Raw genomic sequence first — 72089 nt, 5'->3', positions numbered from 1 at the left:
AGTGGACTGTGGCAGCAGTGGAGTCATTCAGGTTCCTGGGCTCTATTATCTCTCAGGACCTGAAGTGGGACACCCACAGACTTAATTCGCCAGCTGTGGAAGTTCAACCTGCCACAGGAGCAGCAAACACAGTTCTACTCGACCATCACTGAGCCTGTCCTGTGTACATTTATAATTGTCTGGTTTGGTTCAGCCACCAAATCAGACAGAAGGAAACTACAACGGACAGTCAGGACTCTGAGAGGATTATTGGTGCCCCCCCAGCCCACCCTCCAAAACCTGTATGTCTCCAGAGTGAGGAAACGTGCAGGTAGAATCACTCTTACCCTCTGGCCGACGTTACAGAGCACTGAGGGCCAGGACATCCAGGCTCAACAGCAGTTTTTACCCATGGGCAATTTACCACATGAACAATTAAACTGCTTCAGGACTCGCCCATAGTGCAATAATGTAGATACATATCTCATGTGCATATGTAAATTAGCATATTTAATTAAATAACTGTACATACCCCTACCTTGCACATATGTTACCACTTGCACATACGCCATTCTGTTATATGTATGTCTATTTGTTTTCTTACCTTGTTTTATATTCACATGGAGTCTCACTGTAATGTTCTGTGTGCACTTGTTTTATCACCAAAAAACATTCCTTGTGTACGTGAGAACACTTGGCTATAAAGCTCATTCTGATTATGAAGATGATGTAATGTCAAAAAAAAGCCTAAAATGACGGTCTAAACAACTTAACAGATCAAATAATACAGGAGTTTTAACAGTGGAATAATGCAAGTATAAATAATTATGAGATTTACATTTCTGCATTTAATCCCTCTAAAAAATTGTCCCCTTCACTTCCATTGTAAGTGTGTCACTGTAACCAAGATTGTTCCTTTTTTTTAATGTATGATGAGTCAAAATAATTTTTTGTTGACACATGCGTCAATTGAGTGTCACTTGTATTAAACCTGTAATATTCCTTTAAATGTTATTAATGTTTTAAATCTTTAAACAGCATGTTTCGTTTCTGGGGTTTCAAAAATGTTTTGACAAAACATGCAATCAAAGTAAAAAGCAAAATTTCACAAGTTTTCTTATGCAATCTGAAGACAGTGGTACATGTTTGACTTACCTCTGCCTTCAAGTCAGAACGGATCCTAACCACACATCTCTTCACAGCCATCTGGAAGGTAAAGCTGATGACTCCTTTGATCTTTAGCAGAGCCTCCTCACAGAGACTTCTCTTCACCTGACAAACACAGAGACACACAGGGTCAAATTGTGTATCAATTCAGAATAAAACATTATATAACAGAGACATTCTACAATGTAAAGTCAAATATCAATATGCAGCCTCTATACAGTATAATCACAAGGGGTTCCATTTCTCTAAATCTGACATTACTACATCATGCAGTTTGGTGACATTTACAGCTGTTAAACAAGAGTATGTATTGTGAAGGTTTTTTGAGGGGAGTGACAGTTACCGAGTCATCAAGCCCATCGATCTGAAGCACCACAGTTTTGGCCCGTTTGTTCGTGGCTCCCATAAAGAACTGGGCTTTTTTTCGGCATGAGGCGGCAGCTTCTGCCCGATCGGCCTCCGGGTTGCTGGAGTTCTGCAGGATCTCGTAGATCTCCGAGGCCAGCAGCTTCGTCTCGCCCGGTGACGTGCCCCTAGTGAAAATAAATTATAAAAATCACAGTTCACTGTAGATTATAAAAATAAGAAACAAATAAGTACATATGCAGATCTCGTTTTATTAAGAGTGCATTTTGTGCATTTCAACGCTTGTCACGTGCTGATATTTGAAAAGGTCACCTCTCCAGTAGACAAGAGGACACAACACTGATCTACGCAGGGGTTTATCTGCCAGCATGGGGGCTGGGAAAAGTCACATCAATGGAGCGTGAACCAGCTAACTTTTGGCGTGTAAAAAATGTTTGATGTATTTACAGCTGCTGCCACATACAGAATGTTTTAATCTCTCCATTATAAACATAAATTAAAATTTGACCTCAAATTTAAAGATTAATAAAAAATGTATTCTGTCATAATGTACTCATATTTTTGACGTTCCAAAGCAGTGTTATTTTTATGCGTAGAACAGAAGATGATCAGAAAAAGATCTTTTAAAGGATCCTCACATAGATCTTTTCTATACATCAAAGTTTCATAGTGGTCACAGGCTTTAAAGCCCACAAAAAGGACATAAACGCATTAACAAAGCACCATAAAAGTAGTCAATACAACTTACACTATATTCCAAGTTTATATGATAGCTTTGTGTGACTGAAATGTAAGATTTTATTCACTGATAATCTTCGCTGCAGCTCTCAAATTAAATGGTGTAGTCAGAACGATATGTTATGTGAGTACATAATTACAGAGTAAGACCTATCCAAGAACACAGCCATGTGGAAAAAAAACAAATAATTATATGTTCTATCAGAGCAGAAAACATATATAAATCTAAAAGACATTTACTGAGACTATTTGCAGTAGCTTAAGTTTTAAGTGTTATGAGGTCTCAATCTATAGTCAAGTGACCTGCTCATTTAATAAGGTTAAAAAAAAAACAGCAGTTCATTGACATCACCATTCGAGGTCAGATGTGACATCAGGATCTTGATATGCCCTACAGGGGCTAATAGGGGAGATGCAATACAGCCATCATTCATGCAGAGTTACAGAAACGGACATCTGCTCACTGGCATATCTGAACTGCCTGTCCCCCACACTTCCTATCTACACCTGAGGTAATGCTGACAGCATATAAACCCTTAGCATTTCTGTACCATCAAAGAGAGAGCTTGCTCCACACAACAGCCAATCCTATGATCCACCTTGCGAGCATGATGCTCTCAGCTTCGCTAACAATGTGCCATTTGTAACGTAGAGTCAGACTGGATGAACTTGCTAAAGCTAGCTGCCTTGCTGACAATTAGATTACGTCGGACACCGGATTGATTCATGGCAACGGTTGCACTCTCTCATCGTCTCTAGTTAAGAGCGCGACAGAACAACATTGATGTGGACAACAGCTCTGATCTTTCTGCGCTGTAATCTTGAATATTGTTCTCTAGCACCAAACATGCATAATGTCTGCCCTGCCCATGTGGAACTTCATTGCCTCTTTTCCCTGCATGTGTGTAGACATGAAGTTCCACATGAGTTAACGTGGTTTCAAAGCACCTTTTAGACCATAACGTTTGTCCCCTCTAAATGTATCTTTTTTAATCAGCATGTTACGAGCCTTTAATAATAAACAAATCGATTTCTGTTATAATTTAGTACAAATTAATTAGATGTCAGGAATGGATTAGGAAAGACTAAAATTACTAGTTGGTAGACGAGTCTCTCACTTTAATGAAAATATACAAAGGTTTTTTTACATTTATTTTAAAACGTTTTCTAAATTTTCTCTCAGGACACCCCTGAACCCACATTCAGCATCATTCCACAGTCACAAGGGCTTCTATGCCCCATACTTGGGTATCTGAATCTAAAGAAATGTCAACAATATTTAATTTTAATGTAAAAATATTCCAACAAACAGATTCATTTTCAATTGACAAATGGTAAAAGATGGTAAAATTGGTAAAAGATCCCGCAGACCCCACTGCTTTGACCGTCTCGGGGCCCCCTGTGCAGAATTTTTTCTTCTATTCTTCCGTCAACTTTGAAATAAAAAAAAGAAAGTGCAATGTGTAAATGTATATCGTGATAAATATCGATATCGAATAATATGAAAAATATTATCGTGATAACAATTTTGCCCATATCGCCCAGCCCTAATGTCATGGAAATAATATGCACTATGAATAAGTGTCTTTAGGATGCATATTCTTGTTTGTAGATATGGCTAGGGTCCTTCCTTCATCCACCAGCAAAAAATTGCAAGTCTGATGGCTAACAAAAGTAACAGCCTAACCATAACCCACAAGCCGCACAAATTGAGGTATCATTCATGTCCATAGCACAAATACTAATGGATGAGTTACATGATGAAGTTTAATTGATTTTTGGAATTGGGAAAAAACTCCTAACCTGCAGTATGAGCAACAGTTATTGTGATGCACATATAGAAAAGTATGCTGCTTCATCTAGCCATAATGTTTTGCAGACTGGGGCGATACACAACCTCTACCCAAACTTGCATGCCTGAAATAGTGACGGGCAGCTTGTGGAACTGCAGGGCACTCCTTGATGGCGTCTGTGCTAACTGAAGTGACTGGTGAATTGAGCGGGTCGCCCTGAGAAAAAGGCTACGTAGCTCTCTGCCAAGCATTGGCACTTCTGTCTGTAAGGCTCCATGTTACACAGAAGGCACTCACTGTCTAAAAGCCTGCAGACTTTCGCACTCAAAATAATGCTGAACTGTGACAAACATACACACATGTGGATCCTGCATCTCAATATTTAGCCTTGGAGGCATCGAATTCATGCAGTTGGAAGTAGTTATACATATCATATTGTAAAACAATTATCTGGGTTTAATACAAGTTAGGCTCAGTTAACATTATTTGTGGCATAATTTTGATTAAAAAAAATAATAATAATAATAATAATAATAGACTCGTGCCTACTTTGTATGAAGATATATATATATATATATATATATATATATATATATATATGCTGTTAATTGATAATAACTTGTATTGAGCATGGATTATTCCTTTACATGTTTAAAACACCTTTAGTTCATATTTTATGTTTTTGATTAAATGAAAAATATATATATGTTTTTCAATACATTTCAAACATCACATGTTGTGATCTGAACAACCAGTCAGTAATGATACTAATTTAACCTAAGTTTCACAAATCTTAATTACACAAAACAGTTCCCTCTTAATTTTGTGTCGTTTTGTCTCTCTTAATTTGCTCACGTTAGGCTTTAACAGCAAGCTTGCATCATCACACCCATTAATTCTTAAAACAGACATAGCTGTTTATGACAGGGCGACCTTTCTCGTGCTTGAAAATCTGCCCACGACACACATTTGCTCAAACCAAAGCTGCAGGACAAGGTTTTTGTGCAGGAAAGTGCAAAGTGAACTCGTGGCCGCATGATGGAATGTGACTTACTTCTGCATGACATTCTGCAGACTCAGCATCATGCCCAGCTCACCCTTCATCTTCTCCCTGTTGGCGCGGCATTCTGCCAGGTAGCGCACCGCCTGGAAGTACACAAAGGCATTAAGGGTTACACAGAATTATACTTCCAGTGCTGTGATAACATATTACACATAAGCATTATTACAAATACAGCGAGTATTGATGCTGACTACCACCCCTGGTGTCGGGAGTTTGAATCCAGGGTGTCGAGTGACTCCAGCAAGGTCTCCTAAGCAAACAAATTGGCCCGGTTGCTAGGCTGGGTAGAGTCACATAGGGTAACCTCCTCGTGGTCTCAATTAGTGATTCTAGCTCTCAATGGGGTGCGTGGATCACGGTGAGTAGCATGAGCCTCCACATGAGGAGTCTCAACAGTGTCATGCACGACAAGCCACGTGATAAGATGCACGGATTGACGGTTTCAGAAGCGGAGGCAACTGAGGCTTGTCCTCTGCCACCCATATTGAGGTGAGTAACCACGCCACTACGAGGACCTACTAAGCAGTGGGAATTGGGCATTCAAAATTGGAGAGAAATGGGGATAAAAAAAAAAAACATAAAAAACATAACACCACGGACCACCACTGGCACTGTTCTAAGGTTTAGTGTGTGGGTATGTGTGTTATTCTTGCACTTAAATGTGTTAATCCAGAAGGCCAGAATTTATCTGGAGGTCTTTGTACAGGTTTATTAATGTAATTATAATTTACGCACTGCTGAAGTTTCATCGAGATCAGTTAATGTATGCAGAAGTTATAACACACTTCCTGTTTCTCTTTTCGCGCTATCATTTCGTTTCCTCGCCACAGCAAGATGTTATATTTATATATACTGTATACATGTTATATTTTGTTCTGTTCTCCCCCTAAAATGATCAGATCACTTAAGACGACATGAATTATACCAATGGAGTCGTATGGATTGCTTTTATGCTCCCTTTATGTGCTTTTTGGAGCTTCAAAGTGAATTTGCATTTCTGTTGGTCGGAGCTAATGACTGTAAATTAGAAAGTTGTTCGGCTTGACGAGAACAATATACACGCCGAGTTTTGTAACTGTAGATAGAACTAACTAAGTTACAACACACTTTATATGTCCTTTTTTAATCATAAATTAATTTCCTCGCCACGGCCAAAACGTGTTTGGTGGCGATTGGATTAATTCTCTAGGAGGAATATATATAATTCCAGAGCATGTGTTTCCAAACAACCCATAATAGCCGACTTCCTGTTGGGCTGGCGTAAAACTTAGAGCACGAAAGTTGTTCGGCCCGATGAGATCTATAAGTGAACCGAGTTTCATATTAATTCATGCAAGCCTGTTTGATATATACCAGCTTCAGCCCGGCCCTGATGGCCGCGGGTTCTGACCTGTGTGCAAAGTTTCAAGAGTTTTCGAGCACGTTAAGAGCCCCAAAAGTGCCCGAATAGTCGTATAAAAAATAATAATAATAGTAATCCTATGGAAAACAATAGGGCCTTCGCCTTTTCAAGGCTTGGGCCCTAATGAATGGAGACTAAGACTTACATTCTCTCTAATATCTCCTTTGGTGTTCAATAGAAGAGAAAAACACATATTGGTTTGAAACAGTTCACATAATCGAGCTACCACAGGTTTTAGTGTAGTTGAGCTACAGTCTCTGTGTACAAGTAAACATGACACCATGCATAATTGGATAGCTGAAGGTCGTGTCTAGAGGACCTTCATGTCTTATTTTTCAGTCAGACTAAAGTGTTTACATGACATTTTAAAAAGACCAGTCATTGCTTTAGTCTGACTGAAATCAAACTTATAAAGTGGATGTAAAGGCAGTCATTATGAGTGTGAGTAAGTAATGAGTAAGTGAGCTATTCCTTTAAATAAAATTATTTTTAAATACCGTCTACTTAAGTCTTATAAAGGAGGAAGGGAAAACAGTAGATGTATGGCCTTCATGCACAGTGAGGCATTCCTTTAGAACAGGGCTCTTCAACTACTTTCTTGCGGGTGCCAGATTATCCAGATGAAAACCTTTTCCCATATTTATCTTAGCTAACACTTTCATTGTAACTAACATATTAACATAAAAAACAGAACTAAACACCATTAATACTAAGGGTTTATTTACATTAAAATAGTCTGTGATATTTAATTAAACATTTAAAAAATCTGGTCATCAGTTCCGTCTCAAGATCTGGCTGAAGAACAAAAATGACCTCACACCATTAACTAACCAATAGGTTTTGATGAACTTTGAAAATAAAAACATAATAATAATTTTAACATTGTATAATATTGTTTTAAAATGTTGAAAACTACAGAAGAACATTTAGATCTGCTAAAGGCTGTATCTTAGACAATCTCAACCCACTTAAGAAAAATTACAAATATAGAACTGATGTTTTACATAAAAACAAAATGTCTGTTCTTTCATTTTCTCTATTATCCTTCAATTTAATGAGGAGAAAATTAGCCTTTTCTTGTCCTGCACATATTGTGAATTTGTGCAGAAGCCAGATATTTATGCAGATAACCATTGGTAAACAAAAAACACATCACTGACACACATCTGAATATACAACCAAACAAAGTCCGGATACATGCACGTATGCTAAAGTTTAAATTTAAGGTGCCTTACCATTGCTTTTCAATCATTTCTTTTTACAAAATTTATATCAATTTCTAACATTTTTTGCCGTTAATTCAAATGCTCCTGCAGAGTGCCAAATACATATTTGTAAAAACAATTCTAAATTTTTGTACAATTAATACTAGGGCATAAAAACTGCATGTAGATAATAAAAAAATAAAAGTTAAAATAGTTTAATATAAATTGTAGCTCTGAAATTTCATATAAACTATCCTGAAACACTATCATTATTATTATCATCATCATAATCTTGGGTTTATCAAGTTTTAAATTATGACTCCAGAAACACCACAGTAGATTTTCTGCACTATGTGAAGAACAAAAGACACAAATTGAAACATCTTAATAGGATCTTACCAATAGCGCGGAGTAGACAACTTGCGGATTGGGGTGGTCAAGGAAAAGAATGAGGCCGGGCAAACAGCCTTGATCTTCAACAATAGCTCGCCTGTTGAGGGGGTCAGCAGCTAAGTCCCTCAGCTGATTCACCACAGCCAAGGCATCTGGCTCCCCACTCATGGTGCTCCCACACCAAGGGCCATGCACATAAAACACGCAGATCAAAGCTGTGGGGATAGAAAACAAACATAATAATGCGATGATTTCAATCAACCTTCTGTGGCTGTGGCACTCATTTAAATGATTACCATATTTATATACAGTGGTATTTACATGGTGCAATATGGTACTTCTATGAAAATAATGGCTTTACCCTTGTAAAATTCCCCACCCCCCAAAAAACATGGCATTACCATGACACATGTCCCAAACACATGGTGATACCATGGTATTTATTGTTATTGACAGAAAGCACGACAAGCAGTATTATAAAATGTAAATCTATTTAATGGATTTCAGAATGAAAATTGTTCAGAAATCTGTTTTGGTCTGTAACAATCCAGACTGAAGTGCACAAAGAGAATACACATGTAAACAGGTGTGTTTTCAGTCTATTAGATATTATCAATGACAGGAATAATTTACATTAACTGAAATCAATCTGTCAACATTCATTGTTGTCGTGCTTCTATTTCACATTGATGTAAGGACAATCTTCTGAACACGTGGCACATTATTGGTTCTCATCGTGGGAATGAGCCATAATGTGTGCGGTCATGTCAGGTGGCTTTACCCCATACACAATAGCTATAACGAGGCCTTTAAATGGGGCCTGTGCTAACCGGCTAAAACAAACACCGCCACCTTTACAGTGTCACAAGACATTGACAACCTGATCTATAACAGACAACTTAAAACAGCATTTAAAGCAAAAGTTTGGTGATAATAGATCATAATATTTAGCCTATGCACATCAATGCATGTGGATCTGAATGTCTCTCTCTATGAACAAAAACAATGACAGCACGAAGAATCGGTAATCAGAATGAATTTCTTCCAGGACACACATAAACACACAACCAAATAATCACATTAAACGTATGACCCATGTATTTAATTCTGATCTGCATGGCCTGTATCTTGTTAACCTTGTGTCTGTCTGTCTGAGTGTATCGTGGCACTGTTGTCCACGCATAACCTTACAGCAACACGCCCAGGACGGCTCCTCGACTCAAATGATCCTCCTCAAATCAAAGGATGCAACCCGCCGACAACTGAACTGGAGGTAGACACGAAATTCAATGCTGCCCGTAACAATAACGACGTCAGTTAAACCAAAAATTGGTATGACAGCGGTTCTGGTCATTCTCTGTGGAGCTTTTAGAACACCGTGAAACACTTCCTGGATTTAGACGCTCTGATTGGAGGATATGCATATGACTATGACGCTATGGATTATCGGCCAATAAAAGAGGGTTTTACTAAAATACATTATGTTCACATTAAAGCTGTAACAATCTACAATTTCATGACTTAAGCAAATGTAAAATCTGACATAAAATATATTATTGTATTTTATTTTCTGTCGATTGTTACATATATTTTTTTTTTTGCATTACAAAAATAAATAAATACATTGCCAGTATTAATTTCAAAGCCAAACAACCAAATTAAAATATCGTGGCATTGCATGATAAAACGAAGGGTATGATACAGGTATGATAGAAAAGACAAATAAAAACACACACATATATATATTACAATTGCCAGAGAGCTTCTATATGAAATAACAAAGTCAGCGTTTTTATCATAGGAGAGAGCGTAACCATAGTTCCAGTACTACTTCAGTCCACTTGACATTGCGTTTACTAATGCATATGGGGAGTGCCTTCATACACACTTCATACGTGAACTGACCGCTATAAAACAGGTGCACAGACACCATTTCCTCCGAATTTCTTCCTTCAAGACAGCGATTATTTCTTGTCTCGAAGCCCTCTACCTTTACTGTCGTTATACACCAGTCAGCGGATGGAATCTTCACGCAGCGAGAAGACTCTCCGCTCCCCTGCAGTGCTCCAGCGAACATCACTCCGCCACGCCGTTTGATGCTTCACTGGTGAACGGACCTCAGCATCCAGATTCTGCGCAGTGCATCGGCAGGTGTAGAGTATCCTTTTAAAGCAAAATTGTATTTGTGTGTTAAATATAAGTTATATAAGTTATATAAATATAAATCTATATTTATATATCTAGAAGAGCCACTTACGTGTTCGTGTCTTTTTCAAGATGTCGTTCACTTTTGGCCATACGATCCAATTTGCTCACCGGCCACCCGTTTCAACGGCGTTCTGTCATCCAAGGTTTCGTCCGAAGACATGCCACTGTTACGAGCCAAACGCGAGAGATTGTGCCAAATTGTCAAGCACAAAAAGGGGTTTACAGCCGTTATTTTCTTGTCCCAAAGAGAGATGGCAGACTTCGGCCAATTCTGGATCTGAGACATATAAGGCCATTCTACAGTGTCTGTCTCAGTTCAAACTGGGGAGAACACTTCCTCTGAAGCTATTTCAGAAAGCATTGGGATTTATGGCGGTGGCATCGGCCATCATCCCATTAGGTCTCTTACACATGAAACCACTTCAGTGCTGGCTGAAGCGCCGTGTGCCACAACATGCTTGGCGCCAAGGGTGCATGCGCATCACTAAATCCCACCGCTGTATAGCTGCATTGGTACCATGGACAGCTCCTGCATTTTATCAGCGAGGTGTGGCGCTGGGGCAAATTATCAGGTGGAAAGTGGTGACTACGGATGCTTCCAACACATGTTACCTGGACAAGTCCGAGGAGGGCGTGGCACATCAAATGCCTAGAACTATCGGCTGTAATTCTAGCCTTGAAGGCTTTTCAGTCAGAAATAGTGAACTGTCATGTCCTGGTTCGCTCAGACAACATGACAGTTGTGGCATATATAAACCGCCACTGTGGAATTAATTCACCGGCACTTTTGAGACTGACGCGGCACATCCTCCAATGGAGCGAGTGTCATCTCCTCTCCCTGAGAGCGACATATGTCCCAGGCCGCCTGAATTACGGCGCAGACCTACTATCCCGCCAAGGGGTGATACCTGCTGATTGGAGACTTCATCCTCGAACGTTGTTGAGGAATTGGGAAATATTCGACAAAGCAGAAATCAACCTATTTACCTCAGTGGAGAATGCCCACTGTCCCCTTTGGTATTCGAAGTCCCAAGCCCTGTTGGGAACGGATGCAATGGCACACAAATAGCCGGCGAAACACAAATAAGCGTTTCCTCCAGTATGTCTGATCCACAGGACAAGAAAACGGTTCTATTAGTTGTGCCGAAATGGCTCAACCAGCCATGGTAAAGATGCTGTACAGCCATCATGGGAAATACCACTGAGGAGGGATCTACTCTCTCAGGCGCACGGCACAATCTGGCATCCCCAGCCCCAGTCACCAGAACTGACGCGTTCAGTCATGAACACCATTTTACAAGCCAGGGCACCATCCACAAGACGCCTCTTGTGGCGTCTTGTGGATGGTGCTAAAATGGATGCACTAAAATGGAAGGTTTTCACTGACTGGTGTCTCTCACATAGTAAGGACCCAGTAAACTGCCCCATACATGAAATTCTAATATTTCTTCAAGAGCGATTAGATGCTGGACTCACCCCATCAACACTCAAAGTGTATGTGGTAACTATATCTGCATATCCCGCACATGAAGCCGGCACCTCTATGGGCATAAATTAATTAATTATAAAGTTCCTAAAAGGAGCAAGATGATTAAACCCACCTTGGCCAGCTACAGTCTCGACTTGGGACTTAACTTTAGTCATAAATGCTCTCGCAGGGCCCCCCTTCGAGCCTTTGGACTCTGTTGATTTGCGCATGCTTTCTGTTAAGACCGCACTACTGCTGGCTCTGCCCTCAGTAAAATGGGTCGGTGACCTACATACATTATCAGTCAACAATTCATGTCTGGAGTTTGGCCCCTGTCTTTCAAGAGCCACTGTCAAACCCAGGAAAGGCTATTTACTCAAGTCCTGACCACACCCTTCAAAGCGCAGTTTGTTCACCTTCAGTCCTTCTTCCCTCCTCTATTTAATTCAGATGAGGAACAATCATTGTATTTGTTATGCCCTGTGTGGGCGCTACATACATAAGTTGAGTGTACTTGCCAGTTCAGACTGTCTGATCGGTTTTTTATATGCTATGGAGGACACACAAAAGGAATGTCCATCTCCAAGCAAAGACTTTCTCACTGGATTGTCGATGCAATTACCCTGGCTTACGAATCGCAGGGTCAGACTTGCCCAATTGGTGTTAAAGCACACTCAACTAGAGGCATGGCCTCCTCATGGTCATGGACAAATGGTGTGTCCTTACAAGACATATGTTTTGCAGCAGGATGGTCCTCGCAAAACACGTTCGCAATGTTTTACAACCTAGACGTAATGTCTCTTTCCTCACAAGTCCTCTCTGTTTAGAGCTCTTGTTATTCATTGGCCATATATATATATATATATATATATATATATATATATATATATATATATATATATATATATATATATATATACTTATGCCCCTTTTTAAGTCACGGGCTCACGATCATTTACACAACCACCAGCATTCAGCCTGTTATAATTCCATAAGTCACAAGCACATCATTATAAATAAACTCCCTTCTAGGCCGGGTTCATAAGGAGTAATTCATACTATATGGCTATAGCTCATATATTCATTAGGAGTGCTCTCCGACTGGCCATCATGAGGATCACTCACTGCGGCATACACATGTCGGTCGCCGTCCCATAAAACTGCGCCACCATGTTTCCTCTCTAGGAAGTTATGTTGTGTAGTGTGGCGGGATGGTATTCTGTTCCCCATATGCTTTAGTAAACGCATGTCAAGTGAACTGAAGTCGTAAGGGAACGTCTCGGTTACGTACGTAACCTCTGAGATGAAGGGAACGAGACATTGCGAACGCTAGACCCCGAAGCCGCCGCCAGGCGCTGCCATTTGCGCCATTTAGAATTTCAGCCGCCACCAGCCAATAATTTCGAAAGCCAAATTGAGCCACCATCTGATAAAGTTTGGCTGAGCCGGCTAGAATTATTTGCATCAAATAATAATTCTATCACATAGAGACATACACACACGAAATATATAAACAATACACGAGATCTATTTTCCCACTGGATTCATAACAGCACAGTCTTGTGCTCGTTGCTACGATACACAGACTCACAGTGAATTGACGACCAATTAAAATTGCTCGTTTTCCGTACAGAAGAAGCTGATGCATTTTTTCTCGCACTGAGGTGAAATGGCAGAAAGAAGCAAGCACGGTAATTTTGATCTCACTTCTCACATACTTTCCTAATTCCTACTTACTTTTTTTTTAACTTAGGCCTACCCAGACTTTTGTTAAATCTTCAGGGCACGGTTGCACAAACACCTGAATCAAAGATTGATGTTATGAACCAAATATTCTGGAACGGAGAGATTTATAGCACTGAACGTGATATTACTGCAGTAACAAACCACCGTTTACACATTGCTAATTCACGACGCATGCTTCAGTGTACATTGAAGTGAAATGTGCAAAACTTTGTCCAAAATAATACTGATAACAGTGTGTTTTTATTTTAAGGCAGGCAAAAACATCGTTTTTTTTTTACTGGTCAATTTTGAGATTTTTGGATATTTGTCTTCAAAACATGTCTTCTTTCAGACTTGTGGTGAAAAAAAGTCAGAAATACACATTTAGGTCTTTATTTTACTACACTTCGTCTGTTTGCGTCTGTAAATTTCTCATAAATTCAATAATAATACTGCTCAATGGCAAACGATCATCACTTGCTCCTTCAAGGTGTAATATGATAAGCTTCATCCATGATAATGCCAAGTTATTGTATACAACTTAGCCTACATACATTTAGCCTAAACACAACACATTGTAGGCTATTTGAAAATGTTTAGTAGCATACAGACTACAAAATAAATATGTACATACGTGAAAGTAAAATCTGGTGTTTTCTTTATTACATTGTATTGCATTTTGTAGAAATATAGTGTAAGCCATGCATTGCTTGGAAATATTTAGATCTAGTAAATCAGTATAACATAGACATCTGTAGACATGAAGTGGCAGCTTCAGCCATTTGCAGCTATGAAAAGTTTGGCGGCTGCAGCAGCCATTTAGGTTTTGGCTGAGCCGGCTAGCCAGCCAATAACATCAGCCAGCCATTATTCTCAAAACAAATGGCTTCGGGCTCTAGCGAACGCTAGCCGCACCACAAGACTCAGAGTTGAGACTTGAGGCACGAGCAATGCACTCTTTGTTCTCAGTCAGAAATTCTGAGGAAATGGTGTCTGTGCACCTGTTTTATAGCAGACAGTTTGCGCCAAAACGAGTGGTCAGTTTCGCGCCAAAACGAGTGGTCAGTTTTGCGCCAAAACAGGTGGGGCTCAAACACCATAGCCAATATTAGAATATTGGCGTTATTGTAGAGAGGATTCAAATAGGTCGTGTATGAACACACTCCCCATATGCGTTTATAAACGCAATGTCTCGTTCCCTTCGTCTCAGGGAACCGAGGTTACGTATGTAACCGAGACGACATGATTTTATTACCTATGTCCATGAGCGGAACGGTCAACTTGTCACCGTTTGCGCACAAATGATAAGTGAATGGGGGAGCCGTAAACTAACACTTTCCTGTCGCAAAATTGTCCGTGACTTCTCTTACAAAACATACATTTTATCGTAGTAAACTCCACACATAGTTCATTCCAATAGGATTGTTTAGTGTAAAACATGTTAAAGATTAGCGGACAGACGGTCAATTCATTAATTCATTAAGCTGTTTCTCACAAAAGCAGTTTATTCAGCAAACTTAATCATCTCCTCCATATACATCCATTAAAAAACGGGCTCATGTCTCCTCGCCAGTGTACCACAATAGAATGTCTATGGGACTGCCGAGTTATGCTATTTAATGCTAAGCTTGTATTTGTGCTCATCATGGGGAAAAAAGAAATCTCCCAAAAAATGCCTCGTGAATGTGAGTCATGACTATTTTATGATTGGCCAGTCGAACTGCTATTTCACTAGTCTAAACCAATGGTTGACTGATTAACAATACCACCCACCCATTGTTGGAATATTCTAAAAGCCTATTGGTCAATGTTGCAAAACCCCACCTCCTTTTTACTACACGACTGTTCCACACTCTGGAAAAACCACACTGGTTGCCCGCTGATAGCTTTAGCTGCATGGCACAGTGGATGCCGCTAGAAAAGCCTGTTACACTACTACACGGTAAGTGTATTATTGATATCTCCTTTCAGTGGCAGATTAAAAATAAGTGCACTTTTAATCCAGCACTGCCTTAATTTGAGTGTCTTTAACCACTGTGCCAAAGTTGTGTTGACTTCGCGCTGCTGAAGCTGCTGGTCTAGTATTTGTTTGTGACAGGCGCTCAAACTTCACCGCTCATGTGCTTTGAGAAGAAACAACTAGATGGATTAGCACCACAATGTACTTTCTGGTGAATTTTAAGGTGAAATCCATCAGCTTGAACAATGGATGCTTGCCAAATTTATTGGCTGTTTGCCAAGTTTATTGGCTGTTTAGGCCGACGTGATCTTGAAAGGGAGAATGGAGACAAGTTTGTAAAAGATGCTTACACGTATTTTTGCAGGAAAAGACCACATTTTAAATAAAACAAATATATATATATATATATATATAATCTATTGTAAAATTTTAGGGAATCTTCCATTTGAAAAGATAAATAGATTGTTATACTTATTTACCTTCTAAACAGGTTTTGAGGTGACCTAGCAAAGATTACTGATTATGAGACAGATGTGACTGCAGCTGAATCACAGGATGAATAAAAGTCATAGACTGATAGAAATGGATCTGGTGAGTTTATAGAATCATTTTCATATGTACTTTAATGGCAGTTCTCATCCTTTAATTAGAGGAATGATCATTTTTGCATCTCTTCTAGGCTTTAGGATCATCAAAGCTTTATGGGTCGTCCAGGAGTATTGTGAGAAGAATCGCCACAAGTCTTCCTCTGGCACCCTGTCCTCGTGTCCAATTTCAGGTATGACTACTGGATTGGTTTTATGTCAATTTAATTAATGCATCTGTTCTGTAAAAGATGCCTTATTTGCAATTAAAGGGGTCATGACATGCTTTGTTTATTATTTTAATATGTTCCTTGAGGTTCACTTATAGTATTATAAAAATTATAATTTTCCACCCTCATTCTGACCCTCTGTAAGAAAAACTTTGTTTTGGTGCTGCCTCTCCTTTAAGACTTGATGGTAAACGCCCATTGTTATGATTGGCTCTCTGCTCTTGACTGACATGCTCTCTCTCCTTGCCATCTCACTGTTCGTTGCTACTGGGCCCGGTTACGGAAGTGATAAGATAAAGTAGACATTGATGTGTTGTTTTGGAGGTGGCCAGCTGCAAATGTGTGCCACAGTGTGACATCACAATGTGGAATAAGTAGAGAGTGAGTCATTTCGACAGCTTGGTTTTAACAAATGCTGTTTTTGCAGTGAGGAGAAAGTTTTGAGTTCTGAAACTTACATTATGTTTTTATGGTCCAATGACCTCTTATGTCAAAAGATCAAGGAAAATTCTATTCCACATGTCATGACCCCTTTAATACCTCATAAATTTAGACATGATTTAAAAAGCAATGGAAATTATTTTAACATACATAAATGAGTATAGTGTTGCTTCAGCATATTTTAGATAAGTTTATTGTATTTTTTTTAAGTAGTTTTCTTGACATTTCATTGTATTACACTGATTTTGCAACATTCTGTCTTCTTTGTATTTTTTCTATACGCACTTTCTCCTTTTCTAAATTTTACATTACGTTCCATTGTGATAATTTTTGGCTTTCTTTCATTTTGCAACACCTTAATCTTTGTTCACCCATATCAACATAGTTCTGGCCTTTTGTCTATTTTGATATCATTATAGTGCTGACAATAAACAATCTTGAATAACAGGGACACAGTTTTTAAATTCCACAATCTAATCTAGCCTTTTGCAACTGGGTAACTTTTAACATGAATTAATCAAATGTACAATGAACTCAAACTCGCCTTTAAAACTTTTATTACTGTCTTTGTGTTTTTCTCTTCTCTATTGCCCTTCCTTTCAGCTGTCCTGTACATAAGGAATGCAGTATGTCTGCTTTAGGTCAGTTCTCTGGTTTATTCTTGGAAATCTTGGCCAAGAAACCATTAAAAAGCTTGAAGCACTCAGTGTATTTTAATAAAGTTGATGGTTAGCACAAATGAAATATGTAATGTTCTGCTTCTCTCTATAACAGAGCTGAATGGCATTGTAAATCTTAACGCACTAATTGCTCCTGCAGCATTTCTATAAGACAATATTTAAACCAGTTTCCTTGGTGCTGTTTGCTTTACTGTGTCTGTGAAAACACTAGAAGTTTACTCTGCTGTTGTATTTCTGACATGGGACAATACTTAAATGTGTGTGGGGAGCTTGTTGTTGTTGACAGACATTGTATGTGTGTGAGACTTGTAAAAGTGTTTTGAGCAGGTGGTGCAATTATTAACTGTCCTTTAATATATCTTTGGGACATGTAGCTTCATCCGTTTACTGTTGGAGCGGGTTTCCTGAACAATTCCAATGGACCAAATGGACTTGTGGCAACTTTCGCTGATGTAGGCTGGATCGACAGAGAAGAGAGTGATGTAGCTGGCAAAACTAGGTGAAAATGTATCTGCTTTTAAATAATGTCAATATGAAATCAAAATGTACCTTATTTACTTCCCTCTTCATCTCTACGGACCCGCTGGCTGGTCCACAAGGGGGCGTTATGTCGCAAAAACAAATTTATGCTTAAAACGTCATTACGCTGTTTTTAATTTTCAGTGAGCTTGCTTGCGTGAATAATCCAATGTTAGATCTTAGATGTCCAAAACAAAATAAGCAGTCAAGCAGGAAAAGCATGCTAAACAAATAATTGGAAATATGTTATCGTCTATTGATAATATTTTATAAACTATCACAAATTGGAGGATCTCCGCTTTCTAATGACACCTAGATTGAGCTTCTAGTCCACTCAGAGGCCGAGATATTCTATGAAACAATTGGGGTGGTGCATGAACTGAAAATTGTACTTCATTTCTATGGGCGAGCACATCTGTGAGGTCTAAAATGCATTAGAGCGCCACCTACATTTCAGATAGGCTCTTTGTGATGGCAGGTGATAGGGGAAACATAATTTTTCTAGTACTTGCTGTCGTCTAGTGGAATAAAATAAGACTTTTTGGAGGAAGAAAGAGAGAAAAGTACACTGATTGCTTACAAATTTAGGACAAAAAAAAAGAAGTTTCTAAAAATCTATTCATCATAAGATTGTAAACGTATACAATATAATTTTTCATTAATTTTTATGAATGAGTCTTTTTTTTTTTATTATTATTTTTTATTATAAAATGAATTGTGCACTATTTATCATGTATGTTGTACCAAAGAAAAATAGATTCTACAAAAGTTTTGGCATTAATAGCCAATAATGTTTAATGTGAAAAATAAGTTTTAGCTTTGGGAAACGTTGAAATGCTCCAGATGTTTCTCTATTCCTTCAGAAAAAATTCAAGTATATTGAGGTTAAATGCTATTTCATGTTGACTTAAACAAATGTTTACAATGGGTATAATATGTGCTGTGAATGTAAATAGAATTAATCATTGACTCTGCATAGCTCCGATGTGGTGTTTATTGTGAATATATCTGTTTGTCTTGCAGTTTTAAAGCAGATTCTGGGTTGTTTTTCCGCACTCAGCAGTGCAGGCCCCTGAGACGGCAGCGCTCTTTACCCAGCTTGCATCAAGCTGAGCCTGCTCCTCAGAGCCAGGCAATTATCAATGATGAAGCGATTCAGAAGATCAGTGTTCTTGAGTCTGAGCTGGCCAAACTCAGAGCGCAAATTGCACAGATAGTTCAGGCTCAGGAGCAAATTGCACAGTCCCCAGGTAAGCTGAGTTTTGTTAATGGGTGTATAAGAATACAACATTCTGAACATCCTCAATTTCTTAAGTTACCAAAGTGTTCCAGACTCAGATTTTTTGTTATTTTGAGGTAATTGGATATATAACCATGAATTTAATTAGATTTCAAGAAATATTCAGGTCAGATTTCACCCCAAAATTTAAAGAAAAGTAAGAAATTATATTTTCAATAAGGAAAATGAAACCTGTTTTTAGGATCATTATTTTCAAGACAATCAAGCACATTTTCCCCCTCAGATTCTCAGTACTGTGTGGAAAAAAAAGAAAATGCTATGTTGTTTAGTTTGTAAAGCACACTCTTTATACAGTATTTAATAACTGTTTTATTTATGTTGTAGCTCCAGCTCCAGGTGGCCCTCCTGTCCCCATGGCTCCACTGATGGCACCAGTCCCGCCCCTCCACCACCACCACCACCACCTCCTCCTCCTCCATGCTCCAGCATGCAGAGGAGCTATTCTGCCATCAACCTCATCAAAGAGCGCCGTGGGAAGAAGGCAGAGGACAACACAATACTGGACCTAGAATTAAAAAAGCCAGAGGTGCCCAGCATGTTAGATGTGCTGAAAGACATGGGAAAAATAAAGCTGCGCTCAGTTAAGAGGTGCGTTTGCTAGTTTTGGTCCTTAACAGTTTACATAGCTGTCAGAGTTACCAGACCGGTTATTAACATGTGTATTGCTTTTTCCACATTCAGTCGTCCGGCGGATGGCCAAATGAAACCCAAGCCTGTTGAGCCAACAGATGCTACAGCTCTGATTGCCGAGGCGCTGAAACGAAAGTTCGCTCACCGTTACCGTTCTGACAGCGAGTGTGAAAGCAGCTTTAACTTACCAGCCCCCGAGAATACGGCCCATGTGGAAACGCCACTGGTAAGCCTTAGTCACCCTTTAGTAGAATTGTAAATGTAAACATCACTTTTTAATCAATATGAAACCAAAATTAACCACATTTCCTTTCTTAAAGGTATAGTTCCCCAAAAAATTTAAATTCTCTAATTTACTCACCCTTATGCTAACTCAGATTTGTATGACTATCTTTCTTCTGCTGAACACAAATGATGATTTTTAGAAAAATATCTCAGCACTGTAGGTCCATACCTTGAAGCTCCAAAAAGCATATAAAGGCAGCATAAAAGACTCCAGTGGTTAAATCCATATCTTCAGATGTGATATGATCTGTGTGGGTGAGAAACAAATCAATATTGGCATACCTTTTTACTATATTATTAACTATTAAGTATCCCTGGCTGCAGATTGCAGAACATGGCAGGGCAACACATTGAGGCGGAGCTACACGTGTCGCGCTGCCCATAACGTACTCTCATTGGCTCGTTCATTCTTTATTGGTTTACATTATAGGAGATGCGTTTTTAAAATAGTGTAGCCCGGTCATTTTTATTATAGTGCTGTGGCTCGTAAGTGATATGAAATTGTGCTGTACTTCACCGTTCATTGCAAACAGATGAAGTAGGTGTCTGACTGAGCAGCCTGTTGTTGTTGTTTCAGTCGTGTTTAAAAGTGGAGGAAAATTACTAATCCTACTGTGGTGAAGATTCAACTCTAATGTGGTCGTTGTCAGTGTTGAAATAATTAGGAAAGATCTTGGACTGATGAACAAACTGTTGATGTGTTTGCTGTTATTCATATCTCTGAATCAAAGTTGTGCAAATTCACAAAGACTTCATTATAACGCATGATTAGAGAAATGTATTATGAATTAAATAAATTATAATATATTTAAAAGTTATATCACCATAGAGTGCAAATGAAAAGTGTATCAGTGCTGTTCTTATATAAACGTAATTTATGACCCAACATATGGTTTATGAAAACCAACAGTGCCATCTACTGTAAATTAACTGTAAATTACACTCCAATTCTCACAAAAGATATAAAGATGTAATATAAATGTATTTTCAAATATCCTTTTGTTCATAAGGCATGTGCTTGTATGCAACGGGCGATTCTTGAAAAAACAGAGCATAACGGCTCCTCATCATGAGTGATTATTTTGCATGATTAATAATAGATTCTTTCACTGAACAAGTTTGAACACTGTCCGTATCTGCTCGATCTATTACGATGCATTTTAGGAATTTAGTCATTTTTATTTATGCAATCAACAATAGCAAACAAGAGGTTGATGAACTGATGAAAATTGTTATTCCATTCTTGAGATAGTTGCGGTGCTTTCACTCATATTCTATATTGATTCGTATTAATTTCTTTGAAGGATTGTAAATTATTATCTCTCCTCCTCACTCCAAAAATGTGTGCTCCATTATCTTATCTGCCTAAAAATTACTTTCTAAATGACATGCACACAGAAACCAACGCCAGTCACCTGCAGATTCCGTTACAGCGGAAAATAAGGAATATTGAATGAGGCAAACATGCTAAAACTGTTAATACTGTACTGACATACCAGTGCATGAGCACCAAACCCATATACGTACTAATCGCCAAAAAGAAAAGAAAAAGAAAGATTGATTTATAGTTAAAAAGGACTTGAATATTGATCTGTTTCACCCACAACTATCATTTCGATACTGAATATATGGATTAAAACACTGGAGTCATATGGATTACTTTATGCTGTCTCTATGTGCTTTTTATTTTTTATTTTTTTTGGAGCTTAAAAGGTCTGGTCACCATTCACTAGCATTGTTTGGATCAACAGAGCTGAGACATTCTTCGAAAAATCTTAATTTGTGCTCTGCTGAAGAAAGTAATCACACATCTGGGATGGCATGAGCTAGAGTAAATGATAAGAGAAGTTTCCTTTTTAGGTTAACTATCCCTTTAGGATTCCTGTTCTTAATGTGGACGATGCAAGAGTGCACATTATTCCCAAAGAAATGTTTATCTTTATAATCTTTTATAAAAATTTGCTCCACCTCTGAAATGGCTAACTTGTTTGACTAATATTCCTAAACCTAATTTTATATTTTCAATCCCTTATGTCCACTGACCTGTCATAAACTGTAGATCTCTTTTCATGATCAGTTCAATACTTGATGGATATAATCAAGTCCCGCCTGTCTTTATTTCTCATTAAAACATTTTTTGCCATTTTATTTTTCACATTCTCACAAATAATGTAATATTATGGATATAAATTTGAACATTTCATGTTGACTTTAAAATGTGTGGCATGTGAATTGTCTCCATAATTTGTCAATATTTTTTAACCTTGGTGTCCAGTGATTTTGTGGTGTTGTTTTTCAGTTTGGACAGCATATGTTGAAATCAACTGGAAGGAGGAAACCATACTAAGATGGACACACATCGTGCATATAGAACACATAAAGGGTTAACTTGAGTTAACCAGAGGACTTTTAATTCCAAATAGTGAGCTAACTTTTTTATTTTTTTTGGCCCACAAATATTGTTTGTTCATGTAATCAAGCATGCACATGCCAAAACACTATGCAGTCAATCTGGTTTCACCTACTGTACATGGGCATTGTTGTGAATTTTTGTAATTTTGCACTTTGAATAGTTCATCTCTATCAGTATATACAGTACAACAGTGGTCTCATTGTATACAAGTTCCATGAAAAAATGTTTTTAGTTTTATGTAAGATTTTATGTGTTTTTAGTTTAATCTGTTTAAAGTGAACAGAGCTCTAGTGCACACTAGTTGAATTCCTTATGTTTGAAGGGCTTGTATTTAAAGCAAGTACTAAAGTGTACTGACTGTTCTGGTTGCCTTATCAGTAGTATTTTGGTATTATGAAAACATATTGTTTTCAATGGTACAATTTGATGGAAAATCACTACTTTCGTAGTTACAAGATGTTACAATGCTTTTTTATTTTTTTTTTTCTACCACACTACAAATTCTAGCCTTTCTGTAGAAACAATTATCATCACACCTTCAAAGATTGGTGATCATAATTTGGAGTAGAAGGCACTATGTCAGTACTATTTGCTCATGTGTTTTTAGAGCTTATTTAAAATGCATTTTTGATTGTAATTTATTTTGGAACATTTTATTGCGGTTCTGGAAGTAATTTAGTTATATAACAAATCACTTGAATAATGTAGATTGTTTTTCACTTGAAACTGATTGACAGGAAAACACGTTATCTACAAATACATTAAGCTTTGCATCTCTGTACCATCTTTGAAGTATAACTGGTTTAACTGACCATATCATGAAAAGTGTGTTGACAGGGTTCGTTTCTTTGCACATTTAAAGGGATAGTTTACCCAAATATTTAAATACTCTTAATTTTCTCACCCTCATGCCATCCCAGATATGTATGATTTTCTTTCTTCTGCTGAACACAATGATTTTTAAAAGAATATCTCCGCTCTGTAGGTCCTTACAATGCAAGTAAATGGTGATAAGAACTCTAAAAGCTCCAAAAAGGAGCGAGTCAGCATAAAAGTAATCCATATGACTAGTGGTTTAATTTACGTCTTCTGAAGTGATCCAGTTGGTTTGGAGTGAGAACAGACCAAAATATAACGCTTTTCACTGTACATCTAGACAGCTGTCTCAAGCTTGATTACACTTCCTGTAGCCCAATCTAGTAGTCAGTGCATGCATCAACCACTAGGAAGTGTAATTGAGCTTAAAGGCTGCAATGGCAAGGTTTACAGTGAAACTTACTGGATCGCTTCAGAAGACAAGAATTAAGCAATTCTGACTTCATCTCCTTTTTAGAGCTTCTGATCACCATTCACTTGCCTTGTATGGACCAACAGATCTGATATATTCTTTTAAAAATCATCATTTGTGTTCTGAAGAAGTCAGTCATGCACATCTGGGATGTTAATTAGATTGTTTTTCAAAACACATCTGTTCATTTATATGCACCAAAAAACAGGACATAACTACCAATTAAAGGCAGTGTATTAGCATTATACTTTAACATTTATTAATTCTATTTCTCATTTCAAGCTGTTTTAGAGTAAACCAACATGGGGCAAGCACATAGGAACAATACCTCAAGATTTAAGGAAATGTTTTTGAGATGTTTTTTCATTATACATCTAATACATTAATCTATAATCTAATTGGATAATTTTTTTTTTCCCACAGTAAATAAGATCTGTTTAAATGGAGTTTCAATTCTTTAATAAATCAGTCAATGCTTTGATGCAAGTTTAGTTATTAGCATTCTGATGATAGCAGCATGAGCTCATGCCATTCAATAGAAACATTTTATGAAGTTTTATTCATCAAAAATGCAACTGCAACATGTATCAAAAGGTTATACGGCAAAGCCTTAACAAAATGGCTTGACACATAGGTCGTCTCCCCAAAATGGCTGTTACAACAAACTGTAAACAGTTTTTTTTTTTGTCTTAAATCAACAGTCTTACAGCACTTACAACAAAAATTACAAATCACCTAAAACAAAGCACCTCTTCTCTTTCTAAATATCAAGAGAAGCACATAAACAACTGTTCATTCTGTACAGAATCAAAAACAATACACACAAAAAAATTGAATGTTTGATGTTAAAAATAAAATTAAACCAATTAGCCTCCATATATATATATATATATATAAAAAAAAGTTGTTTTTGTCCACAACAAAAAGGATATAGTCAGACAGTGCACTAAACGAGTTTAAAATGACAGTTGGTTTGGTCACTTAGCATTGTGCATAGTTTTAAGGCATCGTGTAGCAGTCTTTTGAAGAGACAAGAATGGCTTCGAGACAGATTCTGAGAAGGAGCTCTTATCTTTACAAAATACAGAGAGAAAGAGAGAGGGTGGTGGCTACCTACAAAAGGCACCTTAACGTCCTTGTTTCTCCCAATAAGCAGGTTGGTGAAACCCTGAGCAAAATCTGTGGAGAGTCTAGCTACAAGATTCTTCTTCCACGGTCGTAAGGGTTCGTCTCTTCTATGTTTGCCACCTTTCAGGAGAGTAATGTTCCTTCAGCACAACGGCATTATCTGTCAGGGGGGAGAGAGAGATGCAAATGGAGCTCAAATGGCATTCGTATGGCATTTGATGTGCCACACCGACAGAGTTGCCATCCAATCGATTTGTTGATCATCAGCAGTATGTTTCGAAAAATGTACAAGTGGTTCTTCACGTCTGTGCTTAAAAGGCAATAGATCACAGAACATGATTAATTTAGAAAACAACGTGTGTAAACAGTCTTCAGAGGCAGCAAAAGGACTGGGCTCTTCACATTTGTAATTTTTGTACACAAGGAGGAAGATTGGTTTGCAGAAGCACTGGTATGCTCACCCACTCACGCAAGCACACACATACACATACACACACGCACACACTGTCTCTTGGTGCAGTTGTAAAAACCTCTCCTAGAAATACTCTAGGTGTTTCACATCACTTTCAGAGCAAGTGTGTCAAAATGGCACTTTAAAGCCAAAGGAGGGGCCTTCCTTCCTACCCCATATGTCCTTAAAGCATCAGAGCTGACTTGGTAAGGCCCCCCAAAAAAAACTAATTAGGTTAAATAAATAAATCACGATAGTTAAAAGAAAAACTGCAGCAGTAGCCAAATGAGGTATCTATGTATTGCTCTGTGTCAAAAGGGTAAATGAGAGTTTAAAATTAAATACTGTAAATCAAAAAAGAAAAAAAATTCAAATCATCAGTGGTTGGTTCGAGATGGGTGGTGAGCAACTCAAATATTTGGCTGAGGGCAGTAGAGGTGTTCTCCCCAATGCAAGTGTTGAGGTGTCATGACTCCTGGCTTCCCTGAGATAAGGCTCTGGAACTGGGCTCCTCAGTGGCTCGGGCCGGCTCGGACTCCCCCTCCTCAAAGCTCCCCGATGCCTCGGGCTCCATGGCACTCCAGCTGGCCTTGTTCAGGCCCAAATGTCCAAGCATGGTCTGAGAGAGCCGGGTGTCTGAAAAACGCGCCCACTCAGCAAACAGAGGCTCCACCACGTAGGTCATGAAACCTGTTCACAGAGAAAATAAAATGTATTTGAATTAATTTTATTTTCACTTAAAATTTTCATTTATACTAATATTACCGTCAGCATCTAAATTGGGTTTGAGATGAGGCTAAAACGAGAAAAAAATTGGGTTAGTTGCCAATTTGCCGATAACATTATATGGTTTAAACCATAGACTGTAAAAAAAGATGGACGACGCCCCTTCGCTCTTTTCCATTGGTTAGAACTGAAGCCACCAGTGTCCCGATATGGTGCTGACATCTTGGGACTTGAGTCTGCGCAGTTGCGATTTCGGGACCAGACCTGCGCAGTAGTGACCAGGAAGTAAAGCCGTGAAATCAAGGCCCCGCCCTCACTCTCGCTGAATCAATCGCAAGCACACGCCCCTGCACTTTTGACTTTTGCCTTTTGAATTATGACGGTGTGAAATAATTCATTATAGAAATTTTGATATTACATTTAAAGCTCCAATCTCCTCAGTCCTCCGAAGATCCTGAAAAAAAGTCAGTTGGTGCTTCAGTGACTACTAAGCTCAGAGAACCTGTCAATCATGATGTCACAACACCGTTTTTATAGCATCAAATAACTAAAAACAAACTTATTTTGAAAACAAACACTTGAAATTACATCAACGTGATAGAAACGACAGTAAATGACAGAAACTATATTTGGAAAAAAGATATGTGAAGTGTAATTTAATTGTTTAGTTGGTCTCACGTCCCGTTGAATAACATGGGGAGGCGGGGTTTATGAGCTATACTAGGACCAGTCACCGGGGGGCGATCGAGACGTTTTGGCTTCACTTTTGAGGGCTTGTGCGGCACACTTGGTTTAAACCTTAAACTCTATTGGACCCGCCAAAGGGGGGCACTATATTGCGTAAAATGTTTACGCTTAAAACGTTAAAGTCACCCTATACATCAGTCAGGCATATGAGGTAACATTTGAAAGTTTAGAATCTGAACTTTTTAGAGGTAATTATTCTGCATTTTCTTACTTAAAATAACAAAATAAGGCCTCAAAACATTTGCGTTGAAAATTAGCCCCCCTAGAGGTAATGGTGTAGAAATATTTATATGAAAATAAAAGTCCTAAATAGACAAGTCATATATCAAATGAAAGCTCTCAATCTCAGAAACGCAACTGTACAGTTCATTTTCTTGCCTAATAGTACTGCTTTTAAAGAATAACAAAATGAAATATGATTTCTGTCAGTCATCAAATACAAATGTCTATTTTATGCACTGATAACTGCTGCTGTAAGCTAAAAACGTATATATGCTTTTGCCTTATAGATATATATGCAATATCTTAGATGTCCAGAACAAAATTTGTCATCCAGTAAGAAAAGCATGCAAAAAAAACCTCTTAATTATAAAATGTATACATCATCACAAAGGGGAGGATCCCAGCTTTCTAGTGACACTTAGATTAGCTTCTAGTCCACTCAGAGCCCGAGATATTCTATGAAATAATGAGGGTGGTACATGACATGAAAATTAGACTGAATGTCTATGGACGAGTACATCTTTGAGGCCTAAAATTTGTTAAGAGTGCCACCTACATTTAAGATCTGCATATTGTGATAGAATGTGTTGGAAAGAAAATGCTTTTTTTCTAGTGCTTGCTGCCATCTAGTGGAATGAAATAAAACTTTTTAAAGTGTGGTTGAGTGAGCAGAACCAGAATTACTTGTTTAAGTTAGGACAAAAAAAACAACTTCAATTTAAAAACTTTATCATAAGATTATAAACATATGCAACATTATTTATGAATAATTTGAGTCTTTTTTATTTAGGGGGATTTCTGAAAAATATTGTCCACAGTATGAGTTTGAGATTTAGGGGTAAAGTTGAATTTTAAGAACGATAGTCTGACCCTCACTGATGTAAGTAACGTCAGCATTTCAAAGGCATCGTCTTGTACTGGTGTCTCTTGGCACTTATCTATTTTTTTACATACCCACCAGATGGCTGCATTTATCTGTAAATCCGATGTTGAAAAACTGATGACGATTGCAAGGTCATTTCGACAAAAATACATTAATAAGTCTAATGCAAAATAGAGTTTCAATGGCTGGCAAATGTTCTCAATTCAACTGTTATTGGCAAGTTTGGCAAAAAAAGTTTATTTTGGATGCTGATCAGGAGCAAAACTGGAGCATGTAAACAAGAGCAGTGCTTTCTTACCGATTTGCACACTCGCTATGGTGTTGGCTTTACTATCACACAGTGGGCTGACTTCAAGTTTATGCTTTTTTTCAATGTCACCTAAACAAGATAAGGAGATAGGGAGGAATATAACAATGCACTTTGATTAACTGTTTGACAGTGGATTGAACAAATAAGCAAAGCATGGTCATGATAAGTATTGGTCACCTTGGTGGAAGAATTCCTCTGTAACCTTTTCACTCCACTGTTTGCTGAGCTCCCACGGTCTACATGGGTTACAGATATCTGCACACTTCAAGGCCATCTGGAACACAAACACATGTAGATTAAAGCTGATTAAAAATTGTTCCTTGTATTTGGCCATCAAAAGGACAGCATGACTTTAAACTTGGTTAAAAAATACCTTATCCTATCCTAGCATCAACTTTAAGTACCTTAAAGGAATATTCCAGGGTTCAATACAAGTTAAGCTCAATCGACAGCATTTGTGGCATAAAGTGAGTTACCACAAAAAATGATTTTGACATATCTGAATCAAAGTTACATTGAGGCACTTCCAATGGGAGTGAATGATTTGAATGAAACAGATTTGTTTTTTTTTTTGAAGAAAATGAGGTACAAGTCAAAATATATTTTTGTAGTATTCAATATTGTGCCACAAATGAGGTAGATTGAGCTTAATTTGAATTGAACCCGGAATATTCCTTTAATCTGCAAAAAGAATGCATTAAATTGACCACAGTGCAAAAAATCCCTCTTAAACAGTATCTTTGGGTTGTCTTCCAATACAAAAAAAATATCTAAACATCTTTAAAACAAGACAAATGACCTGTTACAATATTATTGATTGTTTGCAGAGAATTCTGTCTTGTTCAATTAGCAGATTTTTTTTTATCACAAACCTCCCAAAATGTATCATTTCATTACTACTTTTCATTACTCAAGTCACTTTTGTAGGGCATCTGCATTCTTGCTTTGTTTTAGTTGAATTCCAAATTCCCACCTGCAGAATGAAATGGCGATGAGAAGCGTTTCCCAAACAAAGGTTATTCTCATCCAGGTGTGTCCGGAAGCGGGACAGATAATCATTCTGTCTGTTGATATCTGTGGCCAGAATCAGTGAGCCCAGCTGCCTCTCTATACTCAGACTGTGAGATACCACAAACACCAATTAAGGGGGACATCTTGTGGAACACAGGATTTTCTTTGCACTTTTGAAATAAAAGCATTCGATACAAAGTAAACACTATAACTTTCACAATGCAAATCTCTCACCGCAGTTCAACCAATCTATTAATGAAAACTAAGCAGCAAAAACAGGCCATTCAATACCACCGGTACACAGATGTTAGCCAATCATGAAGATATTTTACATACTGTATCCTCTACATGGCCAAAGCTATGTGGACACCAAAATAAATAGGGAGACGCAGGGAGTCGGTCCTCCTTTTGCTGCTAATACAGTTTTTCACTATATGTTATAAGAACAAGGCTGTGGGGATTTGCTTCCATTTAGACTCAAGTGCAACACTAATGTAAAATTAAATTATGATTATTTATTGTGCAAGAAACATTGATTACATATATAAGTGGACATTAGCGAAATAATTAAATGCTAAAGAAGCCTAATGCAGAATACAGCCCATGTAAATATATAAGTATGTAACTTTTATAAGTTTTACAACACTATGTCGAAGTGAACAAGCCTATGGGAGACACTAACCTGTCCTCTGTGGGCAGATGGGAGAAAAGTTTGGTCTCTCTCAGCAGACCCACTGCAGACTTCCAGTGATGATTCTCCAGAACTGAGGTATTCTACAGATTTACACACACACACACACACACCCATCAGCAGTGAGTGACTTTGACATATCTACAAATACAGCAATTGACTTGGAACACAAAGAGGATTATAGGGGTAATGATGCACTTAAACTCTATTGGATAGTGCTCTAACCCGGTACAAAGCTGCAAGGTAATGGTTGGTTTTGATGAGGAAAGGCTGGTTGACTCCAGGGTGGTCCAGATCGTGTGTGGCCGCTGCCAGCAACCCTAAGAGGATGTCACATGATGTGAGGGACTGGGTGAGCTGTAAACACAGACACAAACAGACATTCTTAAGTGTAAGTAGTCATTCTTAATCAGTCATTTAATCATTGAGCACATTCTTAAAGGCATAGTTCAACCAAAAATGACATTCTCCAATCACCTACTCACCTTCACGTCATCCCTTCTGCTCAATACAAACAAAAGATTTTAAGAAGAACATTTTAGTTCCTTTCAATGCAAGTAATTGGTGGCCAGAACTTTGAAGCTCCAAAAATTACATAAAGGCAGCATAAACGTAATCCATACCTTAGAGGTTTAATATATGTCTTCTGAAGTGATGCAATCACTTTGGATGAGAAACAGATCAATAGTTCTATCCTTTTTTACTATAAATCTACACTTTCACTTTCAGAATGTGAAAAAGTGGAGATTTATTAAGTTATAAAATAAATAAAAAAGGACTTAAATATTAGTCTGTTTCTCAAACACACACACACACCTACCACATAGCTTCTGAAGATATAGATTTAACCACTGGGGTCATATGGATTACCTTTATCCTGCATTTATGTGATTTCTGGAACTTGAAAGGTCTGGTCACCATTCACCTGCATTGTAAGGACCAACAGAGCTGAGATTATCTTCAAAAAATATTCATTTGTGTTCAGCAGAAGAAAGTCATAGACATCGGGGATGACATGAGGGTGAGTAAATGATGAGAGAATTTAAATTTTTGGGTGAACAATCCCTTTAAAAGGACACTTTCAGTATATTATGTGGATTCAGCAACACCAAAGTATACTTTTTTTTTTTTTTTTTAAGTCTTTGAGCTTGTGATGATGAAGAAAGAAAAAAACTGTGCTCCACAAATTATTATTTTCACAATAAATTGTCAACATGACATTTCCTTGCTGACTACATGCAAAAAACAAGCATGCAGCACAACAAGCAATTCAATTAGTGTACAAACTGCTCAATTGGTGCAGTTGTATTGAATGAATCATTCGAACCAAAACATCCTGTAGGAAATACTGCTCCATGAACATCTTAGCCAGGTTTTGGCTGAAAGACTCACCTTAGGTTCTCTAAGGTAACAGTGCATGGCCTGGGTGACGTCAGCAGCATGGACTGCATTGTGGTATGGGTTCTGATTGTGGTAGTCTTCTTGTACCAGAACTGAAAATCAGAGCACAGCTTTCAATGAGAGACAAATAAGCATATCATTTCTGTTTATGGATGTAATTTTAATGTATACAAGCACTTTAATGTTTTGAGTCACTTTGGTAAGAAACTTTTCCCAAGATCATGATGGTAAGCATAATGGACAGTTCCCCAAGACTAACTTTGCAAAAACAAGTGACGTCAAACATAATTCAGTCTGGAAAGCACTTACCTAAAAAGCGACGCACTTTAACCATGTCTAACTGGAAGAGCTCAATGAGGCCATATTGATTCAGCAAATGAAATGTCAAGCAGACAAGACTGTTACCTGAAAAATAGAATGCAAGACATACAAAGATTTACACCCAAAGGACACACTTTTTGTTCAATATTGCATTTGTGCATGTCAACCAGCAAGTGGCAGTGTTGACCACAACTGAATGTGAATTATGCGTTCAGTCGTTTGTGAAAGTGGATTACAAGAAAGAGAGGTAAAAGATCACAAATGCTTTTACACACAAACACAGATTTATGATCAATAAAAATATTTACCATTTGTAAGTCTGTCGAAGAGGAATATGTCGAAATTCCAGCTTCCAACCTTTTCTAGCATACACTGTGAGAAAATTAAAACAAAGATGAAAAAGTCAAGTAGTATGACATTTCAGACACAATGATGTAAACTAATTTAAAGCTTAAGTGTGTAATTGTAGCACCGCAAGCACTTTACAAATCCATTGAGTCACTGAGACTTTCTTAATCGGGTTGAGGGGTGTGTGTGTGTGTGTGTGTGTGTGTGTGTGTGTGTGCGTGCATACCTTGGCCTGGCCGCAGTAGTCCTCATCCAGAATGTGGAGGGGGTTGAGGTGTGGCGCTCCTCGTAGCAGACGGGATGAAAGCAGGTGTCGCTGGAAACTAAAGAGCCTCTGGATTCTCTGAGCTGGGATCGACCCTGCTGACTCAGCACGGGCTGTGTACACACAAGAAAAAGAGAGCATGATAATTCCATAATACAGGACACCGAACAGCTGTCATTGTTATGACATAAGCTTCGAATTCGGACAAAATCTTCCCCACCCTCACACAGACTTACATCACTGCTTTTTAAAAAGTTTGGTTGCTATCATTGCAATTGTCTTGCTTAGGCAGCCTGTGAGAGGTCACACATGACTGAAGCACAAAGGGCAAGGCCAGTCTCAAAAGCCTCCTTAAAAAGGAGTTTTACCACAACAAAAGACCTTGTTATTTACTCTTAGTGTACAGTTCTCCTACAGAAATAGATTTTCAGTGTTAACATACTTTTTAGTGTTCTTTAGAAGTAGGACTGTCACCATCTCAATTATCATTATGTATGCAATTATAACATACAAATAACTGCAACAATGATTTCATTGTCAGTATTAGGGCTTTTTACGATTATGACGATTAATTACAAATTAATAAAAATTGTTCTTCTAAAGATGTATGTGTGCTTAACACACATAACCCTTAAGAAGTCATTCATTCATAGTCTAATAAAATAGGGATATGCAATGTCCATTTATTATTATTAAATATTGCACAGTGGTAGCATGACATGAAAAATTATATTTGAAATTATAACTTACTAAAGTTAATACTAAAATATGTCTCTCGTTTTGATCAGCTTTAGTCTACATTAACTTTACATTTACAGAGGCCAGTATTAGTAAGTGTGATTTTAAGTTCATTTTTAAAAAGTTATGTTCAATTGCTGAATTCTTACTAATGGTCGACTGGTTTTTCACTGGCTGATGCCAATACGAAATCTAGAGAGCAGGATGTTCGATCTAAATGCTGATAAACATCATACAATTCAACAACAGCAATTCAGATATACACAAAATTTCTAAAGTGAAACAAAGACTTCTTTTATTCAATATATCCTCAAATTTGCATAAACTTTAAAGGTGATATAAGTACAACTGAAGAAAAACATTTGAAATGGGTACTGCAGTCCAAATTCAAAATATTGGAGAGTTGTCTGCACGTCCTAGACTCGAAGCTCATGCGGTTTGCCAGAACGATGGCTCAATGCTTACCTGTTAAGGAGAAAATTAGCCAACTCAGCATCCGTTTTAAAGGATTTCTGGGCTTTAAGCTGTCTACATCTTCCAAAGGCATCTACTATATTTATCCTTGTTTTACTAAGCCTCTGGTCATGGTGGTTTTTAGACTGATGGTGAGGCTTTTTAGGTGGGGTGGAATCTGTTATCTCTGATCCAGTTCGTTTGCTGACTTACATGGCTGCAGCATGCAGTGTTGTTTGCCTGCAAACTTGAGCAAATCTGGCATCCCAGCGGTGTCAAAATACTATTGGTTAGTGGGCAGTGGGCGGATCACACAGGCCAAAACATAAACAGAAATTCTGGCCCTGAATGGAAACTTCAAAGTAGAATATACTGGCTGTAGCATTGTTATCGGAGAAGCCAGTATTTCAACTTAGCATGTTTCTTAGCAATTCTCTAATGACATATGGTCATTTTATGATTTAGTACAGTAAAAATATTACATATAGCACCTTTAAAATATATATATATATTTTTTAAATGTTAAGTGTTGACTATCCATTGACACATCTATTGGAAGGTTTTGGAACTGACACAAGGAAAAGTTAACATTTGAACACTTCTGTTAATCAGATAATCAAACAAAAAAAAACAAAAAAAAAGACCAAATATCGGCCGATTAATTGGCCTGGCTGATATATCAGTCTATTACTAATTCTTACTACACAAAGTACTACACTACCCACAATCCTGAAGAGAGATCCACTGATCAGAAAATTTGCTGTTACCATGGAAACAGGAATAAGACAATTTCCACAGCAGTGGTTTCCACAGGCTAGCTAGATAACTCTTAGTTAGCGGCCTACCTAACTTCAGTTAAAATGTGTTAGACAGTTAAAGCATTAGACAGAGGTTTTGTTTCCATAAGACACCAGTGGTTAAATCTATATCTTCAGAAGCGATATGATAGATGTGGGTTAGAAACAGATCAAAATGTACGTTTTTACTCTAAATCTCCACTTTCACTTTCAGATGTTAAAGTGAAACTAAACCGGCACCACATGTGGCTTTCTGACGTGAAAGTAGAGATTTAGAATAAAAAAGGGCTTACATTTGTATCCGTTACTCACCCACATCTATCATATCGCTTATGATATATAGATTTAACCACTGGAGTCTTATGGATAACTTTTATGTTTCTTTCATTTGATTTTTGGAGCTCCAAAGGTCTCCAAGTCACCATTCACTTTCATTGTTTGGACCTATTGAGCTGAAATATTCTTCAAAAAATTGTGTTCAGCAGAAGAATGAAAGTCATACACATCTGGGATGGCATGAGGGTGAGCAAATGATGAGTGAATTTTCATTTTTAAGTGAACTATCCCTTTAATTCCGCGAATACCTTTTTGGCTTAGAATCGAATGCTGTTATATTGAGATTTATCTCCCAGCTCATTGGTTTGATTCATAGCTTAGAACTTTTTGAAATGCTTTAGCAGAAAATAAATGGGAAAAATACTTCTGGAACCAAAGGTGTCTGTTATGATTTTTAGTGCTTTGATTGTCCATGCATTTACAGTAGCAAAGCGTGTGATTGGACACTTACAGTGCAATGTGCGGAAATCGACGCCCAGGTATGGGTGCGAGCCTCTTCGTTCAGGTTCAAAGCCTACCTGACTTCTCACTCTCACATCTCCTAGAAGGCATCAACACACAGGTCCTCAAGACATTTGTTAGAAAACACAACATATGCTTTTACCCACAGTAGGGTAAGAGTCTTGGCTATGGGGGGACGGAAACATACACAAACAGGCGATGTAAGAACACAGAGGGGGGTGGGGGGCTGGGCCATGCATTGCCATGCCAGAGGGACTTATCCATTAGTATTCAGATGGCTAGGAGCACAGGAGGACGAATGAAAGAAAGACAAGCTTGTGCTATAGCCCAGGACAGAATGGAGAGGAAATCAGAGGGACTTCAACGAGGCTGGCCAAAGCTCTTAAATCACATCTGTTAAAAGTCATTCAATAGGCCTTTTCATCAAACTCTTGGCTGTGTGTGTGTGTGTGTGTGTATATTTGCATGGGAGGGAGAGGGGGGGAAACGCATAAAATTTTACGGAGAAATGGCAGCCTCCAACATGTCAGTCACTACTGATTGGAGTTTATGTGCAGTGTAGTCAACGTGTAAATTAAGTCAATAAACAAATGAAAAAAAATTCAGCCTCCCACCGGTTTATTTACTTACTTGAAAACAGCTGTTTGAATATTACAGAAGCCCCTATCAAAATATCAAAACTGTGAATTACAATTACATAAAAACACTATTTAAAAACAAAAAAACAAAGACAAGAGTTTTCAAACGAAACATAACAAAAAAAAAAAACAATAGCAATCTTAGATTCAGACCAAATGTACAAGAGTCACATGCCACAGGCGAAACGGACATAAAAATACATAAATAAGAGAGAAAAAAAAAAGACGAAAGCTACGCTATATGAACATGCAGAAGAAAGAGGTTGAGAAAGCAAGAGCCACATCCAAGTGACCACCATCGAGTAGGGTCTTATCATTTTACTTTAAACCTACGTAACGTCTCGTACGTAACCAAAAGATCTCCCTTGACCCATAACCATTATAAGACTTTTAAACGTGAGAAGTGCCACTGATTAGGCTGTGCCCACTGATGCAGGTCTTTGAGGAGGAATGGTGTGGAAGAGTTGTTAAAGGGATAGGCCGTGAAAGCGAGTGAGCGGTTGTCTCTCCTTGTGAAGATGTATGTGTTTGTTCATACCTGGTGTAAACACGAATGAGGGTTTGATTGTTTTGTTTGTCACAGCTTAAAAAAACAAACAAAAAAAGAAATTATGATCAAATATTAGGTCAGAGTTAGCTTTACTGGGATTTTGGCTACATGCTTAAGAAAGTGATGTTATGGATGTGTAGCTATTCCAGTTAAATCAGAAGTCTAGCGTCTTCGTCATTTATTGTTCAGTGTAAAGACAGAAGGCAAGGCAGTTATGGTAAGACGGTAGTTAATGTTCGTAAGAGGAATTAATTGATAAAACACTGGACATGATGAACTACTCTGACTGTGAAATGATTGTGTAAATGCCAGTCAATATAATTCTAATGTAGACATACATGGAACAAGCTTAAATTGAGGTGCATTGTTATCATGTAAAATCTCTGACAGCAAAGACGAGGAGCCTCATGTATAAAACAGCATAGGTTTTATCTTATAAATATTTATACAAACAAACGGCAGATTTTGAGTACACAAAAAGTTTTAGATTTATAAAATTGTTTGTTCACCACAACCTGCACAGTTCAGTTTCTAATTCCTAATTGGTAGGGCTGAGATGTATGATCATATATAGATAGGCCTAACATCCTACTATAGTATTGATACATGATTTCAAATCGATAAATAATCTATAAATAAGATAAATAAGCTCGATTTGCACGTTTGTGAGTGCATGCAAGAAGCTGATTTGAGAGAACTTGCATTGTTTTTAGCGCTAGCAAACACACGAGCCACTGTGAATGTGCTTCTCTCATAGCACTCAAGAACATGTAAAGGACGTCAAGATTTTCATAGAAATATATTTTCTTAACATACCAAGTTAGAAGGTTCCTTGTATAATTTATTGCATTCGCTGAGAGAATTTCTTTCACATGTAAGCAAAATAGACAGTATAACTTAAATGTACCCAAATAAATCAGAACTAGTGCTGTCAATTGATTTAACAATTAATCAAATTAATTTCACGATATACCGATTAGTCAAAGTAGTCGCATTTATAGATATTTGATGAGAAAGGTCCTCAATATGTGTGGGTAAAAATATAGATTTTTCAATGCATCGCAATCTTCTTTGAACGATCTTTTCACTGCATGATGAGAGTAAAAGTTGTTCCGTGTAATGTGTGTCCAAAGACGAGATCCATGCAACCCACAATGCCCTTTCTGTTCTCTACAGTCAGTTGTTGATCAAAAACAACAAAAAAAATAAACATTTAATTCTAATCATACATGGCACAGATGAGATGAAGTCATTCAAGTCTTCTCTTGCTAACATGTGCTCATTTACAGAAAAACTCTTTACAAATGCTCTTTGTAGGTTTTGTTAAAGAGACAGTACCAGTTTTAGCATGTTCAATAAATTAAGGTAAATATAAAAATGTATGTAATTAAACAAATATGTAACAATTTATTAATTGAGTAAATGGATTAGTTCATTTTTAAAAAGCCAAAATATGATATATACTGTACACTGTAATATATATATGTATATATATTATCAATATAATAATTCAGATAATTAAAATCCATTACATTATTGTGGGAGATGGGTATCATCGATAAGACAATACAAAATTAGAAGAGAATATATTGTTTATTTCTATCAATGGCATCCAGTACACATCAATTCATTTTGCAATTAAATTTGTCAATCTGTCTGAGATAGAAGCAAATCAATGTACACATAAATCAGAAGGTTGCTTCTGGAGCATAGACCTCAACGCATCATAAACACAGATTTTTTTAAGGTTGCTGTGTCAAGTTAAACGTAGTTTGAAAAAAGGGTCTCGAGGTCCCTGCATTCAGAGTTGCGCTCTATCCAGCAGCTGTGTTTGAAGGCGTTCTCCTCTTGTGCTGTCACTATAGACCTTTTTCACACACCATTCTTAGAATGCAGAAGTAAACGTTTGCTGGGTAAACTTTGACAGCAGTGAATGGAAGATCACAGCAAATATTTGTGACAGGGCGGAGGGCGGGGCTGGGTCGTGATTCCACACACACGGCCCCTTATCAGGCTAATCAAGCCTCAGAGAGGGATAAAGGCCGACTGCAGATGGTGGTGCAACAGAGAGAGAGCGTTTACGGGCGGCTGTCTGACACCTGTTGTGTCTTTTGGTTTAAGTTTTTCATTAAATATTATTTACATTGACAAGCCGGTTCTCGCCTCCTCCTTTCAATCAGTCCCTTTACAATATTATTTTCACCTACCCATTTGCTCCAAAATAAAAGACAAAAATCCACTATTACGTAACACAAAATATAATGTTATAAATTGACACTCAATATTAAAAAAAATTATAATAATTTTTTTTTTTTTTAGATTTACGCTGCTAAATAAGGCAGAAACGTATCATCACAGTCAGTGAAAAAGGTCTATTGTCAAGCATGAGTGTGGGTTGTTGTCATTACAGCTTTGCGTTGCCTATACGTACAGCTGGAGTTTCGCTTACTGCTCCCTGCTGAAATTGGTGGTACTTCAAGAATTGCTTTCGATGTTAAGAATATTTTTATTATGGTCCGGGAACATGAATATTTGCGTAATTTGTTTTAACACGTCATTATCATATAATTAATCGCACTGAATTAACGCATTAAAACAGCCCTAATCAGAACCAAGTCAAATTGGGAGATGTGTATTAATACCCCAGCCCTGCCATCAACTACCATTATATTGAAAAGATGGACTAAGATATTCATTACAATTTCTCCTTTTGTGTTCTTCATAGGAAAGTAAATAATATGGGGTTGGAACGACATGAGGTTGACTAAATGATGACAGAATTTGTATTTTGTGTGACATTTTTTTAAGCTATTTTTCTTCTCTAGTAAATCCGGCTTAGGATTCTGAACGCACTTTTCAATTACTATTTTGCACATACACATTGTTTGTACAGATGGCCCCTAGGGCCTAATTTATAAAATGATCTTAAATGTGAACGTACAGCAATTTCCTACAAATTATTTATAAAACGTTCGTATGCAAAAAGAAATTACAATTCATCTTAAAAACATGCACTCGTTCCACCTACAGGACACCCACGAATATCCTATATAGTGAATAGAAATGCAATAAAAGCGCATGTGCAAACTTATTCAATTCGTTCATTCATTCATATAAAATGTTCTTGCGAGGTTGGCAGGTTTAAAAAAAGGTTTAAAAAAAAAAAAAAACGAGTGCAGCAACCGGTTTCTGCCCACACAATGTAGCCTATTCAACAACTAAATATAATCATTTATTCATTTTCATCATCAAAAATAAATCCATTCACTGGACACATTTTTCACCATACTCTTGCTAATCCTTAATTCCAAAAAGAGGCTTGTGCTTCTTTACAAATAATGAAGTATGCATAGTATACATAGCAATCGTGTTGAAACTACAAGAGCATTATTTTCCCGCTATTCTGCTTGCTCTTGATTATGCTGCATTTTAGTATTTTAGTCCATTTATTCAGTTTTACTTATGTCCTTTAAAAACACCAGACAAGAGGCTAAAGGATGTATTGATGAAAAAACTTAGGCCAGTTTTAAATATGAGATTGTTACAGTGCTTTCAACCATCTGTATATTGATTTAGCTATGCTTTAAGGGTTTTATAACTATAATCTCTCCTCACTCCTAAATGTTCTTGACCTATTACATACCATTTATTACACCTGCTAGTTATCTCGATGGTCTCAAAATTTGTTTATGGAAATGTGCTGATAGGGCTATAAAGAAATATTCTTTTACAGCAGAAAAGGATTAATATAATGCATACTTAAACGAAATATATCCACATTCAGACTGATCATACGTACATTTTATAAATGAGGCCCCTGGATCTTTCAGTGCATTCCTAGTCAAAGGGGCAAAGAAAAACTAAAGAAGGTCCCATGGGTCAGCAATCAGTCTGAGTCAGGGTTTGATAACTATTAAATCAAAGGAAAATTCAGGGAAATGCTAAGCAATTCCCATTTGATGAATGATTTAAGCTCTGGATGTTACGAATATATTATCAGAAGCTTTTTGACTGACGGTAGAGGCTCTCCATCCCCTCCCTGTTACACAATCTGTTGTTTAATGGGTGTGCTTGGTAACGTCCAGTGCAGAGTGGTACAGCTACCCTGTGTCTGCATTTGTTTACAGGTTGAGTGTGTATGTGTGTGTCTCAGGCTGGGAAGATGGTGCTTACCTAACATGCGAATATACAGAGCAGTTTGATCAGAGCTGTCATAGGAGATTGCTCCGCGTCTCTGCGGGGGAAGAGATGCAGACAAACATCAGTATTTGCATTTACTCAAACATGCATGAAAGACTCATAAACAAGCCAAATGTTCAGCAGTGTATATTCAAATACAGCTTAACCAACAGTACCATTACTCACAAAAAAAAATCCAAAATATTTTCTTAACATACCAAGTTAGAAGGTTCCTTGTGTAATTTATAGCATTAGCTGAGAGAATTTCTTTCACATGTAAGAAAAATAGACAGTATAACTGAAATGTACCACAATCAAAATGTACTGAAATCAAATCGAGAGCTTGTGAATCAGAACCCCCCACCCCCCACACACTGAATTAAGCGTGCATCATCTGTCCAGTGTAATCTGCTCTCCTGTTCATTCCGCTTCCAGACAGGGCCACTCAGAAATTAATTCAAGAACAGACACTCGTACCGCTGCTCATGATGCTCTCTTGCATGTGATTGGCCCATCCAGGGATGGAGGACGGTGCATTCTCTGACCTCAGCACTTGAAAGAGGCTTCTTTGTGTCGAACATGCAGTTTAATTACTCAATGTTTCTTAAAAGGTAGCACAGGTTTGTTTTTTAGATGTCACAGGCACTGCCAGAACAAAGAACAGTCTGAACAGTAGAGGAAAGCATAAGGGGTTGTTATCAAATGCTTTGCGAGAAAAAGAAACAGAAGAATAGATGAATAAATCGACCTTTTGCGGTAATACATTTTTGTCTCATCTTTAACAGCCCCAAAAATGAAAATGTTGTTCCAAACCTGTTTGACTTTCTTTCTTCAGTGGAACACAAAAACAGATGTAAGGCTAAAGGCATCTTTCTTCCATACAATGAAAGTACATGGGAAGTCTGAACATTCTGCCAAATATCTTGTCTGTTCTACGGAAGAAAGAAAGCCATTGATGTTTGAGAAAGCATGAGCGTGAGTAAATGACGGCAGCATTTTCATTTTTGGGTGACCCATCCCTTTAATTAATCAAATGCATACAGAAGCAAAGCTTTGGGCATCCTTTGGAAATAAGGATGAGGAGAAAAGCTCATTGTGAAAACACAAGAACCGCCATATCCAAAAAGAACCCGGGCATCGTACCCGAAGACAACCACTTCAGTGCAGCTCTTAGATGGCTGTTCAGAGTGTCCCCAGATGGCATACAATTCAGCCTCTCACGTCAATAGACTGAACCAATTTGCATACTTGATTTTTATCCATTAACAGCCCTCCCGTGCCTTAAGCCTCTGTCCAATAAAACTAAAAATGCATACGAGCTGCAACTACAAAGATGATTTTAACACATTATGCACACACGTAATCCAGCGCCAAGTGCACTTATTGAAAATGAAAGACAGAGGGTACTGTAATCTGCAGGCAGGGACAATTCGGTCGGCGTATTAATATGCTGGAGGCCAGTCCACAGTTTGAAAGGCAACAGGCCATAAATGATAGCAGTGCTTCGACAGCAGAAAAGATGAACTGTAAAACTGCAAAGTGAATATCAATGTTGGAGAAGCTACTTTGAAACTGCAGCTTGCCAAACTACAAGTTACTCTAAAATAGTAGTTAGCAACACTACAAGTTACTGGCAAAAAGTACATTGAAGATATTAAAGCGGGTAATATTTTTCAAACAAATTTACAATAAAAACATTTATATAGAGGAGTCTAAAAGTGAGGAACATGAGCAATTAACTAAATATTTAGCAATAAAACAGATGACACGGACACTGTGAATCATTTATTGGTGAATGGTTCAGCCCAACAAACTGATTCTGTAAACTGAATCAGATTTCCAAACACTACTTGAGAACGAGTCAAATTGAAGATCTTTTTTTCCCTTTTCTCCCAATTTTGAATGCCCAATTCCCACTACTTAGTAGGTCCTCGTGATAGCACGGTTACTGACCTCAATCCGGGTGGCGGAGGACAAGTCTTAGTTGGCTCCACTTCTGAGGCAGTCAATCCACGCATCTTATCATGTGGCTCGTTGTGCATGACACAGCATGTGGAGGCTCATGCTACCCTCCATGATCCACGCACAACTTACCACATGCCCCATTGAGAGCGAGAACCCCTAAATAGCAACCACGAGGAAGTTACCCCATGTGACTCTACCCTCCCAAGCAACCGGGCCAATTTGGTTGCACACCCTGGATTCTAAATCGTGACTCCAGGGGTGGTAGTCAGCGTCAATACTTGCTGAGCTTCCCAGGCCCCCTCTATTTAGGACAGTTTTTAAGAGTGTGTTTGATTATAGAACTGAAATCAAATCAAAAACTGAAATCAAATAAATTTCTCAAATCAAATTACACTACAAACTAAATAAAAAAGCAATTCAAATAATGAAGGGATCAAAAAAGAAAATATATATACACAAGTAACCACCTTTCCACTTAAAGTCAGGCAAGTCTCCATCTAAACATGACTTACACAAATGAAGACATAAAAACAATTATAAGTGTAAAATTAATAATTATGATGATAATAATCACTGAAATATAAATCATGGTTCGAGGTGAATGTACATTTGCATTATTTTATGTTTTAATCACAGATTTATAGGATGCAGGGTTGCATTCACAATGAACTGCTCAGTGGAAATAAAGTGAACTGAACTCAGAGCACCTCCTGAGGCACCTCCTGAGCTGAGTTCATTTGCAACACTCATAGACGATACTGTTCATGAAAGAAAAAATTCAGAAGACAGAAAAGAAAGAGTGAGAACCTTTTACATGCACGTGTTCCACGAGACAGCACGTCTCCGTACAATCAGCGTGTCATGCATGCGCATATACAGCTTTTCTGTCATCTGTACTTAATATAATAAAGTGTGTTTCTTCAAGCGAGTGTCTGTGTGCCACAGAGAAAATGATTTGTAATATGAATTTGATAATAATAACAGCCTAATAATAATAACAATTTAAAATACATTAATGGGAAAACAAGCCAAATATCGTCTTGACATCGTCAAAGTCATCAGATATTGGCGATTACTCTGACCATCGTCGATTCCAGCGATCATCGTTTGTCGGCACAACCCTAATGTGCATTTCTCTCTATAAATTAACAAAATGTTCAGACAGTCTCCATGCTGGTTTTTCTGACACATTCAGGATCATTACCACTGTTGCCGGTGTCGCTGCAGCTCGCTTCGTGCGTGCGCTTTCAGTATGTATACTTTAAAGGCTCATTATTACGATTTAGTATTTCTTTGTAATGTAGAACAGCGTTAGCAATGTTACTTATAACATTCTTTCTCAGCCCTGGAATTCAAACGATTTTCTGATGCCCCTTCAAAAATATATACTTAAGTAATTTAAATTAATATCTGAAACATGCGACAACTATTTGACTAATGGCTTAAACTAACGGCTAGTACTACTCAACTAGGAAAATCTTTGGTCAGGGGCAGTAGGCCATGGGAGTGGATGGCCGATGTAGTTCTTGATTGGCGAGCTTTGTTCACTGCGATTCTCTGATTGGTGGAACGTTTCCCATTAGGATAATTGGTAGCGTAGTTCTTCAACAGAAATTCTGCAATTAAATACTTTAAAAGTTAAGTTTAAATTAAGTGGACTGATGGCTTCATCAGAAAGTTATACCATTGATTAACTACATTGGAGCTCACAGTAATTGTTGTTAAAAAACTATTAATCTATGCAGAAAATGAATGGGATATTTACTTCCAGAAGCAGACTGCCTCAGTTCATTCGGCTATAGAGCTATATGCTCAATTCAACGTAGCACTTTGAAACACTACACCACTACTCACTGGAAACTGTTTTAAACACAGCTGAGGTATACATTTTACATACTGAAAAATGTAGTAGTAATCCCTAGATAGTTATTCTCCTACACTGGTGTATAGGCTAAAAAAAATAATTGCACCAAACCTCAAATTACATTTTGACACCCTCTATCTGCTATAACCACCATCCAGCCTGTGAAAACGGAGTATTGAGTCATCGCTATCACCGCGGCAGTATTTTAGTATCAACAAACTCAGTGTTTACACACATTACTTGCTGTTTTTGCGTGTGAGTAATTTCTACCAGGGGGCCGAGCAGGGCATAACAAACCACCCAGCCGTGTCCATATGGGCTGAGCACACGAGCGGCATCAGCGCAGCCGGACACAGAGAGCGGGAACGGAGGAGTTGAATTTCTTGGAGAGGCCAACGTCGCTGTGCGCCAGCGAGGCTTGACGGTCTGCTCTATTTTGCTGACTTTCAGCGAACTGGCTTGGTGTCCAAAAAAAATTTATCAGGAAATATATTTTGGAGTTCAGCACAGATAGTTCAAAGATAACAGAGGAAAGCAATTCCCCGAATTTAACTGAGAGTTACAAAATGTCACTGTCTTCACTCATCATTTCACTGATACTTTTTAAAATCTAAAAGTCTACAACTAACAATTATTTTGAGAAGTGTATTTAAACAATTATTCTGGCAATTAAATGACCAGCCCAAATGACATTTTTTTATAAATAAATAAATTCTACCTTTAAAAAAATGCCTTAAATATACATATAACACTATTTTGAACAAAAACAAAAAGGAGTACCAATACGTTGGGGTATATACATTTGAAGTATATTTTATGCAACTGACTGTAAAAGGGCTAAAGACCCTACTTTTAAACCTACCTAGATAACCTTCCAACTCATTTATAATTGGTCGAAATGTTTCAGAGCCATCTAAACACTATTATGTCTGTCTGACACAATACTCCAAGTAGCCTCTGGCAAACCTGTAATGCAAACCCATAATGCAAACCCATCCAGCTAGTTTGTTAAACAATCCATTCCTTTCTGCGTCATTCATTTGCTCATTCATACTTCATTGAGACACAAAGTTCAACCAAATCTATTTAGATGATTAACAACTCATGCAAAGACTCAAAAATACATTACGTCACAGCTACTTCTGCACAAAGTACTAGGTATGGCAATTAGGGATTAGCACGAGTAATCGGCTAACCGAGTTAACGTTCTGCACCAGCTAGTCGACTATTACAAACATTACTCAAATATAGCAAATAGATTTTTCTTTGCGCATATGCCTGCCATGAGACAGCACTGAATTATACTATACTTTCTCTCTGAATATCTTACCAAATGTAACAACTGAGTCCACAGACTAGGGGGTGTTTTGGATGTGTGCGTCGAGGTGTTTGATGAGAGAAGGAATGAAGATGGCATCTCTGGCCATGTGTGAAGCCAAGTGTGGCAAAACTAATATTTTTATTCTTGTTGTATTACACTCCATTGGTATTTGGTTCTTGGAGTCATCCCAAACAGCAGCCATGGATCTGCTTTTATGGTGTAAAAAAAAGATAATGCGAAGCTGCACGAGAAACTCTGAAGCTTATCAGACCAGTTTTTGTTTATGTTCGTTGAATCTCTGAACACAGACAGAGCATTTTATAAAAAGCAACTTTCACCACTTGTTTTTCTGAATAACACATGTGAAATGATAAAAATGTGATAGTATTTATATAGACTTAGAGTTTATAAATGTGCATTACCCTGAAGCTGCCATTATTGGTTTCTATATTTCTATATTTTTTTAAAATCTTTTATTTATTTATTATCCCCCATTTTTATTAAAGCACATTGTTCATAGTTTGTTGAAGTTAGCTTATCTTGAAACCATTCTTGGTAAAGTTTGAGAATAAAACCAAATATAAATTTCACTCACGTGTTATAAGTGTTAGCAATCGATTAATAATTTTTGTGGGTTAGAGTACTCGATTACAAAATTACTCAATAATGCCCATCCCTAATTGCAATACAAATAATTACCTTGATTAAACTTAATAAAACAATGTTCATGAGTGGACATTATCAAGTTGTCTAGAAAAGAATCACAACACCAACCATTTATGTACTGTCACATAATGCAAAACATCCATATTCATACACGTTCCACATTTCATCTTGAATGCATTATGGATGTTTAAAACGTTCTATGTAAACAAGGTGGTGTTGTGATATACAAGATTAGTTTCAAAATGCAATAATCAACTGCTGTCACCATTTGCATTGTTTTGATCTTTGAACTTGGCCGTTTATCGCCGCATATATGTTTACTGTATTTCTGGATCCACTGTCACTCTGCATTATTCGCAGATGAAAAGGATTAATTTAAAGATATTTTCTAATCAAATTACTCAAGCATTTTCTGTACAGCCTAAAGCCAAAGCAACATGCAGTACACTAACTGCAGGAACAGTCCCAGTGGGGCAACCTGAGGTTAAGTGCATTTCTCAAGGGAACTATGGTTCACTCGGAAACTGTCAAGTTCACAGTTGCCTATTCCTTAGAAGGGACCCTATATCCTTCAAGCTACCAACTCAGACACTTGACTACCACCATGCACTTAATTAAATGAAGATGTCCAAATTGCTGCTGCTTTGATGGTGTGGAAAGGCACGATTGCCATCTTTTATAAAGCTCTGAGGAATTTAAGCAATGCTTTGAGGGCTCTATTTGAACAGGTTAACCTAACGTAACATTGCAGGCCTACAAGCCAATTATTGACACAACGTTACGATGCGAAACAAGTTAAAGGCTTGTGCGAAGAGGGATGGAGCCCAATTAAATCACCAAAGGACTTCACAGTAACATGCCATAACCAAAGTGGATTCAGTTCCACACCACAGGCCTGCAATAAGGGAAAACCCAATCACCACTTCCTTTAAATTAATCCAGGAAGAGACAGTCTGAAAAATTATTTAGCTCTTTGTTCCTTTTTGGGCACCACATACAGTAGATTGACTGAGAACCACTTCTCAAGATGAGAATTTAATTTATTGAATGTGAATTTCAGTGAATCCCACAGTGATGTGGTTTATCACCCAACCCCGACCAGCATGGGTGGATGTCTATACCGTAAATCAACAAGACTAATCTACACCAACTGAACAATTATTGCTGAAAAGTACATGCGCACACACACATTTGCAGTTCTTAAAACCAAAGCATACTTCGGTTTTCTTGTGCCAGTACCTCTTGCAAATTTTGTCATCAGCAGATTATGCGAGGCTGTCTGCATTTTTGCACTTTATTGTCAAACATGTCCATATGGGCTACAAGAGTATACATTAAAATGCTCTCAACTGTGTGCAATACAGAATAGCACATGGGAAATTAAGTATACCCTATCCTTTAATTAGACACAATGCTTAGCACACTGAAAAAGTAATCTCTACAACAGTATTTTTTTAATGGTAGATCAATATATATCGACCATGGCGACTAATCAACCAAAATTTTGGTATTACCCGATAACAATTTTTGCTTGTCCAACGTAAATAGATTTGAAAGTAAATAGATTTTAGTCAACAGATTTTTAAAAATCCATTTTCAATTTATTTGGCAAGTAAATTTTGGTTCTAAAAAGTGTATTTAATTTCAGTAATTTAATGTACATGTCATTTAAATTGTATTATGTAAATATCAGCATTATAGGGGACCTCAGCCACCTGTAGACATGGAGATCGGCCATTGAAAAATCCATGCGTGTTGACCAATTTGTGAATTGGTGTTCATGCCAGGTCCAAGAAATTATTATAATAAACCATTTTATTATAACCCAGTGGCAGATTAAAGAGTATTATTTAAGTGTCTTGATCAGGACAACAAGGTTTTCATGGAGTAAAAGCAAGTCTAAGGCATTTGGCAACACAAAACACCAAATAGAACCAAATGGACAATTAATTTGCACTTCCCAAGGTGACTGCTACAACTAAATCCATGGTGAAGGAGGGTCGTTCTGGGATGGGGGTGGGTCCCTCGATGATCAGTTGTGATAGATAATCACTACTTGATAAGTGTGCTACTTTAAAGTGAAGTTATGATCTGTATATGATCTTGACATGTGACAATACCAAAACACAAATATTCTGTGTCTATTAATGGCGTTAGTTTTCCCTCTAAAACATACGTGGAACAGTTGTTAAATGTAATTCTATCAAGCCAACTAGGAAATCCACCAAAACCTACCTTAGAAAAAATCCATCTGACAAGAATCTTAATTATAGACCAGATTAGAGCTATTCCCATTGGACCTTGTGAAAACTGTGGATCATAGTCTCTGTCTTAGTTTGAGTGCAGGTGTTACAGTGTACGTCACTATGTGGGTGTACGGATTTGTGTACGTGTGTTAGTGTGTGTGTGTTACTGTAGATGGCTGGAGATCAGCTCAAGGCCCAGACAGAATGCGTGCGGAGCTTAGTGCAGCTGTCTTTGTACACACACATACACACACTTAAAACGAGCTGCTCAAGCTAGCCCTAAATGTCTCGCTCTCTTTCCGTCCTTCCATTTCTCTGACTCCCTCCCTCTGCACACTTACACACAGCCGCCTAGCAACAGCCAACCAGACCAGCAGCTGCATTGACGCACATGGTAGGAGTGGCTGACAGGAGGAGAGCATGCTAGAGTCATCTTATCAGCAGTGCAGAGAGCAGATTGTACTCTTTATTTTCTAAATAACTGCCAGCTTCTCTGCTGCCTCATAACCAAAGATGTGTGCTAGCTATCATGGAGCATATTTATTTTTCATTTGCATTTTTGTGGCCTCAAGGACCAAGTACTCATATGACTCTAGTTCAAGAGTCTATTTAGAGCAAGATTTCTTCCATATCTAGTCAATATATAAGCTTTAAATGACAACTTTTGATCTTTGAACTTGGCCGTTTATCGCCGCATCTATGTTTACTGTATTTCTGGATCCACTGTCACTCTGCATTATTCGCAGATGTAAAGGATTAATTTAAAGATATTTTCTAATCAAATTACTCAAGCATTTTCTGTACAGCCTAAAGCCAAAGCAACATGCAGTACACTAACTGCAGGAACAGTCCCAGTGGGGCAAAATATACGTTTGCTTGTATTATTTGGTAGTTTTTTTAATGTTTTGAAAATTTTAACTTGCAATTTTACACACAAAACTAGATTTATATATTTTCTGAATATGCCAGGGCATTGCTAAGTGGTTGCTATTGCGTTTTGTGTGTTTTTAGCGTAATGCAAGATGATTATGGTGTTCTGGGTGGTTGCTTGAGCATTACTAGGGTGTACTAGGTGGATACTAGATGGTAATTTACTGGTCCAAGGCAAAAAAATCCCACCCCCAAGTCTAAATAAGATGTTGGTCTGTAGATATGACTCTGCCTTCAATGCAAGTCTATCGGTGATACTCACAAAATCTTTTAAGAAAATGTCTTGGTCATATTTAACCCCAAGTATAACCCCAAAAATAAAATAAGAAATTGTATTATAAATAAAGAAAATGAAGCTAACATTTCTGCATTGTGACATTCTGTTCAGGACACTTAAGCACATTAAACCACCCAAATCTCAAATCAACCATGACGTGTACAGACGTTTGAATTTTACTATTCCCTTTGTTTTTAATGAATCTCTGAATCTCAAATATCTTTTTAAATGAACATCAGCCAAAATTAAATGCAGTATTTGGGGAGTACTAATGGTGTATTAATACTTTATCATTTCAATAATAAAACAATGTCATGTAGTGGTAATGAGAACATCACAATGGCCGTCTGTTTTTGTGTGGACCTAAAATATGCATAATTTCCTATTTTTTATTTTGGGACAGGACATTGTCTTGACAGGTTTTGTGAGAATCACTGTGGTATTTTTTTATTTTATTTGTTTGTGATTTAATTGGATACATATACAGTCTGCATGTGCTGCACGCTTCAAAGTGAATGTGTAAACCTGCTCACACTAAAAACACCAAATTTTATAAGGATCGTGCGCTGTGCTTGTTGTAGTAGATGACTGAAGACCGGTGCACATTCATTGTAAAGTGTGCAGCGCCTGCAGGCAGCATATTTATATAAAATGAAATCGCCGCATTGCTCGACCATTATCACAGGACCATTGTCTTATCCAGAGGCAAGAAACTATTGTCAAAAACTAAAATTTGAAAGCCTTCACATAAAAAAAAAGTTTGATTCAAAATAAACTTGACCTGTGAAACTGAATCACGACAGAAATATGTTACTACTGTATAGCATAATGTAATAATAAAAATTATTTAAGTAATTTACAATGATATTTAAGCAATATCTCACAAGCAAGGGTGTTGTACGTACTGAATAGAAGTTTTCATCCATGTTTTTATCTATAATGTGCTGCTCTGTTGCACAGCAATTTATTTGACAATAATAAGACCAATATTATTGAGAGTCTTACTAGTCATTGTCAACAATTGCATTTTAGGGGTCAAAAAGTCACCATAAATCACAAAATGCATTGTTTGGCCCACTGGCCTAATTGTTATTATAAATACTTTGGATTATGTCAAATATATTTTTAAGCACAAGACTCTATTATTTGTAGGCTTTCTTTGAACATAGTTTAGACTTGCTTTAGGAACAGGTGTAACACAATCTCCCTCTCTCAGACCAAAGTTATCCTCTCTTAGCAGTGACATCACCACATCTATCATCGGAGAAGCATTTCCTTAAATGGCAAAACAGCAAGTTGGATGAGCCGAACCCCCGCAAACCACAGTCACAGAAAACAGACTTTTCTTGCAATTCAAAGACACTAACGGCCCATTTCGCAGAAGCAAGACTGTTGATATCATGTTTATGGAATGAGCTTCAATATATATATATATTTTTTAAAGAGACAGATAAACCCAGTCATAATTTGCTCACCCTCACATTGTTCCAAACTTGTATGACTTTCCTTTTTCCACGGAATTCAACAGCTCTTAGGCAAAACAGCCTCAGTCACAATTCAATTTCAGTGCATATTTTCCCATACAATGAAAGTAAATGGTGACATAAGCTAAAATCTTTTGTGCTCCATGGAAAGAAAGTAATACAGATATGGAACAGCATGACAGGGCTCCAGACTAGTGTTGTCACAGTACCAAAATGTCAGTAGTCGGTACCAATAACAGTGAAATTTCACGGTTCTCGATACCAATTTCGCTACCACACCATAAATATGCTAATATGACAATCTGCTATTGAACACACACACATTTAGGCCATTTAAAAAGTTAAATTTCACTGTAACTAATAAATGTTTCCTTCAAGTGTTTCTCAATCAAGGATGCATTGCTTAAGTGTTTTTAAATAGGGCCCAACTATTTTATTCTTTACCAAATCATATTTTCCTTTTTGTTATTGTTATTATTATGATCATTTCCAGAACTCCATATTTTAGAGTTTAATTTAATTCGATCATCAAAATGGTGTCTCATCAAAAACAATTTTTTTAACATTTAACAAGTGAAAATTGAACTTTTCAACATGTAATTTCATTTTTTTTTTTTGCTAAACTTTTATTCAGCAGCAGTCTTGCTTGTCAACTATTGCTTAAATATTATTGCTATTATCATCATTACATTTTACTAAACAGTTGTAATATATTTCTGTCACAATTCTTCAATTTCAGTGCTCTCTCATTTTTTAAAAATGCTTTTTTTATGACGTGTATTTTTTGCCAGAGGCTTCACTTTCTGGATAAACACTTTGCGACCGGATTGAGTCAGTGGTACTGGTAATACCGGTACCGCAGAAACACTGGTATCGTTTTTTTTATTTTAGTATCGACTACCAAAGTACTGGTACTTTTGACAACACTACTCCAGGCTAAATTTTTTTTACTAAGGAGCCACTGGCTCCTAAACTGAAACATTTAGCAGCCAAATGGCTGTTTTAGTTGCCACATCACAGAATTGCTCGATTTAGATTGTTGTTCATAAACAAGATTGAAAGCCAAAGAAGACAGCTGATAGCTCATTAATCGGTGTTTAATATATATATATATATATATATATATATATATATATATATATATATATATATATATATTATATACACTGTATAGCTGAGTGCACAAATGTGCATTCCATTTTTATCTTATATATTTCTTATAAGATTTATGTTATATATTATACATGTATGTATATTCTATATACAGTGTATATATATATATATATATATATATATATATATATATATATATATATATATATATATAAATGTAAAAACTCTTAATCGTTCTTTACTGTGACTAGATGACCCAGACACAAAAACTACAAGATTGCAAATTAAATGAAATCCCAGATGCAGTTTATTGTGCTACTCCAATCCCAATCAATAATAACCAGGGAAATGAAAAGATTTGGTACATAACACGGGACTTTTAATTATAAACAAGCCCGAAATACATATGGGACTACTATTTTAAAATGTCTACTCTCCCAGTTGTGTACTTACTGATTTCACTTAGAAAAAGACTAATTCAAACTGCTAACCTGAGTTCAAACAAGCTCTTGTCGGGTGATTTGTTATGAGACCCAGTTCAAAAGAGTCATTTGTTCACGAATCGCACATCATGGCTCATGCGGCGTTTATTGTTGCGTGCAGCCAGCGAGCTCATATCATCAACAGAATAGGTGAAAAGTAGCGCGAGACACACTGGTGCTCTAAAGATGAATTCAATAACCCACAAGATGATATCTGACGAAACCGCATAAGAACGTGCACATCCCTACTGTCGCCAGTGGCGACTAGATTTAAAATTATTGACGTAATGATTTATTTTTGGTTGCATTTGCAACCACTTTAGTCGCAGTCTGGAGTCCTGCATGAGGGTGAATGATTCAGTAAATTACTAAATGTTCATTTTGAATGAATTATTCCTAACAGCTTCGCTTACTGCCCAGGAAAATCGTCCAAAACCCAACATCCTCTCTGCTTTGAATGTTCCTCAACAGTGCAGAATTACTTGCACTCATGTAAATGTGAGATCAATGACATGGAAGCACTATGCACTTGGTCACATGTCTAATAAACAGCACAGCTAATGATGTGCACATTTGCATTGGAGAGCAAAAAAGTACAGTGGCGGAGACAGGGGCCATCGCAGCTGTGGATTCCTGAGTCAAACATAGGAAGTGCAATGATGGAGAGCATTAACTTAGGCTCCTGCTCCTGACCTCATGCTTTCAGTTCCCAGGCCCCAGTACAAGCACAAAAAAACCTGACAACACATCATGAGGGGAGTCAAGGGTATATACTCCCTTTTTGAACACGATTCACTGTGTAATGCATCCCATTAGGAAGAAAACTTCTGTCAGTCCTACGATTGCTGCCGATCCAAGGCCTGTCACTTAGAGTCCATCTGATGTCTGATTACAGTCTGTTATAAGGCTTCTGATTAGGGATTGGACTGAGAGGCAAGATCAGCTCTTTTCTGTGCCAAGGTTACAAACATAGAACCAGGAAAGTTGTCCTAGGCCCTTTGATAAGGGGGCACACTATTGTCCTTTACTGTGTAGCCTACATTTTGGGTATGGAAAATGAGAAAGTTCAACAGCCCTCCACCTTCTGCTATTGTATGCAATAATGTGTCCTATATTAATGCTGTTTACAAAGCCAAAAGCCGTCACAGAGACAGGTGTGATTTCTTAGGACACTGATTTCAGTGATATCTGTTAAGGAGGAGCCACATTTTATGCATAGTACTCCAAACTGAACCTTTACACTAATCCTGTCAAGAAAATGTCCTGGTTCTATTGTATTCCATAATTAAAAGTAAAAAATTAATTGTTTTGCATACAGAAAACGAAGCCTTTTAGGGCCATTAAGAAATGTAACATTATGACATTATTTTTATGACTGTTATGCACATTTTACCACACACAAAAAAAATCTTCGATCAGACCAAGGGAAGAAGCTAAAGCAAACTTGGCTTTCAGAAGGTAGGATATTCTCGTCATGTCTTGATGCAAAACAGGTGTTAAGACTATACTCATTATGTTCTGGGTTGTCCTGTTTTGCTTTTAGTTTTTCCACACACAAATCACAGGTTATCCCCTATATTTATCCAACCCGGCCTGGTTTGAAGTAAAAAAGAAAGATCCATGTCAGCATAAGGTCGACTCGGGTGTACTGCGTTCCTTCATCCAAACATGTACGCGCTATTTTCTTCCTTAAAGTGATAACAGTCAGTTTATATAGTCAAGCTCAAATGTATTTCTTACTTGTGTCTAATTGCAAGCGAGAAATATAGGGTGTGGGTTTATGAAAGAGCAAGCAAACAAGATTCCCAACAAGCTAAATCTTTTCCAGCGACGAGTTTCTAAACTCACTTAGATTAAAGGAACAGGCCTTGGAGAGGCCTCACAAATTCAAAGCGTCCTCATGAGTTATTGCACCATGCTGAGAGATGCTGTATAACAGTAGTGCACATTCCTGTAAGTGCAAAGCCATAAATGCATTTTTTTACCGTACAGGTTATAGTGGCCAAAAGGTCACCGCATAAACAAACTTATTCATAGAATACACCTGCACGTTCTCCACTGGAATAGGATGGCACATTAATACGGGCCTTTATTTTTGCTTAAAAGGATAGTTCATCCAAAAAAATGTAATACTGCAATCATTTACTCACCCTCATGTAGTTCCAAATCCATTTGACCTTTTTTTTTTTTTTTTTTTCTTCATACAATGAAAGCGAAAGGTGACTGTGGCTGTCATTCTGCCAACCATCTCCTTTCAAGATCCATGAAAGAAAGTCAAATAGTTTGGATCAACATGAGGCTGTGTAAATGAAGGCAGAAATTACCTTTTTAGGTGAACTATCCCTTTAAATGGCAAGAAACAGTTAAAAAAAAGTGTCAAGCTTGAGGTTAATCGTTCTCTGAACTGCTGAAGTTGATTTTCTCTACGTGTTGTGTAATGGAACTTGGCGTTCTTATGGCAGATCTGCTAACCTCACTGCTAGATGGCAGCACAATTTGCTGATGGCCGTTTTGTGGTGCGACAAGTATTAATGTCAGAGGAAGTGAATCAGTGGTGTATTGTGACATGACATTCAACAGTCACAGCTTTGAGCCAACAATCCAATCGACAAACCAAACAGCTCTACAAAAGGGATCATTAGTGTAGATTTACTTAAAGCACATCCAACCAAACTAAAGAAATATCTTAAAGGCCCATATGTAATTGAAATGACATCAAGACAGCAAAAGAATGAGATATTCCACGACTGTCAACAAGGGTGTGGTTGTTTACGTCATTTCTAAACAAATGGAATACTTTAACGCACAAGTTCCGCCGTTCTGATGCACTTCCATTGAAATGGGTGTCTCTGAAACTCACTGACCTGAACAGAGAGGAAAAAAAAAATCCCAGTGCAAACATTATGGAAAATGAATCTATAAACACAATCTATATCCAACTGTAAAAGCTAACACAACTGGTGTGACTGAACAGAACCTAAATGGATAGTTCACTCAAAAATGAACATTTCTTTAATCACCCTCATGTTGTTTCAAACCTGAAACTTTCTTTCTTGCGTGGAACACAAAAGGAGTTATATCGCAGAATGTCCATGCTGCCCTATTCCAGGTCACCATTCACTTTCATTGTATATCAATAAAGTAAAATAATTTTCATTTTTGTGTTGACTATCCCTTTAAGCACACAGAGAAAATTAATGGTGACTGGCAGTGCAGGGGTTACACACACATTTACATATACCAGCAGCAAGTTGAAAAATACTGAAAACCGAACAGCTCCCTCCACATTCTTACCACATCCTGAAACTACGTCAGTAGAACATGGAACAAAAAAAACAAAAAAACCTTATCGCTTGAGTGAGAGAAACAAACTCCTTCAAAAAAACAAAATAACTTCACACCCTGTCTGCACCACCAAACATGGCTGATACGACCGCCAACGAAAGCACGCCGATGTAAGCATTTATGTCAACCTTTCAGCTACAAAACCATCATGATGTTCACTACCTTTGGCTCTCTGCTTGCACATTAAATGCCAATGGTGTCAATGGTGTCAGGTCCACCAGAGGACTGCAATGCTTCACATGGTGCTCAAAACGGGCTGCACTGCTGCTTCGCATAAATGGTAAAAACATGCTGTCATGCAGCTGATAACTCATTGCCGTAGTAAAGTAATACAGCATATGAATAAGTGTGAGATACAGGAGCACAGGCACATCAGACCACACCAGAAAGGGCAGGAAAATTCACACACTCATGACTCACACAGCTGTTTTACCTGCTCAAAATCATGTCATAATCTGGCACGTTCGTGAGGTTCTTAAAAACACATGTTGCAATTTACTAACTAGTAAAGTCATTTTTATCTGTACAGTGCCTTTCACAACACACATCATTTCAAAGCAGCTTTACATAAAATCATGCACTAACTATTATGACTACAACATTATCTTTCCCACAGAAAACAAATTCAGGAATTTAAAGTGTGTAATTTTTGGGACGTTAAAGTAGTTTCTCTGATCCTTGCTTAATGCGTAGAGGCAATTATAAGCAAACCATTTGTAATTTCCCAAAATGTGCAAAAACTGTGGCTTTTATCCAAAGCGACTTACAAAAGAGGAATAATACATCACAAGTGATTCATCTTAAGGAGACAGTGGTACAAAACATTGTTGCATTACAAAGTTTCACTTGCATTAGAATAGTAGTATCCAAGACAGATTAGAGTGCAACATGGTTAAGTGCTCACGGAAAAGATTTTAGCTGTTTTTTTGAAGACCGAGAGTGAGTCTACTTCACGGATGGAGTTGGGAAGGTCATTTCACCAAAATGGCACAGTGAAAATGTAATGAAATAATCCTCAACGTGCAGCATTGACAGCTTTGCAGATCCTTGGCATTCAAGTTGTCAGTTTGTCCAGATACTCAGGTGACATTTCACCTCACGCTTCCTGTAGCACTTGCCATAGGTGTGTCTGCACTTCTCACGCACCTTACAGTCTAGTTGATCCCACAAAAGCTCAATGGGTTTCAGATCCATAAATCTCTTTTCCAACTATCTGTTGTCCAATGTCTGTGTTTCTTTGCCCACTCTAATCTTTCCTTTTAGTTTTTTCTGTTTCAAATGTGGCTTTTTCTTTGCAATTCTTCCCATAAGGCCTGCACCCCTGAGTCTTATCTTTACTGTTGTACATGAAACTGGTGTTGAGCGGGTAGAATTCAATGAAGCTGTCAGCTGAGGACATGTGAGGCGTCTATTTCTCAAACTAGAGACTCTGATGAACTTATCCTCTTGTTTAGTTGTACATCTGGCCTTCCACATCTCTTTCTGTCCTTGTTAGAACCAGTTGTCCTTTGTCTTTGAAGACTGTAGTGTACACCTTTGAATGAAATCTTCATTTTTTTTGGGCAGTTTCAAGCATTGTATAGTCTTCATTCCTCAAAACGATGATTGACTGATGAGTTTCTAGAGAAAGCTTCTTTTCGCCATTTTTGACCTAATAATGACCTTAAGACATGCCAGTCTATTGCATACTGTGGCAACTCAAAAACAAACACAAATACAACGTTAAGCTTAATTTAATGAACCAAATAGCTTTCAACTGTATTTGATATAAAGGCAAGTGATTTTCTAGTACCAAATTAGCAATTTAGCATGAATACTCAAGGATAAGGAATGATGGCTGCTGGAAATAGGACCTGTCAAGATTTGATAAAAAAATTTGTTTTTCAAATAGTGATGGTGCTGTTTTTTGCATCAGTAATATCCTGACTATACTTTGTGATCAGTTGAAAGCCAATTACCAATTTCCTTCCAAAACTGCAAAATCTATATATTATTCCAAACTTTTGGCTGCCAGTGTGTGTGTAAAATATATATATATATATATATATATATATATATATATATATAACTGTTACCAGATGGCCCCAGACATAAGAGTCTACAAGAGTGCAAACTGAATGAAATCCCAGATGCAATTTATTGTGCTACTTCAATTCCAATCAATAATTACCTAAAAAAGTAGTACACAATACGGGAATTTTTAATTATAAAGAAACCCGAAATGCACATGGGACTCTTATTTTGAAATGTATGCACTCCCTGCACTGATGGCTGATTCGCTGAGAAAGTGAATCTGATTCAAACTGCTTATCTGAGCTCCTGAGTTCTTACCCTCAGTTCTTTTCGGGTGAATCATAAAAAATATCTGGTTCAAAAGAGAGTTATTTGGTCACGACTCTCTGGGTTTGTTTTTGCGCAGGGTGTAGCGAGCTCATTAAAAACAGAACAGGTGAAAAGTGGCGCAAAATGCACCGGTGCTTAAAAGATGAATTCAATAACTCACAAGATGGAACCTCATATGAAAGCACACATCCCGACAGTCACCAATGGCGACTATATTTTAAATGATTGTTGCAATCAATTATTTTTGGTCGCATTTGGAACCATTTTAGTTGCAGTCTGGAGCCCTGTAACATGCACCCTTTTTGATTCATTAAAGACCAGATGTGCTGCTGCATTCTGGATCATTTTCAGGGGTCTAATTGCAAGGGGAGGCCTGTAATTAGAGCGTTACACCAGTCCAGTCAAGTTATGACAATTGACTGAAAAAGAAATAGTGTGGCATGTTCAGAGATGAAGGGTCTTATTTTCCTGATTTTGTAGAGTGTAAATCTACATGATTGTGCTGGCTTTGGGCTGAAGACTGAGAATGTTTCAGCATTTTGTTTTCGAGTATCCTAACCAACCTTGGCTCAACCAATGGCACGAGTTTGAGGCACGACTGTCTGTTTGTTTGTTTGTTTGACCAATGGAAGGCGAGGGGAGAGTCGGAAACCCGTTTGAAAACAATAATTGTTTTGCAATTCTGTTTGCCACACTAGTGGCACCCGAGTCATGGGCTGCTCTCACTGCTACCATCAGGCAGGCGGTATCGCAGCATCAGGACCCGCACCAGCCGACTACATGATAGCTTCTTCCCCCAAGCAATCAGACTTTTGAACACTTGATCTCTCACGATCAACTATCAGCACTGCACTTTATTAATTATCATCTTGTATCACGCACTGGACTGTCAAATATATTCTCCCCAATTCAACTACTGTATATATATTTTATATACCCTTACCCTTATTTTTATTGTATGTGTATTCTATATTGTGTGTATTGTTTACTGTACAGTGTTGTGGCAGGGCGGAGGGCGGGGCCAGGTCGTGATCCTACACACCCGGTCCCATAATTAGCCTAATACGGGACCGGGTGTGTAGGATCACGACCCGGCCCCGCCCTCCGCCCTGCCACAAGTGTATATTGTGTTGGGTAAGTATGTGTACGTTTGTTATGTAAATTGTGTTGTGTAAATATGTTGTTTATTGTAATTGGTACTGCTATGTTATTCGGAACTGCACACAAAACTTTCACCTACTGTTGCACTTGTGTACACAGTACTGTGACAATAAAGTGATTTGATTTCATTTGACAGGATTTTAAAAAAAGCTGATGTCTGTAATTTCTGCAAAACTAGCACCACCAAATGGAATTGCAAATATAAACATGAACTTTCCTGAATCTTCTGTAGATTAAACAAACAGTCCTGCCTCAAATTCGCACATTTGTTGAGTCAATGTTGTCATTTCGGGCAGCTCAAATAAATGAAGCAATTTCTATAGCACCACAAGAATGTGCTTAAAACTGCCACAAAGTTACTCTTAATTATACTTGATATAAGAGCAAACATGATGTTTAGAGTAGAATTCTAATAATTTTAGTGGAATGGGTTAACTGAGCTTCTAATGTGCATGCTTCTTATATCTGTGTCACTGCATGTTGATATCACACACACTAAGGAGTTTCGCAAGTTCTTGTGCATGTATTCGCTTCTTAAAAAAACAAATTCCAATCAGATGGTTTATGTCCCTTTAAATCCACCCATAACCGGCAAAGTTTAAACTCTGTTTTATTAGGCGATCTGCTGCTGTGGCAATACGAGCCTAATGTCTGAATGTTTTGAAGTGGACCAATCTCAAAACAGTTATGACCACATTACAGCTGTCTTCAGCTTCATCCCATTTCAAATGGATAGGCCAAATTGCATATTAAAATAACAATAACAAAATTCATTCAGAAACTCCTGCGGTTTATTCGTGATAACATGTCAACAAACATGAAAGAACTGCTTGTGCCCATTTTTGCACTGGTTCACACTGAAAGGAAAAACAATTCATAAAAGCTGAAAATAAGCACAGCAGTTAGGGAAATGTAGTTTTTTTCTCTCCAATTTTTTGTTTCCAATATCTTGCTCTCCACTTGCGTACCCTCTCCATTTCATTGGCTGGGGCTCATTATCAGTCTTTCGCTCGTCGGGGCAGTATGCAAACCTGAGGACAAGATGTCTAGATAATAAGCTGGTCTGAAATCTGTCTGCAACTAGTAGGGGCGTGACGCTGGAGTGCGGACACTAAACGAAAATTGGTTGTTTGATCCAAGACTTCTTTTAGCAGACCAGTGGCTGACTCAAAAGGAGATGAGCTTGAGTTGTGTAGTGTGTGCTAGGCTTTAAGTGCATGATCTCTTCACTTCTGCTCTGCACTGACTGATAACACAACAAAACATCCTCATTTTTGGGAAAATGTGTGTTCATTTACAAAAAGCATGTTTCAAAAAGTAGGAGAGCAGAGTTGACAGTGGGAAAAAAGTGTGAATTTAATGGAATTGAGAGATGAGAGGAATAACGATAGAGAGAGAGAGAGACCCTGGCCATCTGTGATGTTGGCAGCTGGCCAAACCACCGCCCCCGGAGTCCAGGCACATACATGCTTAACTACCTCCCTCTGCAATGGTAGCCTGCCTCAACTCCAACAAACACAGCGGCGAGGGGCAACTACATGCACACAAGCGTTGCAACAGTCACTTGTATTTTATGATTGCACGAACAGAACAAAAAAAAAATTGTGTTTACAAAAAGCTAATTGCCCTCCCTCTACAAGCCTGCTAAGTGCACCTATAACCTAAATGTTACTGACACAACTTGAGGCACCATTGTGGCCAAGTAATTTCTTGCATTTGCGCCTTAAAGATAATATAATTTTTTTCAATGTAGAAATACTTATATCCCAGTTTAATATGCAGATTATAATTAGTTACACAAGTACACTATATGTAAGCCATTTGTAGTTGGATTCCCCCGAAAAGTGTTAACCCTAGGCCTGTCAATACCCAGATTATGGCTGGGTATTGATACAGATTTCCCGATTCTTCTCGATTCATATCCATTTGATAGAAATAGGTATATTTCAGTTATAATGTCAATTTTGCTAAAATATGAAAAATATTATCTCCCAGCTAATGCTGTTAATTATACATGGGTCCTTCTAAATAGGTACATTACTAAAATATTAATTTTACAAATTATATTTTATTTGTTTATCATTTGTCACATTTTAGATTTTAAAAATGTATTTATTTGTATTCCATCAATAAATATGATTGTAATTAGCATATACTGTATTATATTTTGTTACATCTTTATTGTTTAACCACTTCTAAAGCACTGTGATGCACGTGCGATCTGTGGAGATTCACGTCAAACTCCCACGAAAATATGAGCAAGGATTTAAAGTGCTTGATTAAACGTTCACGTAATGGTCGTTGTTGGCTCACACACCCAGTGTTAATGACATGCAGTGACGGAGGAGTAATTATAATACAATAATAATTCCTTATATTTATATAGCGCTTTTCTAGGCACTCAAAGCACTTTATATAGTAGAGGGGGACCCTCCTCAACCACCACCAATGTGCAGCAGCCACCTGGATGATGAAACGGCAGCCATAGTGTGCCAGTACGCTCGCTCACCACACACCAGCTATTGGTGGAGAGGAGAGTAGAGTGATACAGCCAATTAATGGATGGGGATTATTAGGAGGCAATGATAGATAAGGGCCAATGGGAGTAATTTGGCCAGGACACCGGGGTTACACCCCTACTCTTTGCAAGAAGTGGCCCCTTTTTAATGACCACAGAGAATCAGGAACCCGGTTTAAAGTCTCATTTGAAGGACTGTGACTTTTTACACTATAGTGTCCCCCATTACTATACTGGGACATTAGGACCCAACCAGACCGCCCCCTGCTGGCGTCCTAATACCTCTTCCAGCAGCAACCTTAGTTTTCCCCAGGAGGTTTCCAATCCAGGTACTGGGCCAAGCTCAAACCTGCTTAGCTTTAGTGGGCAACCAGGCAAGAGTTGCAGGGTGATATGGCTGCAGAATATGCTGAATAACTATTCAGGTTGGCTGGGTTCCAAAAACAGTGTAAATGTACCAAGACTAAAGTTGACCAAAAATAGAGACATATTACAAATATTTTTATATTTAAAATATAATTTTTCATGCCATTCTACCCCTGTGCAATGTTTTACAAGTTTGTACAGCCTTAAAGGAAACCAAACCGTATATCCCCATTTTATTATATGATTCCAAGTTAATGTGAAAAAATAACGTCATAATCTTGAAATGCAATTATTTGTTTGACAATTCATTGTCAGCCAAATTTCATAATCATGACAGCCCAAGTTAATACGGAGTGTGTTTACAGGCAATGTCAGGTCATGTTAACACATTAAATGTGTTCTTGTAGCATAGTAAGGTAAGTTTGAAAAAGGTCGATATTTGCCCATTGCATGCAAATACTTTTACTGGCTTTCTTAATGGCTTATCCAATGAGCACAAGCGTTTTGCACATGTCTGTTTTTTAAAAGGATTTTGGTAATTATCAGCGTATCTGTGCGCATGTAAACGCACTTAATCTGGCATTACTTGCAACATTACTGAGAGGCCCACAGAGCAACAGTAGCTCAACCAAATGGCATTAGTTTGGGGTGGGACCACCTGTTTCAAGAACAGATGGAGAAGTCTTTGGTAAACAGTATATTTGCAATTTAGTTTATTACCACTCATGACAGAAATTATATGCCACATTCAGTATGCAATTCAATATTTAGGACTACATTTTTATTCAAAATCAACATATGGGACAGGACTACATCATGACAACCTCACACAGGCCTTTCTAACATACAATAGGTTCTAATCTCATCTCCCCATGGCATTATTTTCTAGATGGCTAAAAGTCATTCACATTGGGTCTCACTGTTAATTCAGTCAACAAGCTCAGGTCACAACAGAATTCCAGAATATGCTCCATTTCCCTATGGAGGGAGTACAAAGGCATGGACTTGTCAGGACCGAAGGCTAACGGCCGCTTCGAGTCTATTCCACATTCCACCCACAGATGAAATTCCAGTGAAAATGCAGGGAGAGCTTCATTGCGTTTCAGTGCAAGCTCTATCTGGGAGGCATTTAGTCAGTCATTGTGTTTTTAGAGAAGGCGGTTGTAGCTGCTGGGCTTTTCTTTTCTTTTTTCTTTTTTTTTTGCAGTGTAATGGACATAGAAAAGGAACAAATGCTTTCTGCACAAAGCTTGCCAAAGCAATGCTATTAAGAGACGCAAATAAGTCTCAATGCATTCTAGGTCAAGCACCCAATGGACCCTAGCATTGTATAATCATTATTAAAAAACAAACAAAAAGAAAACAAGTGAAACAAAAATCATACTAAAAGCTGGACAGGGAAAAATATATATATATATATATATATATATATATTTTCTGACAAAACACCAGTTTAGATTTTCTGAATATCTCCACCACTATAGTCTTGCCATATAATGCAATACCAAACCACTCACTGTTTCACTTGATATGCAATACTTTGCTAATTTTACAAGAAAGGCAGTAACCAAGTACATTTGCATGGGTTTGATATGTGTGCTTATAGTATCTCGGGGACTCTGAGATAACCAGGAACAGAAGGGTTATCTAATCTAACTCCCAATACAAGCAGTTGCCTGGTGACATGACCCTTATTATTGACCGACTACATCTTACATTCTAGGCCTCAAAGAACTACAGGGCTCTTCATCAGCCAAACATGTTATCTTGCACTATGTGAGCTTGCTGCAAGACCAGTACATTTACGGTGTACAAGGAGTGACAATCTTTTGACCTGAAGATACGCGTTATCTCTTATTAAAGAATAAGTACAGGCACACAATACGTACCCCCAAGATTACAGTTCATCCTAAATGAATGCGTTTACATTCATGGCTTTTATCATTGAGATCTAAACACATGACATTATGGAGTTGAACTCAGTGTAAAAGCAACTGGTTTGTCAAATTGTATGCAAACACAAGTTAGAAAGCAAGCAAAAGATTGTTAAATGCTACTTAAAAGGACCAGATTAATCATTTAACTCCTTACAGTAGCAGATAAATGTCTAATCTTCCTAAATGGACAGGGAGTAACAAGTTGTAATAGAGCTGTTTAAAAGAATTCCCAACTAATTCAGAAGTTTTGCGTGAGGGGGGAGAGTGACACACTTTCCGTCTGAAATGACTGTCAGCATGTGGCCCAAAAGAACAACAAAACATATTTTGTGTTGCCAACACCGCAGTATGACAGCGACAACAGACAATTAGGGAAAATAACGCGGTCTCTTGTCAAGCACTGACACTTGGGAACTTGAGTAAATAAATCAAGACCCTGAAAAAGCACAAGAATAATTGAGCACACGTAAAAAATTGGCCTGCGTGTTAAAACATTGAGAGCTGACTACCAAAACAGCCTTTTTGGGGGAATCCTATTCGCTTTCCGAACATTCGAATCCGAGTCGAATAATTTACAATGCGTCAAATAGCCACGTTCGAATCCTATGATTCACAAAATGCTCGATGTTATTTGTTTTGTTTTTTATTTACCTGTGACAGCTGCCTCGGGTCGGGTGCTCCGAATAAAGATGAACTGGAGCTGAAACTGATGGCTCCTCTCCGGCTGAGAACATGTTTGGGAACCGGCCTGTCTAGAGGCAAAACCGGTAACTGATAACATAATTCCATTGAATAATATCAACGCTATGGATCCGGATCAAAAATAATTCAAACAAGAAGTAGTAAAATGATGAAAGAAATCAAAAGAAGACGGGTAGGAGAACTTGCATTAAACTTGAGCGATGTTTGCAACTCTCAAAACACACGGGAATCCCCTCTCACTTTATTGCAAATAAAAATATTTAGTTTAAATGCTCAAGAGGTGAAGTGCTTCATTTTGTTGGGATCGATCTGGTTCTCGCGCACGCCGCCGTCATTATTGATATGTTCCATATTTCCCCACGCGCGTGTCTCGTGCTCCATTTCACTCGATTTCTATTCATCAGGCTCGTTTGGGCTTCCTTTCTTCTTCCTTTTCCATGCACAGATCACGGCCTACAGACGACGAAGCCTCTGCTCTATCTTTATAGTATCTTTAGAAAAAAATGCTTCCTCATTTTTTAAAGTCCATCCAGTCGTGAATCATCATCATCATCGTGCAAATGGCTCCACAGTCTCGTCTCCCAAATAAAAACAAATGGCATGACCACTTCAAACCCCGATCCCGATGATTGCTGGAGAAAACAGAGCGATCCTGCGAATAAATAAATAAATGTACGGGAAGTTTGCTTTGAACAGAGGCTTAACGACGGACTTCATTCAAGCTCTGCGGTGAATTGACATTTATTTCTCTCTCTTGCTCAATGCAGACACAGTCTTTTTTTTTCCTCAATGCAAGCAAACACACTCAATGCAGCCCTGTACATTTAACCAGAAGAAAGTGGCCTGGGTGAAATAAAAACACAAACCGCGACCACGCCGTGCGTGTATTGGCACATTGTTCGGTCAATGGCAAAACGCAAAACGCGAAATAAATTTCGCTGGTTACATACGACAGTTTCAGTTCGTTCTGTACTTTGCAAGCTGTTTCCGAGCATGCATTACCTGCGAATGAGATGGGCTTGTACAGAAAGCGTTTACAAAAAAGCGTCGTCTTTTTGAGCCAATGGGTGTGCAGCTGTTTATGTAACGCTGATTCTCATTGGACCAAACCGCACAACGCTTTTGAAACGACGAGTCTCATTGGCTATGCTTTCACCGCGATTCCAAGACTGATTTATGCACTCGTTCACTGACTGTACGGACCTCAACAAGGGTATTCCACTACATCGGGGTTTGCCCTGCAGCCGGTCTACATCATTTCCAGTGATTACCTTTCCCGTATGAGTCATCCAGTTATTCGTGAGCAGTGAGCTGCTGTTAAGTTCTCTTAATAATAAAAACCCAGGAGTTCCCATGTGTTTTGTGAAAAAGAGCATTTCACTTTCAATAGGTGTTTCCTATTTCTTTATAGAACTTTAAGAAAATAGATCTGCCAATCACTGGTATGTCATGTTGTTACCTATATGTCGTGTTCAAATGTTATAAGGCCCAATGAATGACAGATCTTAGTCTAATAGCAAAGTTCATATATACTCATCCTGGTTTCCATTGTTGCCTTTGGAGTGTGTTTGTGTGCATTGGATAGAAACTTAATATACAGAACTTTGTAAGTTTAAAACAATACATGAGCTGTCAAGCATTACAAGGTAATTGCATGACCACTGATAGTCAATATCAGTGTCTGAATATCACATTGTGTGCACACTGAGTTCAATTCGCATGGAAACACACTTCACAAAATCTTCAGCATCATGCACTAAATTAGGATATTTTCCAGAGTTAAAGGGATAGTTCATCCAAAAATGAAAATTGTCATCATTCATGCATGTAATCCTTGATCTGTATGACTTTCTTTCTTCTGCCGATATTTAGAAGAATATTTCAGCTCTGCAAGTGAATGGGTACCAACATTTTAAAGCTCCAAAAGCACATAAAGGCAGCATAAAAGTAATCCAAATGTCTCCAGTTGTTAAATCTATATTTTTAGAAGTGATTAGGTGTGTGTGAGCGAAAGAGATAAATATTGAAGTCATTTTTTTACTCTAAACCGGCACTTTCACTTTCTTCTTTGGTTTTTGGCGAATCGTATTCTTCATATATAGCCTATCACCACCTACTGGGTAGGGAGTATTTATAGTAAAAAAGGACTAAAATGTTTATCTGTTTCTCACCCACACCTATCATATAGCTTCTGAAGAAATAGATTTAACCATTGGAGTATGTAGATTCCTTTTATGCTGCATTTATGTGCTTTTGGAGCTTCAAAGTTCTGTCCACTGTTCACGTGCATTGTATGGACCTACAGAGCACAGATATTGTTCTAAAAATCTTCATTTGCGTTCAGTAGAAGAAAGCTAGTCATACTCTCATGCCATCCCAGATGATGAGGAATTTTAATTTTTGGCTGAACTATCCTTTTAACAATAGGCTAATAAAACAGCAAATAAACAAAGTGTACTAACTGAAATTCATCCTTGTGGCATTTATGTATCTGAAATAATACAGATACTGGAATATTGTGACATCCTTTTTCATATAGTATTCTTTTAAAAGAACAATGATTCATGCAATGGCCATTTTTAAACGTAGTCCTGGCATTTTTATGTGAAAATTTATCTTTGCGATGTTGGTGAACACTATGGGTCCCTTTAAGTCAAGTTGTAGATCTTTGCAACGTTAGCAAATGTTTTAACTTGAGTTTCCGGGGACCAAGGGGACAATAGTGAACTGTGCCATGGCAACAGAGGCCATATGCCAGTAGTGAGTATAATGAATCCCTCCCACCCCATCCCCACTGCTCACAATACAATTCTGCAGAACCAAACCCATCACTATGCAGCCCTAAGCCTTTTCCAGGCATCCTGGCAAAATGGTGCCAAATTACACAGATTACCACAGTGCTTTAGCCCCATGTACACTAGAACCTACTTCAGCTTTTATGAAATATGCCTGCAAAAGGATTGAGAAAAAGGATTTCTTACTTCCTGGACTGACTAAATTAAAATGTCTCTTTAGAAATGTACTATTCACAAACTTATTGGTTGGATTGTGATTTATGTGGTAACTGCTGCATTAAAAGCATGCAATACAGTTATTGTATTACTAAATATAGCACTATTTTGATCAACATTTTTTTGGACCAAACAGAGAAGCAAACATTATACGCATCACACAACATACTCAGAGGAAAAGTTCACCCAAATATTAATATTTTGTTTTCATTGCCTGTTGTTCCTCCTGGTATTACTTTTTTTCTTCTTCCTTGTAACACAAAAGAGGATATTTAGGCAGAGTGTTAGAGACTGACAGTCCCTGACCATTCACTTTCATTGTATAGAAAAAATAGCTGTGTCAACATTCTTCAAAATGTGTCCTCTTGTGTTCCATATATGAAAGAAAGCCATGAAGAATTTAGTTTTTGGATGAACTAGCCCTTTAACAAGCTCATGTGTCAATCAGTCTAGTTTTCAGCTGTTCATTTAATACTGTTTAATCAGTGTCAAGGACTGCATCCTGTCTACTACTTGTGGCCCAGTGTGCTGTTCATCTGGGAGTCTCACATTTCCTGACTGAGGGGCAGTCTTTTCATTAATGGTTTGTTTCTGAGGCTTAGTTTGCAACAAATGCCGTTCCCCAGGCAGACGTGCTTTGCAGGAACAGCCTCCTGAGGAGACAATGATGAGGGGTGGCGAGCAGCACACCTGCTAATTCCCCTCGAGACACTATGTATCCACTTGCAATCCGACCTGTGCCATGAACCAGTCATCAGGATACCACAAACAAGGGGTGTGCCTGCATAATTGATACTGCTGTTTGACGTCAGTCGTGGCTCTTTCCTGCTGTACTGCTCAGTCACCGATGACTTCCCTGTTGTTTTGACTGCTGCCTCAATTGCATGTGGTTTTATGAAAATAAATGTGAACTATTGTCTTTTTCCCCATAATTTTTTGTACACATAAAATATATACATACATACAGTATCTCACAAAAGTGAGTACACCCCTCACATTTTTGTAAATATTTGATTAGCTTTTCATGTGACAACACTGAAGAAATGACGCTTTGCTACAATGTAAAGTAGTAAGTGTACAGCTTGTATAACAGAGTAAATTTGCTGTCCCCTCAAAATAACTCAACACACAGCCATTAATGTCTAAACCGCTGGCAACAAAAGTGAGTACACCCCAGGGTGAAAATGTCCAATTGGGCCCAATTAGCCATTTTCCCTCCCCGGTGTCATGTGACTTGTTAGTGTTACAAGGCTCAGGTGTGAATGGGGAGCAGGTGTGTTAAATTAGGTGTCATCGCTCTCACACTCCCTCAAACTGGTCACTGGAAGTTTAACATGGCACCTCATGGCAAAGAACTCTCTGAGGATCAGAAAAAATAATTGTTCCTGTACATAAAGATGGCCTAGGCTATAAGAAGATTGCTACGACCATGACACTGAGCTGCAGCATGGTGGCCAAGACCATACAGCGGTTTAACAGGACAGGTTCCACTCAGAACAGGCCTCGCCATGGTCAACCAAAGAAGTTGAGTGCACAAGCTCAGCGTCATATCCAGAGGTTGTCTTTGGGAAATAGACGTATGAGTGCTGCCAGCATTGCTGCAGAGGTTGAAGGGGTCAGCCTTTCAGTGCTCAGACCATACTCCGCACACTGCATCAAATTGGTCTGCATGCATGTTGTCCCAGAAGGAAGCCTCTTCTAAAGATGATGCACAAGAAGGCCCGCAAACAGTTTGCTGAAGACAAGCAGACTAAGGACATGGATTACTGGAACCATGTCCTGTGGTCTGATGAGACCAAGATAAACTTATTTGTTTCAGATGGTGTCAAGCGTGTGTGGCGGAAACCAGGTGAGGAGTACAAAGTCAAGTGTGTCTTTTCTACAGTCAAGCATGGTGGTGGGAGTGTCATGGTCTGGGGCTGCATGAGCGCTGCCTGCACTGGGGAGCTACAGTTCATTGAGGGAACCATAAATGCCAACATGTACTGTGACATACTGAAGCAGAGCACGATCCCCTCCCTTCGGAAACTGGGCCGCAGGGCAGTATTCCAACATGATAACGACACCAAACACACCTCCAAGACAACCACTGCCTTGCTAAAGAAGCTGAGGGTGAAGGTGATGGACTGGCCAAGCATGTCTCCAGACCTAAACCCTATTGCGCATATAAATTTGGCATCCTCAAATGGAAGGTGGAGAAGCACAAGTTCTCTAACATCCACCAGCTCCATGATGTCGTCATGGAGGAGTGGAAGAGAACTCAACCTGTGAAGCTCTGGTGAACTCCATGCCCAAGAGGGTTAAAGCAGTGCTGGAAAATAATGGTGACCACACAAAATATTGACACTTTGGGCCCAATCTGGACATTTTAACTTAGAGGTGTACTCACTTTTGTTGCCAGCGGTTTAGACATTATTGGCTGTGTGTTGAGTTATTTTGAGGGGACAGCAAATTTACATTGTTATGCAAGCAGTACAGTCACTACTTTACATTGTAGCAAAGTGTCATTTCTTCAGTGTTGTCACATGAAAAGGTATAATCAAATATTTACAAAAATGTGAGGGGTGTACTCACTTTCATGAGATACTGTATATATAGCCATATAGCAGAAGTTTACATACACCATAACCAAATACATTTAAACATTTTAGTTTAGTTTTTCACAATTACTGACACAATTCGCAGAAAAAAAATCCCTTTCTTCGGTCAGTTAGGATCACTACTTTATTTTAAGAATGTGAAATGTCAGAATAATAGTAGAGAGAATGATATATTTCAGTTTCTATTTCTATCATCACAATCCCAGTGGGTCAGAAGTTTACATATACTTTTTTAGTATTTGGTAGCATTGCCTTTAAATTGTTGAACTTGAGTCAAATGTTTTGGGTCGCCTTCCACAAGCTTCTCACAATAAGTTGCTTGAATTTTGTCTCATTCCTTCAGACAGAACTGGTGTAACTGAGTCGGGTTTGTAGGCCTCCTTGCACACACAGGCTTTTTCATTTCTGCCCACAAATTCAGAATGAGGTCAGGGCTTTGTGATGGCCGCTCCAATACCTTGACTTTTTGCCAATTTGCAACAAATTTGGAGGTATGCTTGTGGTCATTTTCCATTTGGAAGACCCATTTGCGACCAAGCTTTAACTTCCTGGCTGATGTCTTGAGATATTGCTTCAATATATCCACATAATTTTCCTTCCTTATGATGCCATCTATTTTGTGAATGCACCAGTCCCTCCTGCCACAAAGCATCCCTACATCATGATGCTGCCACCCCCAAGCTTCACTATTGGGATGGGGTTCTTATGCTTGCAAGCCTCACCCTTTTTCCTCCAAACATAATGATGGTCATTATAGCCAAACTGGTCGATTTTTGTTTCATTAGACCAGAGGACATTTCTCCAGAAAGTCCCCATGTGCAATTGTGAAAGTCCCCATGTGCAATTGCAAACTGTATTTGGAGCGGAGGGGGGCGGGGCCGGGTCGGAATATCGTGCACCCGGTCCCCAATCGGCCTGATGAGGCGCACGAGGGGAGGAGGCGAGAACCGGCTTGTCAACATAAATAATATTTTAATGAGAAACTTAAACCAAAAGCACAAACATAAACACACATGACAGACATGCCCATAATTCTCTCTCTCTCGAACCTTCGTCACCGGCCGCCTTTATCCCTCGCGCGCCTCATCCGGCCGATTGGGGACCGGGCGCGTGATATTCCGACCCGGCCCCGCCCCCCTCCGCTCCACACTGTAGTCTGACTTTTTTATGGTGGTTTTGGAGCAGTGGCTTCTTGCTCGCTGAACAGCCTTTCAGGTTATGTTGAAATAGGACTCATTTTACTGTGGATATAGATACTTGCCTA

At 38.1% G+C, this 72089-nt stretch overlaps 3 protein-coding genes across 9 annotated transcripts in view; 1 reads left to right on the top strand and 2 right to left on the bottom strand.

Moving 5' to 3' along the window:
• Nucleotides 1–9489, bottom strand: part of LOC127634320 (armadillo repeat-containing protein 1-like) — a 14999-nt gene extending 5510 nt beyond the window's left edge. The window contains exons 1-5 of one of the 2 annotated variants that reach the window (XM_052113815.1): nucleotides 9243–9489; nucleotides 8113–8321; nucleotides 5098–5189; nucleotides 1490–1679; nucleotides 1135–1251 (exon numbers count right to left, since the gene is read on the bottom strand). In XM_052113815.1, coding sequence (XP_051969775.1) covers nucleotides 1135–1251; nucleotides 1490–1679; nucleotides 5098–5189; nucleotides 8113–8274 — 561 coding nt within the window. In that variant the 5' untranslated portion in view covers nucleotides 8275–8321; nucleotides 9243–9489. The remainder of the gene's footprint in view (nucleotides 1–1134; nucleotides 1252–1489; nucleotides 1680–5097; nucleotides 5190–8112; nucleotides 8322–9242) is intronic. The other variant, XM_052113814.1, reaches the window with a different exon arrangement.
• Nucleotides 9490–15354: 5865 nt separating this feature from the next.
• On the top strand, nucleotides 15355–24263 carry mtfr1 (mitochondrial fission regulator 1). Its single transcript, XM_052113827.1, is given in 9 exon segments — nucleotides 15355–15449; nucleotides 15958–16058; nucleotides 16147–16245; nucleotides 17777–17901; nucleotides 18945–19171; nucleotides 19546–19604; nucleotides 19607–19809; nucleotides 19903–20077; nucleotides 22436–24263. Coding segments are annotated over 8 exon segments (972 nt in total). The 5' UTR covers nucleotides 15355–15449; nucleotides 15958–16022; the 3' UTR covers nucleotides 22484–24263.
• Nucleotides 24264–24377: 114 nt separating this feature from the next.
• LOC127634324 (high affinity cAMP-specific 3',5'-cyclic phosphodiesterase 7A-like) lies at nucleotides 24378–66212 on the bottom strand. 6 transcript variants are annotated; one of them, XM_052113819.1, is made up of 14 exons: nucleotides 65164–66212; nucleotides 40489–40549; nucleotides 36304–36348; nucleotides 35117–35206; nucleotides 32303–32454; nucleotides 32037–32100; nucleotides 31717–31812; nucleotides 31399–31499; nucleotides 30232–30363; nucleotides 29998–30089; nucleotides 29278–29422; nucleotides 28482–28578; nucleotides 28293–28373; nucleotides 24378–26106 (listed from the first exon to the last, which is right to left on the bottom strand). In XM_052113819.1, the coding sequence occupies exons 1-14, from the start codon at nucleotides 65299–65301 to the stop codon at nucleotides 25883–25885; spliced, it is 1518 nt and encodes a 505-aa protein (XP_051969779.1). In that variant the 5' UTR covers nucleotides 65302–66212; the 3' UTR covers nucleotides 24378–25882. The 6 variants fall into 6 exon arrangements, with proteins under 6 accessions (XP_051969779.1, XP_051969782.1, XP_051969783.1 ...); XM_052113822.1 differs by having other exon boundaries at nucleotides 35117–35203; XM_052113823.1 differs by lacking the exon at nucleotides 36304–36348 and adding an exon at nucleotides 35758–35790.
• Between the last annotated feature and the right edge of the window lie 5877 nt (nucleotides 66213–72089).

This window comes from Xyrauchen texanus, chromosome 41 (genome assembly GCF_025860055.1).
Source record: "Xyrauchen texanus isolate HMW12.3.18 chromosome 41, RBS_HiC_50CHRs, whole genome shotgun sequence".
Classification (NCBI taxonomy): domain Eukaryota; kingdom Metazoa; phylum Chordata; class Actinopteri; order Cypriniformes; family Catostomidae; genus Xyrauchen; species Xyrauchen texanus.
The sequence above is the reverse complement of the archived record's forward strand: the minus strand, read 5'-3'. Positions and strand labels throughout refer to the sequence as shown.

Coding starts and splice junctions, on each gene's coding strand:
- LOC127634324 (XM_052113819.1), bottom strand. CDS start 65,301: ATGGAATTATGTTATCAGTTACCGGTTTTGCCTCTAGACAGGCCGGTT. Junction 32,101..32,302: donor ACTACTGCGGCCAGGCCAAG/GTATGCACGCAC, acceptor ATTTTCTCACAG/TGTATGCTAGAAAAGGTTGG. Junction 31,500..31,716: donor TAAAGTGCGTCGCTTTTTAG/GTAAGTGCTTTC, acceptor TCTGATTTTCAG/TTCTGGTACAAGAAGACTAC.